Source organism: Eupeodes corollae, chromosome 1 (assembly GCF_945859685.1).
Source record: "Eupeodes corollae chromosome 1, idEupCoro1.1, whole genome shotgun sequence".
NCBI lineage: Eukaryota > Metazoa > Arthropoda > Insecta > Diptera > Syrphidae > Eupeodes > Eupeodes corollae.
In genome coordinates, this window is record NC_079147.1 from 98577080 (window position 1) to 98648645 (window position 71566).

At 35.8% G+C, this 71566-nt stretch overlaps 2 protein-coding genes across 2 annotated transcripts; both read left to right on the plus strand.

Annotated features, from left to right (window-relative positions):
* Nucleotides 1-9705: 9705 nt before the first annotated feature.
* LOC129943155 (uncharacterized) lies at nucleotides 9706-42164 on the plus strand. Its single transcript, XM_056052418.1, has 6 exons — nucleotides 9706-10148; nucleotides 30323-30479; nucleotides 40596-40804; nucleotides 40956-41089; nucleotides 41173-41419; nucleotides 41488-42164. Exons 1-6 carry the CDS (start codon nucleotides 10109-10111, stop codon nucleotides 41586-41588), a joined length of 888 nt encoding a protein of 295 aa, XP_055908393.1. The 5' UTR covers nucleotides 9706-10108; the 3' UTR covers nucleotides 41589-42164.
* Nucleotides 42165-45648: 3484 nt separating this feature from the next.
* Nucleotides 45649-46374, plus strand: LOC129941950 (uncharacterized protein K02A2.6-like). Its single transcript, XM_056050733.1, has one exon. The coding sequence runs from the start codon at nucleotides 45649-45651 to the stop codon at nucleotides 46372-46374; it is 726 nt and encodes a 241-aa protein (XP_055906708.1).
* Nucleotides 46375-71566: the final 25192 nt, after the last annotated feature.

A 71566-nucleotide genomic window follows, 5' to 3' on the forward strand; every position in this document is an offset into this window, starting at 1 on the left:
GTAAAAGTCTAACGACTTAGATGGCTTGGTCACGTAGAGCGCAACGAAACCAATGCTCCAGCCCGAAAAGTCTTCAAATCCACACCCACAGGACAGCGCAGTAGAGGAAGGCCGCGGATCAGGTGGCACACACAAGTGAAGGGTGAACTCACCCAACTTGGAGCGGGAAACTGGAGACATCTAGCTAAGAACCGCGCTAATTGGAGAAGTTTGTTGGGTGAGGCCCTAGTTCACTCAGGACTGTAGCGCCACCTTAACTAAGTAAGTAAGTTTACCAGATGTTAAAAACGTTTTTTTTTTTGTTTTGGAGATGAAATCATTTTTTATTCGTAAGATTTTCGAGGTGACACATTTTTTTTAGTGTTTTTTATTTATAAAAAACCGTTTATTAAACTTTTTTTAAAAATATTTATTTGGTTTCACGTTACAAAATATTTTATAAAATTTAATTCAAGGCTCTAGCGTCATTGGTTCGTGAGATATTTAGGGTTAATCAAAGTGTTCACCTTTTTTTTAAACTGCTATGGCAAGAAAACCACTAACGCAATTTTGTTGAGAGTCCATTCTGCATTATTATCTGTATAACAATATTTTCTTGAAGTTGATATCTCTTCTGGTTCTTGATCTATGGACAACGAAAAAACCGTATTTGACAAATTGAAAATTGAACGTAAGTACACACGCACGCACAGACATCTTTCTAAAAATCTTTTATTTCGACTCTAGGGACCTTGAAACGTCAAGAAATATCAAAATTTTCAATTTGTCAAATCGGTCCCATTACAATAACTTTTTATATTAAGTTAATAAACTCGTCGCTCGATAAATATATTTTGAATATTTAGAATATTCTGACAACAAAATATCATGCCTTGACTCCAATATTAATGATCGGCTTCTTGAAGAGAATATATTTTGTATGCCATCCCCTAACGAAAAACAACTATTCTTAATAATATCCAAATCCTTAACGATACTCATATTCCTTTGAAATTAAAATTCTGAAACAAAAAGATAAACCATGATTTACGAAAAATTTTGGAAAAATATTTAGCTTAGAGAACTTTAGATCACCTTCTTTGAAGTTAAGTCTGGAGAATATTAACAATACATTTTTCAAAATGATGTTAAAATAAATAAATTGAGTGGCGCAACAGTGCATTGAGAACTAGTGACTTACAACTCTAATGTTGTCAGGAATGGAGGGGACCTACAGTTTATATTCTGAATCCGAACGGCTAGTGACTTACAACTCTAATGTTGTCAGGAATGGAGGGGACCTACAGTTTATCTGCTGAATCCGAACGGCTAATTTGAGAAAGCACTTTTTCTTGACAAGAGTTACTCTTGGAGAATTTGTCAATTCCTCGCAAGAGGCAGTACCTGTGAAAAGACTTTAGATGGCATAGACAGGGATCGAACCCAAGACCAATGGCATGACAGTCCAACGCACTAACAAGCATGCCACAGGTACTACTAATGAAATGATGTTGCCAATTTTAATGTCATACATTACATATGCATTTAATAATATTTTGATGTCCAAAGTTTTTCCAGACCTTTGTAATACAGCAAATACCACTTCCTAAAAGTGCTCAACTCTACCATATTTGTATAGTCTTTGAGAGAATTTTTAAGATACAAATCAACGATTATCTCACAGCAAACTCTTTGCTAACTCCAAAATAATCTGGCTTAAGGAAAAAGCACAGCTGTATAACAGCACTCCTTTGCGCGACTGAAAAAAATATCACACGCACTGGATAAGGACTATGTAAGTTTCTTGGTCTTGCTTGATTTTTCTAGTTCTAGTTTTGCAAGTTCCACTAAGCTTTTACTATTATTATTTGACTAATAGAAAATAAGCAGATCGAAATGGTGACATTTCGTCCAGTTTTTTACCTACTTTGTCTGGTGTTCCTCAAGGGTCTAGATTGGATCCTCTACTATTCTGTTCCAAGTTTGATCAAAAACTGTTTTTGTCATCTGTATGTCGACGACTTTCAACATTACTTCAGTTGTCCTCTTGGACTTTTTGAGCATGGTGTCTCTAATATCAATGAATGTACAGAGTAGAGACAAAGCACCTTGAGCGACTAAGACTATTTAAGGTAATAATAACACGAGACATTAATACAGGACAGAAAGACATAGGAGAAAGAACAATAGACAGAAAGAATGACAATGCAATATCACGCGGTAGGTTTCGAGACGGTTTCCCATCAAAGCTTTGGATTACTATTTGTTCAAATGCGGCAATGACGAATCCACTGAGGTGAAAGTGTGCCTCATTACTGAAGGCGATTTTCTTCGAAAATTTTTTTTTCACCGTTGCCATTTCTTGCCACTATTCTGACTTTTAAGGACGACGCTTGAAATGGTGAAGAAGTCTTGAGTTATTGAGTCAAGTTCACCTTGTAAGCCGATGAGCGTAAAAGGTAAAATTGTTGATCACGACGCCAAGTTGAGATGAACGGCTCTTCAACCACACCATTAAGGACAACAGCAATATTTTCTGCAGAACGAGCTTTCAGAGCATTCCTTTACATGTCGTACAGAACCGGTTTGCTCAAATTTTTGCACGATTTTTCCGATTGTACGCACATTTGGATGATTAAGTTGACCGAAAAAATCATGAAGTGCACGATATGTATTTTGATTTGAATGACCGTTTTCATAACAAGTCAGAAAGAAACAAACTTGACGACCCATAAAATAAAACACCATATTTGTCGTCGGTTATTAGCTGATTCATTTTGAAAACAGAAAAATGCCTCGCCATTTTCAAAAAAAGGTCAAATAATTCCTTCTGCGTGTAAACATCGTAATGACTCGAGGTTTGTTTCTCTCCATGTGCTATAATAGAAGTGCTTCGCGAACTAACTTTTTTCAATGTAAATTACAAACAAATTAAAAAATCCTGCAAACAACAACTATTGAAACTTCTGATTCAGCTTTATACCTTTCATTGTTATACAGTGAAATAAAGTTTAATCTTATCAAAGAATATTTTGTTTGTATTTTTGGAGCATATTTAGTTAGTAGACCTCCAAAAACTGTTGAACGAATTATAAATATTGAAAATTATTTGCTATTTATAGATTTTTTCCTATGATATCCAACCCTCGACAATAAAACTGAAAACGTGCGACACCTTAAGTAAGTAAAGGGTGATTTTTTAAAAGCTATAAGAAAGTTTCTCAAAAAAACACATGCATTTCAGAAAAATGCATGAAATCTTTATTTTAATCGATAGTACGGTCCATATAATTTAATGTGTCAAGAATATTTTATGCAAATGTTGACCTTGGCTGCGCCTTAAATAGTCCATCGGCTTAGTCCAATTTTGGCGCATACTCTTTTCAACATTTCGGCCTGTATCTCACGAATAAATGCATCAATGTTGTCTTCCAATGCGTCAATTGAAGCGGGCTTATCTGTACAGACTTTAGCTTTGACATAGCCCCACCAAAAATATTCTAAAGGCGTTAAAGCGCTTGCTGTGTGGCATGTGGCACCACCGCCTTATTGAAACCACATGTTATGGAAGCCAAGCTGTTTCAATTTGGGGAAAAAAAAGTTGAAGAAGTACGGTCCAATGATGCCACCAGTCCATAAACCGCACCAAACTGTGACTTTTTCTGGATGCATTGGTAGCTCTTGCAATGCTTGTGACTAATTTTCACTCCAAAATCGACAATTCTGCTTATTTACGTACCTACCTATTGAGCTAAAAATGAGCTTCGTCGCTGATCATTTTTTTTCAATAAAAAGCGCGCGATAAACTTTCTTGCAGCACTCATTTTTATAATAAAATTCAATAATTTGCAAGCATTTTTCGTTTGTAAGACGATTCATGATTAGATTATAGACCAAATCCGTGTCGTGATGGTTATCGTTGGACTTTCATGTCTGGCGTTTAATTCCTGCTCTGCGAATAATTGACAAATTAAAATTCAATGACAAGAAATACAAGAGTATTTCTTTCTACAATCAGTTCAATTTGTCAAATTGAAAATGTTGACATTTCTTAACGTTTCAAGGTTGATATAATCTAAATAAAAGATTTTTAGAAAGATGTCGGTGAGTGCTTTGCTTGTACGTTAGTTCATCCGTATTTCCGTAGGTTTGTACGTCCTTATGTCCGTACCTTCGGGAAAGTTTCTTCATAATCAAGATCCAGTAGAAATATCGAGAGATAAATAAGTCTATACAGATAATAATGCAGAAAGATGCAGAAAGGGCTTTCAAAATATTAAAATGTTGGAAAAAAAAACATTTAATGTTTTTTTACAAATCAAAAAACTAAAACAAAATAATTGTCACATCGAATATTGTACGAACAAAAAATGATTTTACCTCCAAAATAATTGTATGCAACAGAGAATAACGATTTTGACATCTGTTAAAATTTTGAGAAAAATCGAAAAAATAATTGGTAAAACTCGGTAATAATCGATTTTCGACTCTAAATTCTTTTCAAAAATTAAAAATATTGGCTTCAAACTAATTTCATCTAAAAGGAAATATTGGTTTCGACTTTCAGTAAAATGTTTATAAAAATTCAACTGATGGCCTTAGAAAATCTACTCTGTATTTTTTATGCAAGAAATAAAATCTTAAAAAAACTGCTACTAAAATTTGTAAACATTAGATTTTGACCAAAAGTTGTCGTTAACAACAACAGATTTTGAAATAAAACTTATTTTACCATATGCAAAAAATTGTTGATATTTTAAGTTAACTTTGTAGAAAAATTAAATTGACAACTGGTTTTTTACAAAACACCTACAAAACTAATAAAAACTTAAAGGAAATGGTTTTCGATTTAAGTATACAACTAAGAAAATATTGACATCCAATTTTTTATTTTACACATAATATTGTTATGAATATTTTTTTTAAAGTTTTAAACAAATCAACAGACAGGATGGGAAGTTATCACTGTGGATTGCATCCAAACCTCATTTTTTAACTTCCCATAGGAAGTTATTGTAATGGGTCCGATTTGTCGAATTGAAAATTTTGAAATTTATTGATTTTTCAAGGTCCCGAGAGTCGAAAAAAATATTTTTAGAGAGATGTCTGTGCGTGCGTGTGTACGTACAATCGTACATTCGTAAGCTCGCGACGTTTTTTCGTCGTCCATAGCTCAAAAACCAGAAGGGATATCGACTTCAAATAAATTTTGTTATACAGATAATAATGCAGAAAGATGCAGAATTTGAAAAAAAGGTGAACATTTTGGTAAACCCTAAATATCTTACGAACCAATGATGCTAGAGACTTGAATTAAATTTAATATTATATTTTCCCATCAAATATAGATTGGAAAAAATTACAATTACTGGTTTTTTATAAATCACCTAATTTTAAATTATAATAAATGTAGGCAAAATGTGCCTAGCAATGGTCCCTTAAGTCCGTCCTTTCAAAGAATGACAGCAACAACGGCAACACTATCCAAATAATTCGAACTTGAACGACCAACAGCAATAACCAACAAGAACAAAAATCAATCTAACGGTGAAGACGAGAAGCTACGAAAGACGAAACGAAAACGCCACGAATTTAAATTGTTATCGTTATCTACTTTTATTAAACTAAATCTATTTTTAACTTCCCATAGGAAGTTATTGTAATGGGTCCGATTTGTCAAATTGAAAATTTTGACATTTCTCGACGTTTCAAGGTCCCTAGAGTCGAAATAAAAGATTTTTAGAAAGATGTCTGTGCGTGCGTGTGTACGTACGTTTGTACGTCCGTACGTCCGTACGTCCGTACGTTCGCGACGTTTTTTTCGTTGTCCATAGCTCAAGAACCAGAAGAGATATCGACTTCAAATAAATTTTGTTATACAGATAATAAGGCAGAAAGATGCAGAAAGGGCTCTCAAGAATATTGCGTGGGTGGTTTTTTTACCATAGCAGTTTGAAAAAAAGGTGAAAATTTTGGTTAACCTTAAATATCTTACGAACCAAAAACGCTAGAGACATGAATTAAATTTTATATAATATATTGTAACGTGATACCAAACAGGTATATTTTTTAAAAAATATCAATATAACGGTTTTTTTTATAAATCAATAAAACTGAAAAAAAAAATTGTCACCTCCAAAATTTTACGACTGAAATATGATTTTATCTCTAAAACAATTTTGTGCAACGAAGAATAATGTTTTTGACATCTGATAAGATTTTGAGAAAAATCTAATTGACAGTTTTTTTATAAAAAATAAAAATCTAAAAAAAAACAAAATTTATAAAAGTTGGTAAAAATTGATTTTCGACTCAAATATCTTTTCAAAACTTTGAGATATTGGCTTTAATTTACTTTTATCTTTCAAAAAATTTTGTTGTCAACATACAATTAAAGTTTGAAAAAAAATCGAATTGACAGTTTTTTTTACAAAAAATAAAAACCTAAACAAAAAATTTATAAAAGTTGGTAAAAATTGATTTTCGACTCAAATATATTTTCAAAACTTTGAGATATTGGCTTTTATTTACTTTTATCTTTCAAAAAATCTTGTAGTCAACATTCAGTTAAAGTTTGAAAAAAATCGAATTGACAGTTTTTTTACATAAAATTAAAACCTAAAAAAAAAAAATTATAAAAGTTGGTAAAAATTAATTTTCGACTCGAATATCTTTTCAAAACTTTAAGATATTGGCTTTTATTTACTTTTATCTTTTAAAAAATCTTGTTGTCAACATTCAGTTAAAGTTTGAAAAAAATCGAATTGACAGTTTTTTTACAAAAAATAAAAACCTAAAAAAAAATTATAAAAGTTGGTAAAAATTGATTTTCGACTCAAATATCTTTTCAAAACTTTGAGATATTGGCTTTAATTATCTTTTATCTTTCAAAAAATCTTGTTGTCAACATACAATTAAAGTTTGAAAAAAATCGGATTGATAGTTTTCTTTACAAAAACTAAAAACCTAAAAAAAATAATTTATAAAAGTTGGTAAAAATTGATTTTTGACTCAAATATCTTTTCAAAACTTTGAGATATTGGCTTTAATTATCTTTTAACTTTCAAAAAATCTTGTTGTCAACATACATTTAAAGTTTGAAAAAAATCGAATTGATAGTTTTTTTACAAAAAATAAAAACCTAAAAAAATAATTTATAAAAGTTGGTAAAAATTGATTTTCGATTCAAATATCTTTTCAAAACTTTGAGATATTGGCTTTAATTTACTTTTATCTTTCAAAAAATCTTGCTGTCAACATTCAATTAGAGTTTGAAAAAAAATCGAATTGACAGTTTTTTTACAAAAAATAAAAACCTAAAAAAAATGTATAAAAGTTGGTAAAAATTGATTTTCGACCCAAATATCTCTTTAAAAAAAAAAAAGTATTGGCTTTAAAGTAATTTTATCTCATAAGAAATATTGTTGGTAAAATTTTTAAAAAATCGAATTGACAGTTTTTTTTTACAAAAAATAAAACTCTAAAATAAAACAATACCAAGTTTTAGTTGGTAAAAATTTACTTTCGGCTCAAACAGCTTTTTAAAACTTAAAAATATTGGCTTGAAACTTATTTTATTTCACAAAAAATATTGTTTTCGATATTCAGTAATTTTAATATAAAAATCCAACAGTCCGTTTTTTCATATAAAAAATAAAATCTACAAAAAGAGTACGCAAATTTGGTAAAAATTGATACGAGTACATAAAGACAAACTTTTAAGCAAGACAAATCGACAGACGGGATGGGAAGTTATCAGTGTGGGTCGCATCCCAGCCTCTTTTTTTTTAAACTAAATATCGCTATTACTAAACTTAAAACTATTATTATTTAAAAACTAAAGTGAATTAAAACTATATACTATTATTGAACTATTAAAACAAGTGTTTCATTTGATTTAAGAAAACCTTTAATCCTCTACTTAGCCCCCACATAAATATTGTTTTCAACATTCGGTAAAATTTTGATAAAAGTCGAATTGACAGTTTTTTTTACAAAGAAAAAAAACCATTTACTTGCGTCTCAAATATCATTTCAATAACTAAAAATATTGGCTTTAAACTGATTTTATAGCACAAAAAATATTGTTATCAACATTTATTGATTTTCTTATAAGAATCCAACATTTCGTTTTTTCATAAAAAAGTAAAATCTACAAAAATTTACAAAATTTGTTTTCGACTAAAAATCTATTTAACAAAAATAGATTTTAAAATTAAACTATTTCTTTTTATGCAAAAATTTAAAAATTTTTAAGAATAATTTAACTGACAACTTTTTTAACAAAACAAAAAAACCTACAAACTTTTAAGCAAGAAAAATTGACAGACGGGATGGGAAGGTATCAATAAACAAATATTTCAAAGATAAAAACTATAAACTATAACGATAAAAAATTAGTGATGTTTCGTCTACTAGGGGAATTATTTTATTTGAATTACATACATACACATATCATTTTGAAGTGATCTATCAGTCTTATGTAATCTTAGCAAGCTTAAAGAAACAGAAGTTTTAATACATTTCCTATAATACTTAAAAGAAAGATAAGACGAAATGTGTCCGGAATTGATACTTTATTTAGAATTCATATATTTCAAAATTAAATGAGATGGATGTCAAAAAACCTTATACATTCTTTAAAACTACACCTAAAAATATGAGCTGAAAAACAACCAAATTTTAATAATTATATATTTTAAGATAAATTAACTGTTCAATTTTGTAGAAGGCAAAGCCATTCTAAAATAATTGTTTGTATATTTCAAATTATAACCAATCTTTGACCCAATTAATTTAAAAAAAATAGTATCTGTTCTAAAATCTAAATCACTAAATAGTTTATAAATAAATAAATACAAATACTTTTATAAAATATCAATCTTGAACATCTTTTTTGACAACTCCAAGATACATGAAATATTTGATTTAGCATATCACTTACCCCACATTCGACCCATACAAGCATTTTTTTTATCAACAGCACCTACCCTACATACTTACCTCTTACTGAACTGATTTTTGTTAGAAGAAATAGAAAATATTAAAAACATAAAAAACTTACATTATTAATAAATTCTTACATATCTACTTTTAGTAAGAACTTAGCTAGACGACCTTCACCTCTTGAAAAGGTCACGACATACCTACCTATGCTTCTAACCCTTCTGAGAATGTTCAAAATTAAGTACCAAATGCAAAATTAATTTCAAGACAGATTATTACAGCAATTCAATTGCAATAACATATTTATTTTGATTTCTCATAACTTTTCCAAAATGGTTTACTCCCTAACCTACATAGATTTAACAGAACTGTTAACTAATTTAAGAGTGTTTTTCTCGTAACATTTTTAAAAACTCTCTTTATGTAACCCATAATAATAACAAGACCTAAATATTTCATCCTTATACAACTCTCTTAAACTCACAGCATCCCAATAATTGAACTCCGAAAAAAGCTTCTACATATTTCCATGTAAGGACTTAGGAGTTGATAATACAAGTTTGAAAGGACACTCAATCAGTTCGAAGATGCTTTCTAAAGGATTTTTTGACAACATTGAATGTTCGAAATGGACCATCAAGTTTAAAATATTGTTTGATACAACATGTTGTGGTATGGAGAGAATAAAATGCGATAAACAACATCAAAAGAAAAACATCATACGAAGCAGCTTCTCGGGTACTTATCTTCTTCAGATGGTTCTTCAGTGCAATTGTGAAGTTCAATCGGGTTAGCAGTAAAGTGATAATAGTCTTATTACTGAATATTTTTTACATGTGCAGTTATTATAATTTCGTTTTTCATTTTTGACTTTTAATGAAATTGAAAAGAACAAGGGTGTCATTTTATAAATGCACGGAAATATGTTAAAATTTGAAAAGTTAATGATATTTGAAGTTCGAAATCCCCAAAGACAACATATCAAAATAAATATTTAAATATTAATCAATCGGTTGATTGCAGAAGTAAATTTGAATAGAAAAATAGTGTAATCTTTGTTGTGATAGTAATTGATGACAATCTCTGCTGAAACATAAAATAACTTAACTTAATATCAATCAGTTATGAATGAACGTAAACTTGCATCTTCCACAGCATCTTTTGGATACAAATTTCTGTCGCAATGAATTATTGGATGATACTCGTTATTATTGGATTGACATGTAAGTAAAAATATTAAAAAACACGTTGCTGTTGTTGTTTTTGTTTCTAATCAGTCACAGTGAGGTCTGTTTTTGATAAGGATTGATCTTTGATTAGCGGTTTTGATGAGGAAGTGCATATAAATAAGTTGCCTTTAATAGGTCAGGGATTCGTGGGATTTTCTAGTTTAAGAAGAAATTGAAGAATTGAATTGTCAAAAGTGTGACTTTAATGGGTTGTTTATTAATGTGTTTATGTCTTTTCAAAATTGGTTAAGTAGAGACTAGATATAGGCTATTGGGATATTTTTGAAATTTCACACATTTTCAGTTGAAATCAGTTTCTGCTATAAGCTATTTTTGTAGTGTTTCTAAAAATGGATTTTTGATGGATACCATATATTATTTTTGAAATAATAATAAAACAATTCAGTAGCGCTGAAACTCGTTACAAACAAAAACCTACTGACTTAAACCTATTAACCAATTCTATGCAGGTATGAGTAATGTCAGAAATAGGGGGAACTCCAGTTTTTATGCTTATTTAAGAAATCAAATACAAATAGTAGTTAGCACAGGCAGTCATCTTTGTAGCATGACAGTCCAAAGCTGTAAGTATCACTTTACGGGTACTAAATGACTATAATAAGTGACTTGTTAATCATTGCCAATATTATGAAAAACTATTACTTAAAAACTATTTAAGTTACAAATCATCCAAATATTTTGTTCAAAATAGTAAAATTACAAAAATTGAATAGTTGATACTTTGATTATACGATTCGTATTATGGAACTTTTATTCAAAAAATATGTTTTAAAAAAATACATATATTTATAGTAATTTTATTTCTTTTAAAATCAACAAAACTGATTGTAAAGGTTTTTTTTAGACGTGTGGTTTTCAATAAGGCAATACTTTTTTCGGAATTGGCCTTTTCAACAGCTATCATATTGATTTATTCTCAGTTCGAATAAGTTCAAGATAATTTTAAATTCCTAGCAATTTTTTTAACCCTCAACTATGACTGTAAACACTGTGAACAGAATCGCCCAGAGCATGGTTCTGATGAATCTGGTGTTTTCAACCTTATGGTAGAAATATACGTTTAAAAATCATTTTTAACTTCCCATAGGAAGTTATTGTAATGGGTCCGATTTGTCAAATTGAAAATTTTGACATTTCTCGACGTTTCAAGGTCCCTAGAAACAAAATAAAAGATTTTTAGAAAGATGTCTGTGCGTGCGTGTGTACGTACGTTTGTACGTCCGTACGTCCGTACGTCCGTACGTTCGCGACGTTTTTTTCGTCGTCCATAGCTCAAGAACCAGAAGAGATATCGACTTCAAATAAATGTTGTTATACAGATAATAAGGCAGAAAGATGCAGAAAGGGCTCTCAAGAAAATTGCGTGGGTGGTTTTTTTACGATAGCAGTTTGAAAAAAGGTGCATTTTGGTTAACCCTAAATATCTTACGAACCAAAAACGCTAGAGACTTGAATTAAATTTTATAAATTATATTGTAACAGATACCAAACAGGTATATTTTTTGAAGAAAATCAATATAACGGTTTTTTTAAAAGTCAATAAAACTGAAAAAAAAAATGTGTCACCTCCAAAATTTTACAACTGAAATATGATTTCATCTCTAAAACGATTTTGTGCAACGAAGAATAATGTTTTTGACATCTGACAAAATTTTGAGAAAAATCTGATTGACAGTTTTTTTATAAAAAATAAAAACCTAAAAACAAAATGTATAAAAGTTGGTAAAAATTGATTTTCGACTCAAATATCTTTTCAAAACTTTGAGATATTGGCTTTAATTTACTTTTATCTTTCAAAAAATCTTGTTGTCAACATTTGGTTAAAGATTGAAAAAATCGAATTGACAGTTTTTTTACAAAAAATAAAAACCTAAAAAAAAATGTATAAAAGTTGATAAAAATTGATTTTCGACTCAAATATATAAGTAATTTTTATATAAAAATCCAACAGTCCGTTTTTTCATAAAAAATAAAATCTACAAAAAATAGTACGCAAATTTGGTAAAAATTGATACGAGTACATATAGACAAACTTTTAAGCAAGACAAATCGACAGACGGGATGGGAAGTTATCAGTGTGGGTCGCATCCCAGCCTCTTTTTTTTACGCAAATTTAGCAGGAGTAGTTGGATTGGGGTACCAGGAGGTTTATTAACCCTCGTTTTAATGTCTGCCCTTACAAAAAGAAAAAATTTGTTCATTTTTCAAAAATCTTTTGAAGCAAATACAAATAAGGTTTCTTAGCTAGTAAGTTGCAATTTCTAAAACTTTAAATTCTCCTTAAAAGTGTTCTAAGCTGGACACAGAAACTATAAAAGATATTAAATATTTAGTTGTAAATATGGATATATCTCTAGAGTTTAATCGACTTGGATTAGCAATGAAATAATGTTTCGTTTGATGAACTATAAATTATTATGCATACATATTTTAAGAAGACAATATTTATTAAAAATTTACTTTTAATAACGCATGTGCATTCTTTGTTTATTATATTTTTTAAACAAAAAAAGTTTATTTTTCTAACTCATAATTAGTTGCCATTTTTTAAAAGTATTCATTTTAAATCATTTTTTAAAAGTAATTTCAGTAACTAGTAGGGAAGTGATAAAAAATAACCCAATAAATTGAGTATCAAATTAAGTATATGTTGGCTATACATTAACTTGGTAATGTAGTTGAAGTGTAGTTTAAGCGATGAGAGATGTAAGGGTGATAGACCGGTTTCAATGAGAAGCATGTAGTTAGGTGCTGTGTCGGGTAGTCGGAACTGCCTCTTTAGAAAGAACCTCAGGAGTTTTTCAGTGGTTTCAGACTGATTCCAGCCTCATGATTCAGCAGCATACAGCATTATTGATTGGGACGTTGCGAGAAAAACTTTGTATTTTGCACTAAATGCTAGGTCCTTGTTACCATACACATTTTTCCACACCGTCCCAATCGCATTTTTTGATGAAGAAAGTTTTTTTACTAGGTGTTTTTCTAGGTTTAAGTTGCTCTTCACAGTAGTCCCTCACAGTTTCAACTTGGTCCGCTCCATAATACCATTTCTCGTTTGCAGCCAATCGCCTTGATCCTCTCCGGAACACCATTGTTTTTGATTTGTCAAGGTTTACTGTTAGATTCCACTTCGAACAGTTATTCCGTAATTTGTTGATCATTAACTGAAGAGATTCAGAACTTTAATTCGGAACCCATCAATTGTTATGCCACACGGCATGTCTTTTATTTGATCTTCTATATAAAAGCAGAAAGCTGAAGGGCTGAGTTTGCAACCTTGTTTCAATCCTACTAAGGCAAGAAACTAATCAGATAGATTTTGCCCATCCCATACTGCATACGTTATTTCTTTATAGATGTCCTCAACAATTTTTCCAAATTTTAGAGAATCCCATCTCTAAACAATTTGAACATCAGAGTCTTTCTATCGATGTAATCGAATGCGGCACGGAAGTCGATGAAACATGCGTATAGTTTTTTTTGTCTACGGATATATACCTCTGCAATGTTGGCCAGGCTAAATATGTGATCCACTGTGGAGTATCCCTTCCTAAATCCAATTTGGAATTCACTCAGGCTTGTTAAAATTTCCATGAAAATTTTGAGCGATGAGTTGAGAAAAGCAATACCTCGATAGTTGGATGGGTCGTGCAAGATAGTTTTCTTTAAAAGACTGTTCATTTGAATGTTTGTATAGATGAAGAAGCGCAAACGATTTTTTCCGGGCAGACTCACATTCCCTATCATACCAGGCTGATTTTATTTTAAGGGACTTAGTGTTTGGGAGATGTGAGACCGCTTACGATGTTATCACGCTCTGCAAAGCTTCCATAGTTGGCGAGTGCTCATGTAGACCGTGTGCTGTAATACTGCGATTTAGTTTTGCCTTTTATATTTCAACACGATTTGTCTGCCATTTGAGTTAAGGGAGAAGCAAATTTTTTGTTTCTGGTTGACTATTTCAATATGCCGTGGTTAGAGTTGTAATTAATGGCATATGATTTATAATTTTGACCAAGTTGATGTTATTGTTTGATTTGAGAACAATTAAAGTGGTGGTTCTCATCGGCTTTGTTGATCTTTTTGATGATTAAATAACAAAGATTTTTTTTTCGCAACAATAACGCGCAGTGCAGCACTGTAATAATTGAGCTTCACTCCTCAGAAATTACTGTTAAGACCATTGCCGCAGTGAACCAACTAAAAGGTTTAACGCGTTTGTTTACAAATATTCACGAGGTTTGGTTGTCAAAACATAATCAGACTTGACTTTTATCAACCAAACGTTGATCTGTCACCAAATCGTCTAAATTCTTCAATGACATTTGCAAAAAATGTAACACTCTGAAAATATAATTAAACTCAATAATTTTATTAATAATTTGAATTGCACAATTATCCCAACATTTTTAAATTGCAATAACTAGCAGTTTGACTTTTGACTAGTCTAGTTGACTTCGTAAACAACTCCAATTTGGAAAATATTATGTTAATTGGAGACTTAAATGCTATCGATCGGGAACTATCAACATTCTTCTGCCCTCAACACAATCTCGCAAAAAATCCTCAATCCTTCCAGAAACTTCAAAGATGACACCTTTAACCGAAATGGAAGACTACTGACTGAATTCCTTGAAAACTTCGGACTATCCGTGATAAATGGAGCCTCTTGACAAGACGGTTCGGGAGAATTCACATTCGTTAGTGACCAAGGACAATCTGTTATTGATATCCCAGCTATATCTCTTGAGTGGCTTAGTCTATCGTTAGGCTTTGAAGTAGGAGTGGCGAATTTCTTATCTCACTTTCCGATTGCAGTAAAGGTTCAGGTTGCTGATGAAATTAAGCTGAGACAATCAACTAACTTTTTAAAATTGAGATGGAAATAAAATTGTGCCGATCTCTACAAGTCATTGCTAAGCCGTAACATCAGTTCTATTCCCTTGTATCGATAATACAGTTTAGAAAGTTATGATGAACATATAACATACAAGAGTTATCAAGGCCTCAGCACCATTTGCCCGCAGTGACAACAGCCGAGATCATGCTTGTACACCAAAAAAAAAAAATAGGTTAATAATGATTTTGTGAAACTCCGTAAACTTTCATTTTTTTAACCTTAAGTTGTTCAGATCTACAGACGCTCTTATTTTTAAAAACATTCATCTTAATATTTACATGGATTTCAAAAGACTTTGTGAAAAGAAAAAAGATAACTACGTCAACAATGTTGCAAATGAACTTTCAAATTGTAGGAATACGAAGGTTTTCTGGAACAGTGTTCGTGAGCTGGGTGGCTGTGATAGAAGCATGGTGACTACGCTCGAAATCAGCTCATTTTAAAACTCTTTTGTCGGCCGATAAGAATTATAATGCTTTACAAATTAATGCCACTTTCTGCGAACTGGATAATCCTATCACTCAACCTGAGCTTGAAACTACTCTGAGTAAAATGAAAAATAATAGGGCGCCTGTTATAGATGGCATTCCGATTGAATTCTACAAGAATAGTACGGAACCGTTGAAAAATCATCTTCTGGCATATTTCAAAAAACTTTATGAAAATTCTTTTGTTGCAAACAATTTAAACAAAGAAGATACCAATCAGCCAGAGAACTGTAGAGGAATATAGATTCAGAAAGATTCTAATTTTGATTCTTTATAAAAGGTTGACGGAATGGATTGAGAACAACAACCGACTCACCATATTCCAAGCAGTATATCTATCGGGTTTCTCAATCAAAGACCATATTTTTGCTCTGACGAGTATTGGCAGGAGATCGATTGAGCAGAAAAAGAAATTATATGCCTGATTTGTGGTCTTTAAAGCAGCCTTTGACAAGGTAAATAGAAATGCCTTATGTACAAATTGTCATTGTTAACAATTTCGCGTAAATTCTTAATGTTTTATTTCAACTTTCTTGCCTTATCTACTGCAACAGTGTGAGACGGAACTTAATTCTCTGAATGGTTTGAAACAACATCACGTGTCCCCCAAGGGTGTATATTAAGACCCATATTATTCGCCTTGTTTATTGATGATGTTTGTGATGTACTTTCGAGTGGAATACTCATTGCCGGTATATGTATAAATCAAAGTTTCGCTCTACACCAACGATGTAGTTTTACTGGCTGACAATGCATCTACTCTTCAGCTGCAAACCATCAAACTTAATATATTTTGTGAATTCTGAAGTCTCTGCGTCAATACTAGCAAAACAAAAATAATGATTTTTAAACAGCGTCAGAATAGATGATTCGTAGAAGAAAACTAATCCCTAAACAAGGTACCTATTGAGGGCGTTCAATATAACATATAACGTAGAGTTTTGCTGTCTTACAGTCTTGATGTTTCGAAACACGAGTAAGAAAACAGCAACAAAGCCAAAGTAGCTCTAAACTTGATGTGGCCTAAGTTTTACTCTAACCAAAAAATTGATCTTAAATCCAAATATCGTGTTTTTCAAGTAACTGTGAACTGCTGCATGTGCTTCATTTTTGTCGACATAAAACAAACTTTTGTATACGAGAAGCTAAACGCAACTAACGCATATAATTTGATGAAGAATTCTTAAGAGATGTAACAAAAGATGTATGCCACATATGAGCCCTTTTTTTGTACGCCTATAAAAGAGAAATAATTCCACTATTTAATATACATTCCTCCTTAACTGAATACCAACGAACATTTTTGAAGATACTTGGTACAATTTTTCCACATTTTGATGATTATTTTGCCATCTGTTGATACTTATTATTCCATCACCTTGCAAAGATTTCTACTCACAAAAATTCATTTTTATTTAATTAGCTTTAAGTTGTTCTAGAATTGGAATAAACCAAGTATTTGTTATTTTTTGTTAAAGGTCATTCCATGTTCACTTTTAATCATTTCGTAAATTACAACCTTTTAATATAGTTCAACGAACTAGCTCTATTAGCAAAGTTAATTGCAGACATTAAGGATTCTGTTGTTACTTCATAACTATCCCCAAGTATATTTAACAATGTTAAATCAGATGAGTACAACATTACAGAAAGTGCACATTTTACTACTCCTATTTTTAAGCATTTATTAAGGGCAAGAGTAAATACACGCGTTATGATGAATGTAAGTAGGTAAAGTGTATGGGACAAAAAATGTTAGAATATTTAGAAAAATTTCTTTCCAGGATTCAACTCAAGCTCAACTCTACCATAATAACTAATAGTTCTCCATATCACAACACCTCACGGCTATGATGAGGCTTTACAAACCCTTTTAATTTAGAAGTTAATGTAATCTTTCTGATTTGTCTAATTGAAACATTTGCATTTATCGACGTTTTAAGGTGCCTAGAGTCGAAATAAAAGATTTTTAGAAAGATGTCTGTGCGTGCTTTTGTACTTACGTTCGTCCGTCCATACGTTCGCAACGTTTTTTTCGTAGTATATAGCTAGATCCTTACAATTACTCGTACACAGGAATGGTTGAAAGTTATAAGTCACTAGTCCCTGATTCTCAAAGGACTGTTGCGCCACCTAATTTAATTTTAATAGCTCAAAACTAGTTGAAATATAGACTTAAAATAAAGATTATTGTTTTTTTGACAGTTTTTTTTACAAAAAATAAAAACCTTAAGAAAACGTTACTCAAAGTTGGTAAAAATTGAATTTTGACTCAAACATCTTTTCAAGAATTTTGGATTATGGCTTTCAATTAATTTTGGCTCATAAGAAATATTGTTTTTAACATTCGGACAAATTTTGAGAAAAATCAAATTGACAATTTTTTACAAAAAATAAAAACCTAAACAAAAATTAATAAAAGTTGGTAGCTCAAATATCTTTTCAAAACTTTAAGACATTTGCTTTAAATTCCTTTTATCTTTTAAAGAATACAGCTGTCCACATTCATTAAAATTTTTAGAAAAATCTAATAAACTGTTTTTTTCCAAAAAAAATAAAAACCTAAAAAGAATACAATACTAAAACTGGGTACAAATTTACTTTCGACTTAAAAAGCTTTTCGAAAAATTAAAAATATTGTCTTCAAACTCTTTTATTTCACAGAAAATATTGTTTTCGATATTCATTGGTTTTTTTTTTATACAAATCTATAAATCATAAAAAATAAAAGCTGCAAGAAATACTACGCAAATTTGGTAAAAATTGATGTTCGGTTCTTGATATCTCTAAAATAAATTTCTTTCATCCAATTTGTAAAAATTTAAGAAATGCTACTCAAATTGGTAAACATTTGTTTTGGACTCAAAATCTATTTAACAAAACTAGATTTTCGAACAAAACTTTTTCTTTATATGAAAAATATTGTTGGTTATTTAAAAATTTTGAAGAATAATTCAACTGAACAAAACACAAACTTTTAATCAACAGACACCATGGAAAGTTATCAGTGTGGGTCACATCCTTGCCTATTTTTTGTTTAATTAAATGACTTTTAAATATTTGAAAAAAAAACTTATTTCGCAGGTATATTTTTCAATCTTAAAATACAGAAAATATTTTTCAAGCAAGTTCGTGCGACCCAGTCTAACAAATACAATATTTCAAAAACTGCTTATGAATTGGTACAAATTGGTTTTTGACCATATATCTCGGGAACAAAAACGGATATTTTATCATTTCCAAACCTTTAAAGTCTATTTCACTCCAAAGCCAACTTTGAAAGTTTATGAAAAAAAAATCGAACAGTTCTATCTGAATAAGTTTTTTTTAAATTATTTTCTTAATATTTTTAAAATCAATATTTTTTGAAAAATGGGTCAAAAGCATCTTAAAAAATCTTCGTGCATATTCATTTGAAGAGAACTGTATCTTCGAAGGATAAGGTACTGTATCAGATAAAAGATCTTATGGCATTTTTACACCAAACCCAAAATCGGGTTTTCGGCAAAAAGTTTTCGAAAACCCGAAAATCGTTCACACCGAACATTTACAAGTTTTCATTTGACATTTAAATTTGTTTAACTCTGGGTGTCAAATTTTGTATTGATGAAAAAATTTGTGAATAAAAAAAACAAACAAAACTGTTACAATTAATTTTTTTTAAAACATTTTCTTCTACTTTCACAACAAATTCAATCCAAAATACTGATCTATGACTATTGCTTCTGATGTCCAAATGTCCCTCCAGAATCGCCATATATTGTGGCCTACCGAGCAAGTTATAGGCGGGGTTGATAAGGTCAATTCCTAGTTCCAGATTCGTATATCACAAAATCACACTCATCCAGAGGGACCAATGAAGCTGTTATGACTATCTCTTTGGTTTCTTCCTTTGAGGAATCGCATGGACTGTCCAAAGGGCTGATGATCTTCTTAATGTTGACATCGCTGTCCATCAAGGGGTGATAACCCACTCTGTTGTGGTTTTATTTACTGGAACAACGATTCCCACATTGTGAAATGTTTTGGCGTAAATGTTTCTAGCCCGCTGCGACACACATTTTAACTTATCGTCTTTCTCATATCTCCCAAACCCTTGTAATTGAAAGCGTCGAACATATTTGTGGCGACGAGTTGGAAGACGCATCCCTTGGATGCCTTGCCTATAGCAAGTCTTCCTCGTCCTTGGGGTTGTCACGCCAGTAGCCATTGTGAATTCCGGTTCCTCGCTTATCAAAGTACGTTTAAAACAAAGGAGGATCATAAAAGAAAAGTCAGCGCCACAAATAGTCACCCAGGATTTTATTCTCGTGTTTTTTTTGCCATCACGCAGTTCCCCCAAAGTTTCGTTTTTTTTTTTCATATTCTGTAGTTAATTACTTAATTTGAGCGCTGAATGTTTCGAAAGGTTTGTTTGTTTAGTTCAACTTTGAATTGCTACTAGTTTTCGAGAGGTTTTAGAACTTCTGGTTTACGAAAACTTGTGGTTTACCAAAATGGCATGGGAAAACTTGAGTTTTTTTAGTTGGTTTTCGGCAAAAACCGATAATTTCGCGAAAACCGGGTTTTGGACTTGGTGTGAGAAGCCTTATTAGACTGATTTTTCCAAAACCTGTAGTAAGCTTCATATTTCAGCCATTTTACTCAAAACCCTCTGAAGATATTAACCTTAAAGTTACACGGGAAGTATATGGAAACTGCATGCAAATATGTCCATTAATGTTTGAGGTTATGCCTAGGTGTGCTAGAGAAGTGGTTTTCTAAGAAACAATTTTATCCATGTTACGATTGTAGTTATTTTAAAGAAGAGATACCGATGCACATTGGTCCAAAATGATACGGAAAAACAGAGGTGGGTTAAAAAAAGAATCTCTAAGCTTGACAGTACGTCCGAAATTGAGCTCAAGGTTAAACTGATGTGCATTCCTAGAAATACGAGCATTACGGCTGAATTGTTTTAGGGGGGGAATGCAACTGGCTAATTCGATAGAACACTGTTTATAAAAATATCGGTAGAAAAACAAAAGGCATGAAAAATTGCGGCGGTGTTCAAGTGACGTAATTGTTTCGGTTATAGTTCTATCACCTATGATTTTCAAAGCTCTTTTTTGGATCCTGTCCAAGATACTTAAACTTGTTTTAGGGGCACCTGCCCAAATATGAGAGTTAAATTCAAGTTTTGTACGAATGAAAGCTTTATAAATTACAGCCAGATCAGAAGAGGTGAAAAATTTCTTGCACCGTCGGAGAAATCCTAAGCACCTAGCAGCATTTTTTGCAATATCGAATATGTGATCATTCAATAAGAGGTGGTCTGTAATACACATACCGAGTACTGTTAGTTGATTGGTTTCCTGGATGAAAGTGCCGCTCATGGATAGCGGCATTGGGGGTGGGTTAAGCTTTAACGACAGTAGACAGTATTGAGTTTTCGAAGAATTAAATTCTACACGGTTTTTGATTCCCCATTGTACAATGCTGTCGAGATCAGAATTTAATGAGCTTATCAAACGCTGCAGTTGAAGTTCCACATCCTAAGGACAAGGATGAGAATCTAAAAACGAATATGAAAAGCTTAGGGTACTGTCATCAGCGAATCAATTTAGTTGGTTAGAAGTTTCAAACAGGGAAGAGCGTCGGAGACAAAACGGAGCCCTGGGGCACACCAGCGTTTATTTTGTGAATATCAGATTTGAATCCGTCTAACACTACTTTAATTGACAGGTCCGAAAGGTAATTTCTAACCCAACGACGAAGGGAGTCTTCTATACCGAAAGCATAGAGAGCTTGGTGCCAAACTCTATCAAATGCTTTTGAAATATCAAGTGCAATAATTTTACTTTCTCCAAAACGATGTAAAGATTCGTTCCACTGTTCGGTGAGATGAACCATGAGATCACCAGTGGACCTATTGCTACGAAAGCCATACTGTCGGTCATTAAGAAGCTTCCGTTCTTCAAGAAATTTCTTAAGCTGAAAATTAATCAGCGTTTCCATGACCTTAGACAGAAGGGACGTAAGTGCAATTGGACGATAGTTTGAGGGAGAGGAGGATTCGCTTTTTTTTGGGAATTTGCTGGACAAATGCAGTTTTCCATCCTTGGAACGAGACCTGAGGAGTAGGACAGATGGAAAAGCTTACGCACTGGTTTTGCCAGTGTTGAAAAACACCTCTTCAGAACAATAGGGGGAATACTATCCGGGCCAGTGGATTTGTGTATGTCAAGGTCTTTCAGTACTCTCGCGACTGCATGAGTGCGAAAGAAGATTTGTCCCATAGAATCATTTACGCTCTCATGACACTATCCGGTAGCGTCGAATTAACAGCAAAATATGCTGCAAGCAAATTGGCTTTATCAATCGAGCCTACATAGGGAGTGTCATTGTGGACGAGCGTTGGAACCGAGGATGACGTGGTGTTTCGTACGTTTTTTACAAATGACCAGAAATTTTTACTACCTTTGGGACATTGTAGTATTTTTGGCCTTAATTTCTGGTCATGCAAAAATTTGGTTCGTCGAATGTGGCCGTTGCAAGTCTATCTAGCTTGTTTGAACTTATTCTGGTTTTCCTTAGAGGGGTTGGCTTTATAAATCCGGAAACTTACATCTCTGATCCTAAGTATACCTCTTTACAGTTCGAATCAAACCGTATTCGGGATAAAATCTCTCATTCCAAAAAGTATTAAATTTGTAACCATATCTGCGCTGGAATCTATGACACTATCGAGGAAGCATAGTGACCAGTTAAAGTTCCTGAAGAATTCATTGAGACCGTCCCAGTTGGCTTTCTCAAATTGCTAAACGGTTCTCATAGGAGTTTTTTCTTTAACTGGGTTTTTTACACATGAGAAATTTGCAGATACGATACAATGGTCTGATGTGCCTAGAGGTGGTAATATACTGATTGTGTATTTATTAGGATCAGAAGTGAGAAACAAGTCTAGGGTGTTGGCGGATTAACCTGCAACGTCAGGGATTTGATTTGGCTCATCGACAAGCTGGGTTAATTGATTTAACTCAGCAAAGATCTCAACATACCTTCCTTCCGGTGTTGACTGGCCAGAATAACGAAACCATGAAGAATTGTGTACATTGAAATCGCCCGCAATGACGATTTCAGTGTGAGGATAATGGGCAACAATTCTTTGAATGGAGTCAGACAGAGCATCAAATTCATTAAAAGTTGAATTTTTGTCTAGATTTGGACTTCGACCTTTATGAAGCAGCGTGAATTCTAAATGGTCTTTCTGCACAAACAGACAAGGATACCAAAACTAGACAGGGCTCTTTACAGATTGTTCCTTTAGATGCTGTCACATGAAACCTTGAAATCGATGAAAAAATGGTAGGTGTCAATTTGGTGTTCTTTAATTTTTTCCAGGATCTGCCATAATGTGAATATATAATTTGCTGTGGACTTTCCTGGTCTAAAACCACACTTATAACGACCTATCAGGTTGTTGGCTATGGGCTTTTGACTTTCACATATTACGTCAGAGAAGATTTTGTAAGCGATGATTGTTCTATAGTTGGTGCTAATTATAGAGTCTCTTTTTTTGAGGATCGGGAACAATACTGATTCCATTAATCGGTCATGTTTTCTTCCGCCGTCGGTTTTAAGTGATCTTTATAAGACGATAACCCTAATAAAGGTGAAAATTTCTTCTTATCTTAGATATTTTACGAGCTTATACAGATCTTTCTTAATTTTGAAAATAATAGTTCCTGAAATATATTCACCATAAAGTTGGTGAATGTTCTAGAATTACACAAGTTTTTAACATGCTGAATAATCGTTGCTTTCAGTTTCCTAATGTTCCTCTTATTATTCTGAAAGTAAAGTACATATCTACCTTGCTTCATGTACAGGATGTAAAATTAATAAAGTTTTCAAGTTTTTGCAAGTTTTTTTTCCTTATTCGCTCTGGACTTCTCCATAATCAACCCTAATAATAATTATAAACTATTCAACCCCTTAACACAACCGCACTTAATCGATGTTTCAAAACCGCACCGAATCCTTTTCATCATACAAAAAAAAAATTATTTCTCAACTCTTGAAAACTGTTTTTTTAAAACAACCTTATAACGATCTTTTGCCATTTTAACGAGCTTGCAAAAAGACTCTTAAGTGCACTTAATTTTTCTTACAAGGATGAAGGAAAAAATCATCCAGTGCCATATTAAAACTTTTTTTCTAAGTCAATTCATTTCCATAAAATATCAACCAAAAATATAAAACAACATTATCCAAGTTTTTCTCTCTGAAGACTCAAGACTCAAAACAAAACTCGTACTTATTCTCAAGCATAAGGTAGGTAGGTGGTTTATTTAAGAAAAAAAAGAAGAAAAGAGCGCCAGAGCATTATTTTAAAAATGGTTGTATATAGAAAACTTTTTATTATGATTACCTATTCGCACAAAACTTTTACCATTCACACCTACCCTTAAAAAACGAAGTAAAATAAAATAAAACAAAACAAAAGAAAACAAAACAAAATACAAAAGATCATCTCAGTCTCTATCTCTCTGAAACATGTCGTTTGTGATTTCAATCTCAGAAGTCAGAAAAACACCCAACACCCGAGTCCCGACACAACATACACTTGAGAGTATAAAACAGAAAATAATGCTTTCAAGTCTCAACGCAAAACACTGTCAAACAAAAGCCACCAACCAACTGATGGAAGTGGAGGCATCAGAGCACAAGGACGAAAAGGTGGAGACGGAGGCGTCAAAAAGAAAGTAATAAGGCATTTTTCTCACATTCCGTCCGATTCCAACCCGAAAAAGCTCGTCCTTGTTTTATCTGCATCTGAGCAGATGAAAACTTTTATTAAAATAAAAATAAAAATAAAAACAAAAAACAAAAACAGAAACAGAAACATCAACACACCCACCGAACGTCCTGCTTACTAATCTGACTTTTTGTGTATTCTCCAAGGATGATAGATAATAAATTGTTAGGGGTGCTGCATCTCGGTTTGGTAATGCTTATGCCTTTAACAACCAACCCATCATCACTCTCGCTCTCAGCTTTAACACCACAACCCACCATCATCAGGACACCCAGTTTTGAGCTCGAGTTCCAGATCCAAAGGAAGTTTTGTATGTGTACAAAGGACATCCACTCTCCCAACCATCCTTCTTGTTCTTCTTCACTTGAAGTCAACTCGCTTCGCAGGAAGTTCTAAAGCAAGTAGGTACACAGCACTAACCGTTATCAGCAGATTTGTGTTGTGATGCTAATGCTCCTGATGCGAGCTGTAGCTTCGTTTATCAACAAAATACTTACAACAACAACAAAAAATGAATAAACTTTTTAAAACACCAAGAACTGTGAATAAACTTCATGTTAAGGACACGCAGTTGGATCTAAAGAAGGAGTCAACACCGAGAACACCACCGAACTGAGTGAATCCTGAATCTCGCTCTGTAATTTAGCTTTTTATAAAAAGAATAAAAAATATATAACAAAATAAAACTTTCTGGAAAATTCCGCTTATTGCAGCAGCAGCAGCAGGGCAGGATGATGGTGATGATGATGGAGGAAGATGATGACGACGAGGACGTTTCCAACGAGCGAGCGATACGAATACGAATACGACCGACGAACGAACTAACAGCAACGGCAACAGCATCCAACATCAGCATCAGCAACGGACGGACGTAACGATGTTTACTTTAAATTGAATAAAAGGATCCGGATGTTTGCGGTAGCTAGAGGATAAATGTGAAAAGAAAGGATGAACGGAAAGGCAGTCGTATATAGAAGGCTCTCTAACTATGTGTTCCTTCTGCTTGTGCCTGTGCTATGGCAAATGCGCCCTCCCTGAGCTTCAGCTGAACTGAGCTGAGCTGAGCTGTGCCTGTTTTGTATGGGATATAGGACGTTCTGTATATATGGTTAAGGCTTGGTTTGGTTTGGTTGGGTTCGGTTCTTGTGGAGTTCTTGTGGATTATGACACTCGCAGTCGTAAATTAATGCAAACAGGGTGTTTTCTTTTGTAAAAGAGTCATTTATGTAGGGTTTATGCTTTATGCATCAAAAGGAATATAGGTACGAGTGTATAAAGGGAAAAAGCCTTAACATCAGTCGAGGCAAGCTGCATAGCTGCAACGTCGTCCCTCGTCCCTGAATGAAATTTAAAAAAAAAGTGCACACAGTTTTCTACAATCCACACAAAACATACAAATTAAATTGGCCATGCTTATAATGTTCAAGAAGGTAAATTGAATTAGCTCAGTGCAGTACCTTGAGTTTTTATTTTTGTAGATAGCTAGCTGATGGTTTTTGATAGGGTATGATGAACCATCAGGGAGTGAGTGAGATCTGACTCTGGATCTTTTGTGTGCTTCCATTGGGATATAAGGTTATACCTACATATAACAAAAGCTGAATAATCATTCATTTTGAATAACCTTTAGCCTTAAGTTGAAGCTATCCTTCGAAATTCAAAGAACAGAAAAAAAAGTAGGTAATATGCAAACAACAAGACAAATGCCCAAAAGGCTCATTTGCTTTTATATGCGAATAAAGATGTAAGAATTTCTTGTTTTTTTTTAAAGCCTTATTTTGATTTGTGTAAGACCTACCTTCAGTTTTTTATTTTTTCTTTTTTCAATATTGATTTTTTATTTGTGTAAAGGATTTGAGGAAAAGATTTTGAAGATTTGATTTTCGTGTTTTTGTTTTTTTTTTTTTTTTGCCCAAAGAGGTTATGATCTGATGACCTGGACTAAGAAATCAAAGTTGAGAAGTTATATGCTTACCTGAGTGTACTTTACCCTTTAGCTTGTTTCTTAGATCTTGTAATACTATGTAGTATTTTATTATATAGAAATGAAAGGAATTGGATGTTTACAAGTGGTTAAAAGTGGGTACTTAAATCAAAGAACTGATAAAAAGGTATAATTTTTAAGGAAGAATTCAAAAATTCAACAACAATATGTATCGAACTTATTGCCAATCCATTGAATATGGCTAAAAATTGAATTTCAATAAATAAACGAATAAATTGTGACTAATAAAGTGACATTAAGCTTTCCAACGAAAAGGAAATAAGGCCAGGAAAAGCATTCCACATTCATGTAGTGTGTTCAAGGGTAAACTTAAACTGATGATAATACCTCGAAGAACCGGAAGCTTTGTGACTTATAGCCCGTTCAGAATGGCTAAGAACTTCTTTCATGGATGAGGAATACCTAAGCACTTAACAGCGTTTTTGTTAACTTCAAATTTACATGTTAACTTCACAAAAGATGGTTTGTGATGCACCTAGAACTGATAGCTGACCCGTTTCCTTGATGAGAATAACACCTATGAATATTGTCATATTGGGGAAAGGCTGCACTTTTGAGACAGTAGACAGACGGTTTTTGATTTCCTATTTGAAAATGCTGTCAAGATCAAAATTGAATAGACTTATCATACAGTACCATTGATGTGAAGGTAAATCCGAATCGTCAACGATACAATTTTCTGAGTTATTAGTTTTAGAAAATTTTTGAAAATAAGGAAGAGTGTAGGCGACGAAACAGACCCCTGCGGCACTCCAGTGTTTCTTTTGTTAATGTCAGATTTGAACCCATCCAATAAACCTTGTGTTGTACAGTCCAAAAGGTTATTCTAATCCATGGAAACCGAATGCAAACTTCTTCGATCAGAGTGAGCTTGATGTGGAATTCTTTCAGTTGCCTTTGAAATATGAAATACATTTCTACAAAACGATGCAAAGATTTGTTCCATTTTTCCGTGAGATAGGTGTGGCTACAGTCCTGTGTGGACTAGGACTTCAACCAATAAACCCAGTTACGTACTCCAAATTGGGTGAGGTCACTTTCCACCTGATCCGTGGTCCTTCTTTAATGCGCTGTAATGTGGGTGGGGATTCGAAGACTTTTTGGGCCGGAGCATTGGTTTCCATCCGTTCTAGGTGACCCAGCCGTCTTAGTCGTTGGACTTTTTACTCTTCTGGCTAAGTCTGCGTTGCTGTATAGCCCGTATAGCTCCCCTGAGATACATACCGGACCATAGATCACACGGAGAACTTTGCTCTCGAATCGACCAAAGTTGATTTCATCCGCTTTTGTCATTGTGCATGCTTTTGCACCGTATATAAGGACGGGGATAATGAGGGTCTTTTATAGCGACACTTAGGTCACTCGAGAGAGGGCTTTGCTAATCAATTGCTTTCTTAGCCCAAAGAAAAAGCGGTTGGCAAGTGTTATTCTTAATTTGATTTCAGTGCAGATGTTGTTTTCTGCGTTTACATTGGAGCCTAGGTTGATGAAGTGATTGACTTCCTCAAAGTTACGTCTGTCGATGGTGACGTTTTGACCGAGATGTCGGTGTCGATAGTTCTTTCTTGACGACAGCATGAGGCCGCCTCTGCCTCAATACTCACAAAAAGACCCATTGAAATCACGCTGAGTTCTTCCGATTATGTCAATGTCATCAGCATATGATAGTAATGGGACAGATTTTTGAAGGATAGTAACTCTAGTGTTAACGTGGGAGCTGTGTACTATTCTTTCAAGTAAGATGTTAAAAAAATCGCATGACAATGCATCACCTTGTCTAAAACTTTTTTTGACATCGAAAGGTTCTGTTAAGTTATTTCCAACCTTTATGGAGCAACGTGAATTCTCCATGGTCATCCTGCACATACGGACGAGTTTGCCATGGATACTTAAGCTAGACATGGCTCTATACAGCTCGTCCCTGTAGATGCTGTTATATGCGGCCTTGCAATCGATGAAAAAAGGGAGGGTGTCGATTTGATGTTCTTGGGTTTTTTCCAGGATCTGCCGTAATGTGAATATTCGATCAACTGTGAACTTTCCTGGTTTCAGGTTGTTGACAATGGGCTTTAGACGTTCACATATTACGGCAGAGAATATTTTATAGGCGATGTTAAGTAGACTGATTCCTCTATAGTTGGTGCAGTTTAGAGGGTCTCCTTTTTTCAGTATCGGGCAAACAATACTAAGGTTCCATTCATCAGGCATGCTTTCTTCCCACCATTTTTTTCTTATCTCCAGCTGCTTTAAAGAGCTCGGCATTCAAGCCCAGCGGCTTTATTAGACTTCAGCTTACGATATATGGCAATCTTTACTTCGTCTAAGTTGGGAGGACCAATATTCCTCATCAAACTAGGGGTTTCTTGTTGATAGCTGCTTGAAACATCCATGATCTGGAGAACTCCAAGTTCCTTTGTGAATGTTGAGGTGTGGAAAACGAGTACCATAACCTTTCGCAGCGCAGCAAAATCTATGAGCCTGAATCCGTTGTCAGAAGTTTTGTCGTTCAGGCTGTTTTTCCCTATTATTCCACCAAAGATGTCTTCTCCACCTAGCTCGGCATTAAGATCGCACAGGACAATTTTAGTACCGTAGCTAGGACACTAATCATATGTTTTGTCTAAGAGCTCGAAGAACACTTTTTTGGTGTTGTAATCTTTCTCTTCTGTGGCGTCATGTGCGCATATCAGGCTAATGTTGCCGAATTTAGCCTTGAGCGTATGGTCATGAGGCGCTTATTGATGCACCTATAGCTCAAAACTTCTTGCCTAAGTATGGCTCCAATGACAAAGCCGCATCCAAATAAGCGCTGTTGGTTTTCGCGGTAGCAGTCACCATAGTAAATATCGCAATTTTTCATCCTCTTTTTGCCCGGCCTATCCCATCGTATTTCCTGGAGGGCGGTGATGGCTGCTTGTAGTCTAGGGCCTCCGATAATTTTTCGGCCGCACGTGGTCTGTTAAGGAATCTAACATTCCACGTGCATATCCGAAGTTCGTTGTAAATCCGTAAATCCGTTCGTATCGGAGGCTTGTTGGTGCTTCGCAACTAATGTATTTTTTACGTGGTCAGGAAGTCACCCCGACGGCACAACTACCAACCTGAAGGGCCAGATCTTTAGTAGAACTCCAAGGACGGGGAGCCGGATATACCGCTCCTTACAGGCCTGGGCTCCGAATATGTCGAAGAAGCCCTATAAGGTGTTCACTATAAGTAGTTCAACCTTACTGGAACTGGACGCCACCGTTGATTCCATCTCGAGAATTTGCCTAAACAACTTTCTACTGGGGATAGATCCCAATCTCCAGTTGAGGTACTGGGCACACGATTTTCACCGCAGGGAGGTGATAGTAGGGGTTGATAGACAGAATGAACATCTGCATGACCTATTTTATTTTAAAATGTTTAAAAACGTATTTTAATATTGTCTATAAATACGTTCAACTAAAGTTCTCATATTGGAGGTAAGCCTCCTATGTTTGCAAGTAAATTTTCATAAAATCATATCAATTATATGACAATTTGCAAATATACAATAAGAATGGAATGTTTTTGACAAACAAAAGCAGATCTGGGGAGAAAAATAAAAGAGTTTTTTTTCTTACGACTTTTTTTAAAAATCGAATACCGTTTTTGAGAAAAAAATAAGTTAAAAAAATATTCGAATTTATTGCCTTTAGTGCTCTTCTTTGGAAACATTTTTAAATTTCATAATTTAGATGAACAATTGAAAAAACAGTGTGTTTTAGTTTTAAAGAACCCACATACATATATGTATTCATACTTTTTATAAGTATATACAAACATAGGTAGATATAAAGGGTACAATAATAATCTACCCAAAATCAAATATGCATCAACCGGAAAATAGCCCTATATATAAATTATGTAATGTACCATAATGGATTTCGATAACATCCAAGATTTTGATTAATTAATTTTATTTGATTTCAGTTGATGGTCATCAAGTATGCAGCCTCATTGTGACAGATATTAATGTACCTGGAATTGTTGACTTTCGAGATAATGTAACATTGTCGTGTAGCTATAATATGGGTGGACACAAATTGAATTCAGTAAAATGGTACAAGGACGAAAATGAGTTTTTCCGGTAAGTGTTGTTGTTTTTTTTTGAAATATTAAATTTGAAAGAATTGAAAAATTAAACTACTGAATTTTGAAAAGTTAATTATTATGGATATGCATTTTCAATTAAAACTTAAATACCTAGTTGTTTTTGTATTTTCATTAGATACACATTAATTAAAAAAAGCACATTAATAATGTTTTTGGTTGATACTTAAATTTGATATAAATAAATTAAAATAAAACTGAGTTGAACTACACTGGTTGATAATATTTTGTTGATTGCAATCAAATTGTGTGTTTTTTCCAATTGTTGTTGATAGTCTTAAAACGACTTCAAGACTACTTTATGACGAAGGTTTTTGAGATATTAACGTATTAAATTTTCAAGAAAAAAACACATACAAAAAGACTTTTTTAGGCTATCTGAATTTAGGAATTCTTTTTATCCGATGAAATTTATGATGTTTTTAAAAATCCATAGTCATCCTTCTATATTAAGTTTAAATATTTATATTATTTTATACATACACGTTTGTCGATTTGTCTTGCTTAAAACCTATAGTTTTTTTTGTGTTTATTCATAGGTTTCAAAGTTGTCAGTTGAATTTTTCTAAAAAAAAATTACTTAAAATAAACAACAATATTTTTCTAATGATAAAATAGTTTGATTTAAAAATATATTTTTGTTAATGAGATTTATAGTAAAAAACTAAAAATAAAAATCACCCAGCAATGTCTTCATTATTATTTCTATAATAAAATTAATTTGAAGTCGATATCACTTCTGGTTCTTGAAAAATCGACGACGAAAAAAGCAAATACAGACGTACAGAGGATTTAACTAAATTCAATTGGATTGAACAATTTCAGATTAGAATTATTGTCATTCAATTAATTTTTTCTATGTTGAAAAAGGTTACTAAGAATATTTTCCATTCGTTTGTGTAAACGTCTGGTAGATCTGCTATTTACGAGTACAATCACCTTAGCCGATTCCACACCAGTATTGTTTGGTTTGTGCAACAGAAAATAAAACGTTATTTTAGTAAGCAATGTTATCATCGGGCGTTTGAAGAAAATGACTTCTTTGTGATAGTATTTGCAGTTTTTCTTCTTTCTTTCGGAAAACGTTAGCAGTTAACTTCAGTAGCAGTACCTACAAGGTCCGCCCTACAGCCAAAATCATTGGGTCGATTGAGTTCAAACTTGGAAGTAAAGTTTTTGAGCAGATACGCGTTAGGCACTTTTTTTTATTTTGTTTCTAAGATCAAAACTAACAGTGGCCCCCATACAATTTTTATGCCAAAAAACGTAAATTTGAATTTTCCAAAAATAAACCGATAGATTTTTTTTTAATTTTCTCTAAGATTTTATTTTTTAACTTGGCTTCTTTTAATAAGAAAAACAAATTTTTGTATTGCTCAGCAAAGGTACCGCTCATAGAACCGTTATTTTGTTTTTTTTTAATTTTCTCCGCAACTTATGAACTTATTTCAATAATTTTTTTGAATTAGCTCTTTTATTGCCTTAACAATATTTGATTATCAAAAGTGCAATTTTGTATTGTTTGGATTTTTAAAAAAATACTGATTTTTTTTCAAAATTCTACATCTCAAAAACGGTCAACATTTTTCTACGCAATTCAAGTCTAGAGCGTATATTTACAATGACTTAACAACTGCATAACAAAAATATTTTTCAAACAAAATCGAAAAATTTTATATATACTAAATTAATTTATAAAAAAAAACGCTCTAACGATTTTCAAAAAAAATATTAAAATCAAGGGTTTTTTTGATTTATAAAATGGCATTTAAATTTTTGAAGACAAACTTTTTTTCAGGTACAATTATGAATCTTAAAAAAAAATTTTTTTATTATTAACTTCCCATAGGAAGTTATTGTAATGGGTCCGATTTTTCAAATTGAAAATTTTGAAATTTATGAACGTTTCAAGGTCCCTAGAGCCGAAATAAAAGATTTTTAGAAAGATGTCTGTGCGTGCGTGTGTACGTACGTTCGCGACCTTTATTTCGTCCTCCATAGCTCAAGAACCAAAAGAGATATCAACTTTAAATAAATTATGTTATACAGATAATAAGGCAGAAAGATGCAGAAAGGGCTCTCAAGAAAATTGCGTGGGTGGTTTTTTTTACCATAGCAGTTTGAAAAAAAGGTGTACATTTTGGTTAACCCTAAATATCTTACTAACCAAAAACGCTTGAGATTTGAATTAAATTTTACATAATATATTGTAACGTGATATCAAAGAAGTATATTTTTTGAAAAAAATCCATTTAACGGTTTAAAAAAACTGAAAAAAATACTTGTCACCTCCAAAATTTTACGTCTAAAATATGATTTTATCTCCAAAACAATTTCGTGTAACTAAGAATAATGTTTTTGACATCTGATAAAATTTTGAGAAAAATCAATTTGACAGTTTTTTTTTATAAAAATAAAAATCTAAAAAAAACATTACTCAAAGTTGGTAAGAATTGAATATCGATTCAAATATCTTTTCAAAAACTTGAAATTTAGGCTTCAAACTTCTTTTATCTTATAAGAAATATTGTTTTAAACATTCTGAAAAATGTCGAAAAAAATCAAATTGACAGTTTTTTTTACAAAAAATAAAAACCTAAAAAAAATTAATAAAAGTTGGTAAAAATTGATTTTCGACTCAAATATCTTTTGTTGCAATTTTATTTTTTTATTTATCCGAGATTTATATATTTAATTGAAACTAAAAGAACTAACAAAAAATAAACAAACGAAAGAAAACACTTTAACAAATTTAACCGCGATATTAGAAATGCAATGTGCCGATCTGTCAAACAACAGCGGCGAATAAGCGAAGAGGCAAAATTGCAACAAGCAGCAAATTAAGTGCTGCCACCACGACGAGCTCAGTGAGGGGTGGGTTCAGCAATTAAGAATCAATCGATGAATCGATTGATAAAGTGGCATGAAAATGTGATATCACTTTGATATCAAAATTATTACTTTAATTATAAATTGCCACAGGGGCGGTCTTACGTTTCGTAAGAAAAAGGGGCGCCAGCAATTTTTTTTGTTCCTGAAATAAAAGAAATGGAAATTGCAAACCTTTTTTTTTTAAAAAAAAAAACAAGAAAAGAAAAGCACCAACGAAACAGTACAACCAAAAAAAAAACAAAATTGATAGCTTTTAGGACAACTTCATTTATATGATGTGCCTGAGAAACCTTGCAAAAGCAGGATAAAAACTCAGGATCTTTTCAAAACCAATGACAAGTTTAATGGACTATGGACCGTTATGGTCTTAATTCCCATAAATAAAATTGGGATAAAAGAATTAAAACAAGTTAAACAGAAATACACAAAATTTTACTTATCTTTTTTTTCCTGCAGAGCCCCAAATAGATTTTTTTTCCTTTCCTTCCTTTTTTTTTCTTTTCACTTTATTTTTGTTTTTTTTTTAACCAAACGACACTAAAACTTCTCTAAATTATTCTCGATTTTTTTTTTTGATCCAAGTACGAAAATTATCTTAAATTTTTTTTCTTTATCCACACGCTTTCAATGTTCGAAAAGAATTGACGGCCAGATTCCAAGATCTGTCCTATCTCTTCCTTTCCATCTCCCACCATTTTAGCTTTCAGCCAATATGGAGTGGCGGATTTCAATCACTTCATCAACAGCCAATCGGAGATCGGCTTGTTGATCTCAACTTGTGATGAAATTCTCGCGATCCCGCTTACTCGCTCTTCTCTCACATCTAAATGCAAGTCATCCTGGAATTCGCCGTCCGCTGAATTCACTTCCAGGTAACGTCGATTCCAGGAGCTGCATTCAGCCACCCCCACTTTCTATTTCGATATCGAACAAAGACCGAGAAATTAAAAATCGAGAAAAACCTTTAAAGCAATCTACTAAACTTTAACTTTGACTTTAAGACCGCTCGAAAGGAAGGGAAAAATAACTATACTTTAGGATCTGTTACTCTACCACCGAGTTAAGTTGCCCGAAACTTAACCGTCCATAAGTCCATAAAACTTGTCTCCCGTATTACATTATTTTCAAAATGACTACAATTAATCGTGAAACAAAAGAAATTTACTATATAAAGACAAGAATTTAACCAAAAAGATTACAAAATTTACAATTTTTAGAGTTTATGTTGGGCCGTGGGCCATTCTCCAGTTGGAGTAACTTCTCATGAAACTTTACGTATCGACCAGACCGTCCATCTGGTTTGGTTTCACTTCCATGGAAACCATTCTTCTTTTGAAACCTGAAACGAGACTTGGTATTTTTTCCTCACGAAAATGACAGAGAGAACCATGGTCAGAAGGACTATGGCCGTCCCGCTCTCTCTCAATCTCGTGTAGAAGTGGATGCAAAATGCATCATTTTCTTTTTTTTATTAAAATTAAATTTAGAAAGAACTTGTTGCGTTCATTTATAACGCAACACTTTTCAAAAATTTGAGATAATAGCTTCTAACTAATTTTTACTTCTAAGAAATATTGTTTGTAACATTCCATCAAATTTTGAAAAAAAAAATTGAATCGACAGTTTTCTTACAAAAAATAAAACTCTTAAAAAAAAACAATACTAAAAGTTGGTAAAAATTGATTTTCAACTCAAATAGCTTTTCAAATATTAAAAATATTATCTTTAAACTTATTTTATTTCACAGAAAATATTGTTTTCGATATTCAGTAATTTTTATATAAAAATCCAACAGTGTGTTTTTTCATAAAAAATAAAATCTACAAAAAATAGTACGCAAATTTGGTAAAAATTGATACGAGTACATATAAGTTAGACAAACTTTTAAGCAAGACAAATCGACAGACGGGATGGGAAGTTATCAGTGTGGGTCGCATCCCAGTTTTTTTCTTTCTTTAATTTTACCTACAAACGTTAGTTTTTTATTGTTCTTTTCATTGGAGCATTCTGCTAAAATGAAATCGCCTTGATTTAAATTCTCGTAACTCAAATCAAATGATTCCTTGTTTTCTAATTGTTCTGTTACTTAGAGTTCTTCAAACGAAGAATCGTTTGCAAAATTGAATTCAAGATCTGTGTCATCATTAACTGAGAAGGTTTAATCTGAACCCGAGCTAGATTCCATTGATTTCTTAGCTCTGGTTTGCTGTTAGGAGGTTTTAAGGCGTTTAATTAAAGGCAGAATTGGTGTTTTTTTCAGACTCTTTTGGCGTTTTAAATAGGCATCTTCAATTTAATTGTTTTCAGGGGTTTCGGTAAGTATTCGCAACTTTCCTTTCTTTCGACCTTCAGTTGTGTCTTTCCTTGGTGCAGCTTCCGGATAAGACCTTGCTGGAAGATCTCCTTCATTCGACCATGGTTCAACATTTTCATTAGTGACTTCAGCAGACTCAGTCAATTTCGGATTTGTGAAAATGGAAAAATGCCTGGCTTAGAAAAGCCAGAGGTTATATTCTTTTGAGTAAAGGAAGCCATGTACGCAGTGTTTGCAATGAAAGATCGTGCATTCTTATTGTGTTGCCGGGATTGTTAAGTAGCCAGTCGTTTTTTGATATCGATAGTTTTAGCTTAAAGGGTCCCAAAACAGCAGTATTAAGAGGCTGAAGTCGATGAGTGTAATGGGAACGGAAAGTAACTATTACTATACCATGATCACGGGAAAAGTTAATGGTATCAATTGTGCAATGGCTTTCATTATTATCTTATAAAAGTAATATCACGTCTGATTTAGTACATCTTGAAGATTTCTGAATATGCTCAAGAACTTTAACAAAAAGTCCTTCAGTCATCCAACCACTCGTTGGGCTGTATGCGTAACCAACGCTACTAGTTGGTGCTCCATTAAACATTGTGTCATGAAATCTAGCCCGCACTACTTTTGCACTTACAATAGTACACGTAGTAATTAATCGGCCCCCGGTTCCATCCAAATTGAAAACCCGATCAGCTGTAAAGTTAAACTTACAGAGTGCTCTCTCATAATTTGAATGAAATTCTTCAGGATTCTTCTGGACAAACTTGTATTCTCTGGTTTCGTATTGAATGCGTTGAGTGACGCTTCATAAATCCATGCAATTCGAGCCATTTGATTTTCTCTCCATGCCTTGTGACATTTTTGCAACAATGTGGCATATTCAAAAGCTAATACTGGAGCATGTATTTTGATCAGTCCGTAATTCATCTTCGAGCTTCGTATCAAATATGTTTCAAGTATCTTTTGTTCAATATTAGTAAAAACTCGATGTGTTGAATATATTTGTTAATTTTGGGACACCCTTTACAAACTCTTGCAAACTAAAAAACCAATAAAAAGTTCAAACGATACGCACAATGCTCCCATTTTATGGTAGATGTGGTGGCCCTTCACAGTTGACTCTTTAACGTTTGATGGCCAAATTTGGGACGACCGGTTCAATAAATAATCAGCAAAGACCCGTACGTTCAAGGAACGAAAGATCGGCTGAAAACATCGCCGCAGTATATGAAAGTCTACAGCAGAACCCAAGGCAGTTTATTACTCACCGTGCCAGCAAAAGCCACGATTGACATTTTGCATGAACGATTTGAGGGTAAGGTGTTCAAATGGTAGACATGTGCATTCAAGATCACACAAGCGTCCACAGGTTTTTCTCAAAACCAACCTCCGTCTATCAACTCCTACTCTCAACTGCCAGTGGTGAACATCGGGTGCCTAGTACCGCAACTGGAGATTGGGTTCCAACCCCAGTGGAAAGTTGTTGGGGGCAGCAAACGAGAGAGGTGTTTCCACTAAGGCACCTCGCCTTATTCAGACGGCAGCGAAGGAATTCCCGAGATAGAATCAACGGTTACCTCTACAGTTGCAATAAGGTTGAACTACTTAGTAAACACCTTAAAGGGCTTCTTCGACTTATTCGGAGCACTTGCCTATAAGGAGCGGTTTTATCCGGCTCCCCATCCTTGGAGTTATACTTAGGATCTGGCCCTCCAGGTTGGGGGCTGTGCCGTCAGGGTGACTTCCTGGCCACCTAAAAGCTTTCATTGTTGCGAAGCACCAACAAGCCTCGGATACGGACGGATTTACTGTTGACAACCAACACAAACGATTAAAGGACAACGAACTTCGGATATACACGTGGAATGTTAGGTCCCTTAACAGACCATGAGCAGCCGAAAAATTAGCGGAGTCCGCTGAGATGGCCCGGGCAAAAAGAGGATGAAAAACTGCGATATTTACTATGGTGACTGCAATCACGAAAACCAACAGCGCTTATTTGGATGCGGCTTCGACATTGGAGCCAGACTTAAGCAAGAAGTCTTGAGCTATAGGTGCATCAATGAATGAATGATATGCGGGACTTCCACACCAAAGATATGTTCTTCGAGTTCTTGGACAAAACATATGAGCAGTGCTCTAGCTACGATATTAAAATAATCCTGGGCGATTTTAATGCCAAGCTAGGAAGGGAAGATATCTTTTGGGTACATAAACCTAGAACCGAAGGGTGCAAAGACGAAAGTGAAAACATCATAGTGGAACCGCAGTCAATGCTGAGGATATGGAAGGACCACTTCTGCAGACTGTATAATGGCGACGACGTTCTGAATTCCGCTGTCAGGCAGGATGATCCATTCAACATAGACGACGAAAGAAAACATTCCCGTTCTCCCGACTTAGACGAAGTAAAGATTGCCATATCTAAGCTGAAGTCTAATAAAGCCACTGGAGCGGATGGCTTAAATGCCGAGCTCTTTAAAGCAGCTGCAGATAAGTTGGTTAGGAGCATGCACCAACTTATCTGTAAGATATTGTCGGCATAAAGCATGCCCGATGAATGGAACCTCAGTATTGTTTGCCCGATCATGAAAAAAGAAGACCCTCTAAACTGCACTAACTATAGAGGAATCAGTCTACTTACCATCGCCTATAAAATCTTCTCTGCCGTAATATGTGAACGTCTAAAGCCCATCGTCAACAACTTGATAGGTCCTTGTCAGTGTGGTTTTAGACCAGGAAAGTCCACAGTTGATCAAATATTCACATTACGGCAGATCCTGGAAAAACCCAAATCGACACCCACCATCTTTTCATCGATTTCAAGGCCGCATATGACAGCATCTTCAGGGACGAGCTGTATAGAGCCATGTCTAGTCCCTGCCAAACTCATCCGTTTTTGTAGAATGACCATGGAAAATTATTGCTGCTCCATAAAGGTTATAAACAATTTAACAGAAACTTTCGATGTCAAAAAAGGTTTTAGACATGGTAATGCGCTGTTATTGAAAGAAAGATTAGTGCAGAGCTCACACGTCAACACTAAAGGCACTATCTTTCAAAAGTCTGTCCAATTACTGGCATATGCTGATGACATTGACATAATCGGAAGAACTCAGCGTGATGTCAATTTGGCTTTTGTGAGTATTGAGGCAGAGGCGGCAAAAATGGGTTTAACGGTTAATGAGGGCAAAACAAAGTACATGCTGTCGTCAAGAAAGGACATACAACACCGACGTCTTGGTGAAAACGTCACCATCGACAGACGTAACTTTGAGGTAGTCAATTATTTCGTCTACCTAGGCTCCACTGTAAACGCAGAAAACAACACCAGCGCTGAGATGAAACGAAGTTTTACTCTTGCTAACCGCTGTTTCTTTGGACTAAGAAAGCAATTGAGTGGTAAAGTCCTCTATCGAGGGACCAAAGTGTCGCTATATCCCCCCGCTTATCATCCCCATCCTGCTATACGGTGCAGAAGCATGGATTACGAAAAAACGGATGAAAGCACCTTGGGTCGCTTCGAGAGAAAAGTTCTTCGAGTGATCTACGGTCCCGTATGCATTGAAGGGAAGTGGAAGAGAAGATGGAACGACGAGCTGTACGGGCTGTACAGCAACGTAGACTTAGCCAGAAGGGTAAAAGTCCAGCGACTTAGATGGCTGGGTCACTTAAAGCGCATGCAAACCAATGCTCCGGCCCGTAAATTCTTCGAATCCGCACCCACAGGACAGCGCAGTAGAGGAAGACCGCGGATCAGGTGGCGCGCACAAGCGGAATCGAAACTGGAGACATCTAGCTAGGGACCGAGCTAGATGGAGAAGTTTGTTGGGTGAGGCCCTAGTTCACACAGGACTGTAGCGCCACCTTAAGTAAGTATGTAAGATTTGAGGGTAAGGTTGTCCCTCGCAAGAGTGATGTGAATTGGCCGCCCAGATCATGCGATTTGAACCCCCTAGAGTTTTTCCTGTATGGTTTCTTGAACATAACACAGGCCATGGCCCATATTCAGGCGGATTTATGCGGAAGAGTCAAAATCATACAATCGGCACTCATACCCTTTTAAGATGCAGAGACAATATTTAGAATACCAAAAGGAACAATGAAAAATTAACTTAAATAGTTAAAAAAAATTTAACAACAATTAGGTTGCGTGAATAGGACAAAATAAGACTTTGTCCTTATAGCAGATCAATGGCATTTAAAATCACACAAGTTCTAAATATTCGTGGTTAGCCTTTCCATGAATGGAAAGAAAATATTTAAAAAAGCATGCAAAATGAGAGACTTTCAATTTCGGAGGGAATTTATTTGACTCTGAAAATTCGATTGGATTGTATAAAAATTAAAATCATGCAAATTACAGTAAATAATTTCATTGTACATTCCAATATAATAAGGAAACATTAATATTAAACAATTTTAATAAAAAGAATGTAAGTTTTAAACAAAAATAAAATATAATGTTTAAATTTAAGGAGACCCTTAAACCTACCCTTCATGGCGCCTAAAGTTCATTATCCTCAAGTTTTGACAGGCATAAGTACTTATTAATGATACTGATTGTTTACACTTCTGTTTTATTTTCTTCAAAGGTTTCGATACGTAGACAATTGTGTTTAATATTTTAGAAAGGGCAGTAAGCCCAAACCAGCCAACCATATACGCCAAGTTTAATCCTGTACTATTCATAAGTTCAACTTGTAAAGGTGCTTTAAAAATAAATAAATATCAAGAAAAAGTTAAATAAGGAAGTTTTTAGCAAAAGTTAAAAGTTGTATTAAAAACCTGAGGTTAAATTCCAATTTGCAAATTTATAATTAACGTAACGAGGGCAATGTTAGAAAAACCCTTTAAATTCTTATTTTTTCTTGTAAATATTTTTAGATATTCACCCATGATGCATCCATACTACATGAAGTTCCCAGTCGAAGGTGTCGAACTGCAGGATAATAAGCATTTATGCAATTCATCAATATGTCAAATAGAACTTGGAACGTTGGGAAAGAACTCATCAGGAGTTTATAGATGCGAGGTTTCTGGTGATGCTCCTCATTTTAAGCTCACAACTAAAGAAGCCAATATGACAGTGGCTGGTAAGTAAGTTTTTCAAAAGTTGTTAAACAGGTCAAAGGAGAGTTAAAATTTTCTGAAATTTTGGCAATCCAAAGGAAATAACTTCAATAATTTTTCAATGATAGACAAAATATTTAATTTATAAATTTTGTATTTAAAAAAAAAAAACAGCTTTGCCCACAAACAAACCTCTCATAGCTGGATTCCAAAACATGTACCACTTTGACGAATTTGTAACGGCTAATTGTTCTTCAGATTACTCAAGTTCTCCCGTAATTCTATCCTTCTATATAAATGGCGAATTGGTAAGGATTTTTATTTATAATATTGTTTTAATTTTGTTTTACTTAAAAAGTGTAATTTATTATTTTTGTGCATTGGTAATCAGGCTTTGCCAGCGGAACTTCTTCCACGCCAGGAAATCACATTTACTGCCCATGATTACCTTCTTAGACGTCAAGTACTTCAAATCAACTTCTATGTAAATGGACCGCGTTTCATACACTATCGGAAGATTTTGGAACTTAAATGCGTAGCAGATATCCCAAGCTATCCACACCTGAGACTAGAATCCAAGGAAACAGCAATTCTAACGCATGATCAAAACCTAAACAATCAGATGCTTCTTAGCACAGGTTTGTAATAAAAGATGTTTTGATTGCTAAGCAAATATAATAAAATATTTATTTTTTAACACCAACAGGTGAACGAAGTGCTTCTTCAACTTCTGTGCTAGCAATAAGCATTCTAGTCTTACGACTTGCTCTATCTATCATCTTTATTCAGACTCAAACTTTTAGCTAGTCACTCACTAACTCACTCAATCACTCCGAATGCCAAACAAAAAATTTAAAATAAATGAATTCAAAAATCCGTATAAAAGGTTTTTAATTAATTTCTTCATAAAAAATTATATAAATGTTCAAACCAGGATGTTGTAGTTAAACATCATAAACTATAGCCAAAAATTAACTGAACTGATGCGGCGCGGAGCGGAGCGGATCGGCGCAAAGGAAGAAAAGAAGTGTTCAAGGTTAAACAACAAATCAAGGGGTTCACAGGGGAATTTTAACTCATAAGCACTTTAAAAAATAATATAAATCAAATTTACATTGAAACACACACAAAATACTTATCAAAACAGACATTTAAAGGATTTTCAAAAAAATTTAAGTACATAAATAAAAATATTATTATTTGTTCAAAAATTATATTTTGTATAAATTAAAAAAAAAAAAAACAAAAATTAAGATCAAATCGGTCCTGATGTGAAATAAAATCTATGAGACAAAAATGTAAAAACAAAAATCTGAATAGGGAATGTGTTATTATATTTAAGATAAATCAACATTTTGTTAAGAATTTGTGTTTTTTATTACGTAAGCATTTTAATAAAAATACAATTATTTAAAAATGATGTTTTTTTATTTCTACCTTGGAAAGACATTTTATTAAACAGGTAACCAAAAAATTCATTCAAAGTGAATGTCTAAGGCGCTACTTCTGGTAAGGTAAGTCTTTAAGGCAATCATTTATAATAATGTAAAGGACCTGAAATCGATACCACAAAATTAAATTAAATTACCAGATAAGGGTAAAATCTATCAAACTTAAGGAAAACTCGTGGTTTATTTCGAGCTGTAAAGAGTTTATTAGGATCAAAGATTTAAGCTTCCGGTTTAATAAAGCTAATCCCAATGAGAAAAACCGGAATAAGTTCAGAAAAGCTAGAATTGTTGATTTGATGCTGCCAATGAGTGATATGACTAGTCCAGTATACCCGAAAGCGTAAAAGATTCTATGTGATGAATCAACTTTCGCACTTGTTTAGTTCCTAGAGTATTCCTTGAAATTCAAATATTCGCTGGCCCGGAGAGTATCCCTCATATTGTTCTGAAGAAGTGTTCTTCTTCGCTGGAAAAACCACTCCGTAAGCTTTTCCATCTGTCTTATTTTACAGCTTTACAATTGTGTGGAGACCTATACCACAACACGACCAGGAGAGTGGATAAGAAAGAGCAAACATCTTAGATCTTATAAATAATTAAAAAGGTATTTTGAAACTAAAACAAGTGTGTTATAGTTATTGATAACTCGGGTCTATACATTAGCGACGAGGTAAAAAAAAAGAGAAAACAAATTTATTTTATAATAATATAATATTTACAAAGTGATTGCAGACTCTGTGAAATAAAGAGTTCGCTATTTTGATTAGAAAGAGTCCATTTGGTGGGGAAATTTAGGTGTGCACATTCAATTGAGAAAAAAAAGTGATGCACAATTAATTGAGCAAGGAAAAGGGGGCACATTGAATTGGGCCAAATAAATTTAAAAAAAAGTCTTATTTTGTAGTGTAATCACGCACATTGGATTGTGCTTAATCACATTAAATTGTGTAGGTAGTCAAAAAAAAAAAAGGCGCGCATTCAATTGCGCTTGATAAAGTCTAGATCTATAATTCGAGAAGTCATAGAATATACAAAAAAATGAGTGAAATCAAACCATTTTTATGCGACGTCATTGATAAAGCCATTATAAGATCTGAATGGGAGCGATGGTACCGCTCATTATCTCTTTATTTGGCTGCAGAAGAAATAAACGACTAGGTCAAAAAGAGAAACAAGATTTTGCACCTATGGGGCCCACAACTCCAGGAGGTAGCATATAATAAACCAGGTGCTATTGTAGAACCAGGGGATGATGTTAATGTTTTTGGGGTTTTGGTGGCTTAACTAAACGAATACTTTTCTCCACAAAGGAACTCTACATTCGAATGTCACCTATTTCGGGCTTTGAAACCAGAACAAGGTGAAAATATTAGTAAATTTATGGTCAGATTAAGAAATCAGGCGGCAAAATGTTCGTTTGGGGTAACAAAAGAATAAATTTTGGCAATTAGTATTAAAGATAAGGTAATCGATTCTTGGGCACCAAATGATCTAAAAAAACGACTTATAGAAAAAGAATATTCGTTGTCAGAGATAACTGAAATGGTCCAGGTCCACGAACAAATTAATAATCAATCTGAGGTAATGCTTCCATCTATTTCTACTGCGTCTGTCAATAGTATCACTTTTCGAAAGGGGGGTAAAAATGAGGAAGACGATTGTAGTAGATGTGGTCGTCAGGGACATTCAGGAAAATTACCTAACTGTCCGGCAAAGAATGCCAAATGCAACAAATGTGGCTTGATCGGCCACTTTGTGCGGAAATGCAAGACAAAATCAATAAAACGCTAAAGAAATGATGACAACGAAAGATTTTCAAAACGGCCTAAATCTGGGTTTTCTAGGGTACGTTTCATTGAGAACGGAGGAGGCGAAAATGAGAGCGAAGATGAGAATCAATTGGCATAACAGGGACATGAACGAAATTATTGAGTGTCAAGTCGGTGGGCATCATATATCAATAGTCATTGACTCAGGGTCAAGGTTTAATCTCTTAGGGAATCTGACTGGCAGTTACTAAAAAGCTATAATGCTGTGATGTGGGATGTTAGAAAAGAGACGACAAAACAATTTAGGGCTTATGCGGGTGATGAATTGCTCAAAATTAGGGCTGTTTTCGGAGCTCCGTTATGCATTGCAGAGCGTCCTGAAGTGATTGCTTCATTCTACGTGGTTCAGAATGGGAGACAATCGTTATTAGGACGAGAGACGGCAGAGAAGTAAGGCGTTTTGAAACTAGGGCTTGATGTTAATTGTCTCGAAAGTCAAAGCCGTTTCCAAAGATTAAAGGGATCAAAATTAGTCTGTCTATCGATACATCTATTAAACCCGTTCAGCAACCTTTATGTCGAGTCCCAGCTGCCTTAGAAGATAAAGGACCAAGCTCTTGGATCTCACCGATTGTGGTAGTATTTAAGAGCGATGGCGAAATTCTGCTCTGCATCGACATGCGACGCGACGTGCGAGTGCGGCAATACAAAGAGAAAATTTTCCACTACCGACATTTGAAGCGTTAATGACAAAGTTAAAAGGTGCCAAATTCTTTTCAAGGCTTGACGTAGACATATCACCACCTTTATAACGCACAAGGGGATGTTTAGATACAAGAGGCTTTTGTTTGGTTTAAACTCCGCCCCCGAAATATTTCAAAAAGTTATGGAAAATCTTCTTGCTAATTGTGAAAATGCTTTTAACTATCTAGATGATATCATAGTTTATGGTCGTACGGAGAAAGAACATGATGAAAGCCTAAAGGTGGTACTTAATATTTTCAAAGACTTCAATGTTACGCTCAATAAGGAAAAATGCTTGTGGAAAGTACAAAAGTTAAAATTCTTAGTACACATCCCATCGACAGAGGGTATAAGCCCAGACCCGGACAAAATAAAGACAGTACAAGAATTTTGCCCTCCACAAAGCAAAGAAGAGACAAAAAGCTTCCTTGGATTGGTGACATATCTTGGAAAATTCGTCCCAGATATGGCTGATGTCACGGAACCACTTAGGTGTTTGATAAAGAAAGATGTCAAATTCGAATGGGCAGAATCTCAACAAAAGTCTTTTCAGAGATTAAAACAGCTTCTAGCAGATTGGACCACTCTCTCTTACTTTGACTTAAAAAACCGCATTCGACTTATAGCTCATACCAGCCCAGTAGTGTTGGGGGCAGTTTATTCAGTTTGAGAACGAAGTACCAAGGGTTACATCATTTGCGAGTAAAAAACTATCCCAGGTGGAGAGGAGATACTCTCAAACGGAAAAGGAGGGCCTAGCGTTAGTATGGGCAGTTGAAAGGTTTTCATACTACCTAGCAGGAACAGAATTCGAATTGGTCACAGACCATAAGCCACTAGAGGCAATATTTAAGCCTACATCAAGGCAATATTCTATTAAGAGGAACTAGAATCGTAATACGCATGGCACTATGTTCTAGAATTCTGGAACTTACTCACGAAGGCCACCCTGGTGAAACAGTAATGAAACGGAGAGTTCGATCCAAAGTGTGGCGGCCATTGGTAGACAGAGATGTCGAGCAGTTTGTAAAAAAGTGCCGAGATTGTCTCATTGTTTCGAAGTCTAGCCAACCAGTCCCCATGGACAGACATGTTTTTCCCGACAGGCCTTGGTCTAACTTAGCAATGGATTTGCTGGGGCCTTTGCCCAATCACGATTATATTCTAGTTGTAATTGACTACTACTCCAGATACCAAGAGTTTAAATTCTTAAAAAAGATAACTTCCAAAGATGTGATTAACTTTTTGAAAGAGATATTTTGTAGACTAGGTTATCTAAAGTTTATCACGGCGGACAACGGACGCCAATTTGTCAGCGAAGAGTTTAAAACCTACTGGAAAGATAACAACATTGAGCTAATAACTTCACCACCTTATTGGCCACAAGCGAACGGGGAAGTGGAGAACATGAACCGTCAGATCGTAAATCGCTTGACGATAGCCCACTCTAACGGAAGTGATTATAAAGAAAAGATGCAAAAGTTCAATCTTATGTACAACGTAACTCCCCATGGCACAACAGGAAAAGCACCATCGGAGTTACTTTACAATCGAACAATCCGCGACAAAATTCCTTCAATGCTGGATATAGAGGAACTAATGCTTGACTCGGAAGCTAGCGTTCTCTAACAAACTTACTCCCAACTTCGATCAAACGGAATTTGAAGTGATTGACAGGAAGAAAAGCGAGGTCACGGTAAATGCTGGAAACAAGGTGTTTCGACGTAACATTAGCCATGTTAAGAAGATACCCACTGGTTCCAACGTGTCAACAGATGTGAATGATAATCCGATTATCACGACCACCACCCCATCAGCAGCAAAAGAACAAGAAGCGCCAACTGATGTCAAAGGTAGTGATCAGAGGTTGACGTTAAAGCTGAAAAATATTGAAGGGAAGTGGAGACCTGTACCACAACACGCCCAGGAGAGTGGATAAGCAAACATAAGAAGATTATATGTTGTGAGCATATGAGAAGAACCGGTTCGGCTTTAGAACAAGATCAATATTTGTTATCAGTTCAGTTGTCAATTAGCAGCCGGGGAGTAAAGATCTTAGATCTTATAGTTAAAATAGTATTTTGAAACTAAAACAAATCTGTTATAGTTATTGATAACTCGGGTCTATACAAATTGTATATAAAAAAGTCTAATCCTCCTTCCCCTCTAAGAATCGTCCAATTGCACTAAAGTCCCTTCTTTCCAGGTCATGGAAACGCTGATTAATGTTCAGCTTAAGAAATATCTGGAACAACAAAAGCTTCTTAATAACCAGCAGTATGGCTTTTCGAGAAACGAAAATGCGTGCTTTTCGTATCGATTAATCTCTTCTTTGTTGGAAACTACCTTTTATGCCATTCAATTCAAGTAGTATGTGATACCCATAAAATAAACTCTGGTGTGCCTCAAAGCTTCGTTTTTCTCTCCGACGCTATTACTTATTTCTATTAATGATCTTTTGTCTAAAAGTTTTAACCCTCTAAATTTGTTCGATTTTTCTTTTTTATATTCGTTTTTAGATTCTTATCCTTGTTCTTCGGATGTGGACTACCAACGGCTACTACGGAAGCATATGGCAAGCTTATTTGATTTGGACCTTATCAGCATTGTCCAATGGGGAAAACAAAATCGTGTAGAATTTAAAACTTCAAAAACTCAATCCTTTCTACTGTCGCAAAAGCATAACCATCCCCCGATGTCACTATCCATGTGTGGTACTGGCATCGAGGAGAATGAACAGCTTTTAGTTTTAGGTATTTGCATCACAAACCACTTATCAAAAATTCGATATTGCTAAAAATGCTGCTCAGACGATGAAAAAAGTTATGTACCGCTTCTGATCTGGCTTTAATTTACAAAGCTTTTATTCGTTCAAAACTCAAGTATTATTCTCATATTTGAGCTGATTCCCAAATAACGTACTTCAGTCTTCCGGAAAGAATTGAAAATAAAGCTCTAAAAATGATAGGAATCGTTCTCTTCCCGAGATATTTGTTTCAATTGAACACCGGTCGCCTGCCTATGATTGTTATATCGCTATTTTTATAAACAATGTTCGCCCATCAGTTTAACCTCGAGCCCAATTTCGGACGTACTGTTAAGTATGCTGATTCTTTCTTTAGCCGCACTACACGCATGTGGCATGCTTTACCAGTCTCAATATTTCCCACTCATTACAATAAGCACACATTCAAAACCAATGTGCATCAGTTTCTCCTTTCTAATCCTATCCTCCTTGACACTGTGTCTAATCATTATAAGGGTATTTATAACCCCTTTTGTAAGCGCCCAATATAAAACAAAATATATGTAATATCATCTTTTCCAAACAAAACCACAGGAGATGAAAAGTTCATTGAAATACCAAACAAAAAAGTAAACAAACTATTATTTATTAGTCAATTGCCTTTATTTTGCGGGTGTGGATTTGAAGACTTTCCGGGCCGGAGCATTGGTTTCCATGCGCTCTACGTGACCCAGCCACCTCAGTCGTTACACTTTTATCCTTCTTACTAAGTCGATGCCCGAACTGCTCATTGTTCCATCTTCACAAAAAGAACTTTTCTCTCGAAACCTAAGCTAAGTAAACGTCGCTGTACAGCCCGTACAGCTCGTCGTTCCATCTTCTCCTCCACTCCCCTACGATGCATACGGGACCGTAGATCACACGGAGAACTTTTCTCTCGATAATCCATGCTTCTGCACCGTAAAGCAGGACGGGGATGATGAGGGTCTTATATAGCAACACTTTGGTCCCTCGAGAGAGAGGACTTTGATACTCAATTCCTTTCTTATTTAAAGACACAGCGGTTAGCAAGAGTTATTCTGCGTTTGATCTCAGCGCTGGAGTTGTTTTGTGCGTTTACAGCAAAGCCTAAGTAGACGAAGTCCTTAACTACCTCAAAGTTACGTCTGTAGATGGTCACGTTTTGACCAAGACGTCGGTGTTGTATGTCGTTTCTTGGCGAAAGCAATTACTTTGTTTTGTCCTCATTAAACGTTAAACCCATTTTTGCCGCCTCTGCCTCAATACTTACAAAACCCCCATTGACATTATGCTGAGTTCTTCCGATTATATCAATGTCATCAGCATATGAAAGTAATTGGACAGACTTTTAAAAGATAGTGCCTCTAGTATTGACGTGTGCGCTCTGCACTATTCTTTCAAGCACGATGTTAAAAAAATCACATGACAGCGCATCACATTGCCTAAAACCGTTTCGTTAAGTTGATCCAAACCTTTATGGAGCAGCGTGAATTATCCATGGTCATCCTGCACAAACGGACGAGTTTGCTCGTCCATCTCGTTCCTGTAGATGGTGTCATATCTGGTCTTGAAATCGATAAAAAGATGGTGGGTGTCGATTTGGTGTTCTTGGATTTTTTTCCAGGATCTGCCGAAATGTGAATATTTGATCAACTGTGGACTTTCCTGGTCTAAAACCACACTGATAAGGACCTATAAGCTTGTTGACGATGGGCTTTAGACGTTCACATATAACGGTAGAGAAGATTTTATAGGCGATGATAAGTAGATTGATTCCTCTATAGTTGGTGCAGTTTAGAGGGTCTCCTTTTTTCAGGATCGGGCAAACAATACTGAGGTTCCATTCATCGGGCTTGCTTTCTTCCGACCATATCTTACAGATAAGTTGGTGCATGCTCCTAAAAAACTTATCTCCAGCTGCTTTAAAGAGCTCGGCATTCAAGCCATCCACTCCAGCGGCTTTATTAGACTTCTGCTTAGATATAGCAATCTTTACTTCGTCTAAGTCGGGAAGACAGGATTGTTCTACTATGATGTTTCCACTTTCGTCTTTGCAGCCTTCTGTTCTAGATTTATGTACCTTTAAATTTCGTTTCACCTGTTCATAAAACTTTCGAACTTCATTCCTGCTTTTAAACCTCTCAGCACGCTTCTCATGCCCTCTCTTTTTCCTTCTGAGAAGTCGGTGTTCCTCTCGCTTCTTCTGTTCATAGAGCTCATGAGCAGCTCTCGTCTTTTTATGCACCGCCGCTTTGCGTGCCTGTTGTTTTACTGCCTTTGCCTGCCGACATTCCTCATCAAACCAGGAGTTCCTTTTTGATGGCTGCTTGAAACCAAGCACATCAGAGGCAGCTTCTATGATTGCATTTTGGCGATGTTGCCACTGGTTTTCGATACATTGTGTTGGCTGTGTTAGAAGTTACTTGTAACTCGTTCGGAAAAGGATTTGGCGATCTCTGGAGATTGTAGCCGTTCGACGTTGGATCTGGAAATCCTAAGTGCTACCTTGGCTACAACGAGGTAGTGTTCTGAGTCGATGTTAGCTTATCAGAAAGTTCGAACATCCATGATGCTGGAAGCGTGTCTGGCGTAGATAGCAATATGGTCAACCTGGTGGACGGTAGATTGATCTGGAGAAGTCCAAGTTCCTTTGTGGATGTTGAGGTGTGGAAAACGCGTATTGGCTACCATGAAGTTTCGTCCTGCAGCAAAATCTATGAGCCTGAATCCGTTTTCGGAAGTGTTGTGTTGCAGGCTGTTCTTCCAGATTATTCCACTAAAGATGTCTTCCCTTCCTAGCTTTTCAATAAAACCGCCCAGGACCATTTTAATATCGAAGCTAGGACACTGCTCATATGTTTTGTCTAAGAGCTTGAAGAACATATCTTTTGTGTGGTTGTCTTTCTCTTCTGTGGGGTGTATGTGCATATCAGGCTAATGTTGCCGAATTTAGCCTTGATGCGTATAGTCATGAGGCACTCGTTGATGCACCTAGAGCTCAAGACATCCAAATAAGCGTTGTTGGTTGTTGGTTTTCGTGGTAGCAGTCACCAAAGTAAATATCGCAGTTTTTCATCCTCTTACTATTCCACCCATCATATCGTATTTCCTGGATAGCGGTGATGTCTGCTTTAAAGCAGTCTAGGGCCTCCGCTAATTCTTCGGTCGCAAGTGGTCTGTTAAGGGACCTAACATTCCACGCGCATATCCGAAGTTCGTTGTCCTTAATTCGTTTGCGTAGGTTGTCAACAGTAAATCCGTCCGTATCCGAGGTTTTTTGGTGCTTCGCAACTATGAAAGATTTTATGTGGCCAGGAAGTCACGCACTACGCACTTCACAAGCTGTAAAAATTCTCAAAATCGAACCTTACTTGTTTTAATAAAATTATTGTAAAAACAAATGCTTTACATTTCTATTTAGATTTTTTAAAACGACTGCTACTAGTTATTTAAATAAGACTAAATTTAATATTTTTTGAATTGGATTTTGAAATTTTTAATATAATCTTTAATTGATTTTTGTTCTAACTTGGTTCAGCGTGATCCCAAAGATGAAATAATGGAGCAGACGATGCCTTAAAAAAAAATCAATCTTAACGATAAAATTGACATTATTCGAATTTTTGGGAGAAGTTATTTTTTTTTAAATTGTTTAAACGAGTACTATTTCGGAAATTTGTATACTTTGGTTGATAATTTGATGACTCTTCTGCACCGCTCAGCTGCCGCTGAAATACATTATTTGGAATAAAGTTTGATTCAACGAGAAATGTCAGTCGGTGTGCCCCAGGAAACTTTAAAACCAATTTTTTTCCACAGCAGAACAGAATCTTCAACTCAATAACAAAAATCGTACCACGAAAAATTACGTTACGTAGGTCGTTTTGCTTTGGGCGCAATCCAAAGAGTGCCATCATTATGGCGAGCTTGACCCTTCTGGCTACTTGCCCTCAGGCAATTCTTTCTGATCTTATGCGTGGTGAATCCTCCAATCATAAGACTGGGATGTGCGACCGAGAAGCCAGGTATCTTTCATCTCACACGATGTCTGTAAAGAGGTGACGCGATAACCCAGTAGCTCAGTGAATGAGTTCAGCTCTTCACCTTCGAACCCATTCCAGTCAACACCTTTTGGAAAATCGTGTGGAATTCCTCGCATTACCGAGTACCTATACAAGCGCTCGATTTCGGTTGAGGAAAAACTACTTATGTCGTGTTGAAGAAAGTCGGTAGCCAAGCCTATAATTAAAATTAAAGTTATTAAAATATTCTTGGAGTTATTTTCTATCGTTAATACTTTATGATGGGCCCTCGGCCATACTAAGTTAAAGTTGGCCTGACTTTCCTACACGCATTTTTGGGCATGGGTGTCGTCTTCATGCCTTTTACGATATTTTTAAGCCAATATGTGGGCCAACCGTCGCACAGTTCCTTGATGTGGAATTCTTTCGCACACTTTCGTAAGACCTGTTAAATTAGCATACAGGCAGTAGCGGTAGCCTATCGCAAAATAGTCAGTAGAAATAATTTAAGACATTTAATTGTAATGATTGAAATTAATACCTTATTTTTATATTAAATCCTACTGTATAATAATAACTTTCACGTATTCAACTTCTCTGTGGTTGACATATCAATTCAAAATATATTTCTTGTGTTTACGTAGGTGAAGAGCATCCATGTATTATTTTTAAATATTGCAAGCAAAAACCGAAATTTTTTAAATTGGTTCACTGCGCCCTCTCTTCAAATATTATGAAGCATGTGGTTAGCTATTTGTTTTTTTTTTGGATCTATAAGTTTCTGGTGTCAATTCCGACCCGAACACCTTTTGCGGCTCACGCGGAATATTATTATTTTTCGAATAAACACAAAATAAAGAAATGGCTTCAACGCCAAACCGCAAGCCGCAAAAGTTATTTTTTGTTTGTTGCCAATCAACCTAATAAAAAGACTCTAGCTGATGGCAAAACCAATAGTTGAACCACAAGAGAGCACCATTCATGCACCAGACACGAAAAGTAACGAGTAGGTTATGTTGAATAATTTAAAATTGACAAGTATTTCAGGATATTTTGGGGAAAAATTAAAAATGTATGTATTCCCGGGCCCTCATTGAAATATTTTGATTTCCTAAAAGGATGATGTTATTTTTTCTTTTTTTTTAATGAAAGCCATTGACTGTACGAGTATTCTTAAAAGCATGTACGGAATAGCTCTGTTTTGTATACGATATAGCGGTATATCCACAATATAGAAAGCTATTAGGGCTTTAGTAAAATTTTAGAAATTCCCTTAAAACCCCACCGAAATGAAACTTTTTAAGTGTGAATTGTGGAAATTTATTTTATTTCCAAAATCGTATAGCTTCTTCTCCACTTGTTTGAAAAACTCATTTATCGTATCAACTTTCCACTTTTCTTCACAATAAATGTTGAATGCTTTTCAGCCGCGATTTAAGTCCTAACACTTTCCGCCACAAATAAAAAAAGGATCTTAAATTTAATGTCCATCATCAAATGTGTTATTTTCTTCAAACCGCACAAGAGCGAAAGGCATCAAAAAGGGAAATGAAAGCAAATACCTATACAAAAACAAAATAACAGAACACTGAAAACTAAAAACAGAGCAACCCTCATTTTAAATAGAAACAAAATCTTACACAAACAAACGCAACGATAAGAAGAAAATCAGGGCTGTCGATTCGTCAATGAAATTTGAAGACATTTAATGTTCCTATTGCTAATGGTGTGGAATTTTATTGAGCCACTATAAAACAAGGTGATTAAAAAAATACTCGTTTTCGAATATTAACCAGGACTTTGAGTAGGCTCTTAGCAGGACTATAAACGACCAAGACTTAAAAATACATAAATAAACTAAGATGTCACATATTGCCCACAGATTTTTATTATTCAATTATTATATAGCTTCATTTGGAACTCCTTATTGAAACCTTTGATTTTTAATGTCAAAACATTTAAAAAGACAACATTTACAAAGTAAACCGCTTTAGAGCAAGTTTATTAGAATGATTCTTGCGTGAAATCCGTTATAAATTTGTCCAGGTTATGTCAATATCTTCAATTGATTTTTAACCAAAAGGGACTATTTACGGTCTGCTACACAATGAGCAAAAGTAGATGCTCTCAAGGATCTAAGACTCTCAAGACGTGAAATAGCAAGAAAAATTAAGAGAAGCAAGACAGTTGGAAGCAATTATCTTGCTGAGCAGTGAATGGAAACGCGTTGTATTTTCGGATGAAATAAAGTTTAAACTTGTCGGTCTCGATGATTATAACTTCTATTTCCATGGTCTGAGAAAAGATAAGCTTTTTTGACAATCTTGATACAATAGACTTAGAGTCTATGTCCCCAACAATAAACAGCAACAACTAAAAATGTTTGCTGGAACGGTCATTTCCAAAAATGAAAAATATTTTAGAACCTCTGACTTGGATTTTCTAACAAGACAATTCTCCCATCCGCACTTTGAGGGTTACGAGAAGGTTCTTTCAATTAGAAGAAGTAGAAGAAGAGTAACTTTTGCCATGGGCACCAAATTAACCGGTCTTAAACATAATTGAAAACGTTTGGCCAAGGCTTTTGATAAAGTTTATGAAGGTGGCAGACAGTTTGAAAACAAGGAAACCTTAATCGACCCCTGTGATGATTGAAAAAAACTCTATGATCCTACTCCAAACCATCTTAAAGAAGTTTTATCCGAAAATGGCGGACAAAGTCACTATAACGGTAAAAAAACGTTAAGAATCAATGTTTAAATTATGAATGTGGAATTTGTTGAGTATCGTTTTTAGGTTTTTTTTACATAGGGGGCACTTCTGAGACTCGTTTTCAATTTACCCTTTAATATCTAAAATTTTAAAAATGCATTGTAAAAAAAACCTTTGGATACGAGGCTAGTTTGCCTTGGAAAGACGAGTACAGTATTTTAAATAGTAAGCGCGCCGGTGCTTTTTTGCGTTCCAATCTTTAGTTAAACGTCTCTCCAGATCACCCGCAGATCTACTACGGTATGACAGTACGATAACACATTTTAAGTGGTGTGGCTGAGATTGTGGAGGGCAGGTCTGCAGCAAGACAACGTCGTACTTACTACCTACCTCATCGAGGTGTATATCGTGAACACAAAGAAACTACGAAGCTTCGAGCTGTCTACGACGCCTTTGCGCATGCAGAAGATTGTGTATCGCTAATTTCTGCCTTAAATCTGGTTCTAATTTACCGTCTGATTTACTTATGATTGTTCTTAATTTCAGAACAGGTTTAATTGCTTTGGTTGCAAATATTGAAAAGCCTTTCATCAAGTTACTTTGGGCTAAAAGGATCGCGATTCTCTTCGGTTCTTTTGGCTTACAAGCAAAATTGATGACATCAGCGATCTTAATGAGCCAGCAGTTTTCAGAATGAAACGTTTAACGTAGCAGCTACTTTCAGATAACATTTAGAGTGGGAATCACAAAATCATAGCGAGATTTGTAAAGTCTTGGAGTCAAGCTACTACGACGACGATTTTGTGATGAGTGTTAATGATGAAGATTTCGCCTACAAGGTTTACAATCAATCGATAAGCATTTTGAAACGAGCTTCGATGAAATTGGCCAAATGAAATAGCAGCTATAAGTCTCTAAGAGAATCGTTCAATGAAATACCACCTGATCGGCAGAAGATTCTGGGAATCATGTGGTACATTCACACAGATGAGCTATTTGTGGACATGGAGACAGTGTTAAATTCAAACGTTTTTTTGACAACAAAATCAACGAAGCGGATAATATTGAAGGTAATATCTCGCTTTGATGATCCCTTGGGTCCTTTGAGCCCATTTCTTATAAAATTTAAAATATTATTTCAAATGATGTATAATCTAAAAATCTGTAGCTTGGGATGAAGAGGTCCTGGATGACAAGCACAGGATGGTCGCATGATATCCAGGATGCAAGTGGCCCAAGATGCGGTGGAAAAGTAAAGTCGACAGATGGCAGTGGTGGAAAATCGTGTCATGGCTGACACAAGGAGGAAATCTTTTTTCTTCGCTGCACGACATCTGTCAGACACAACAGTTTCCTCCAAACTTATTTGGACTTTGACTTGGTTCTCCTTTTTGGTTGCAAACGTTCGGACCGTCTATTATTTTCTGAAGCTGGATGTAAACTGAAACGAATTCGCTTTTTCCTGCCATGACTTGGTTGAGTCGAGGGAATGTTGGAGGTTGATGAGGTACTTGCAAGCTAGGCTTTGTCAGCTTCAGTACATGTTGAGCAAGTTGGTGCTGAGCGAGCTGGCGATGTAAAATCAGTGGTAGGTGGTGATGGTGGATTCGTCTAGATAACTGAATCCTCTACCGTCTTTGGTGATCACGAATATGATGCCTCATATGGTGGATTGTCTTCAGCTTGATGACTTTTCTTTTTTGATTGTGATGGTTGTGAAACACCTAGATAAGAATAATTAGTTAAAGTGAATTCTTTCCTCAACTGAACTTCCGAAGTAGGGTGATCATTTTCGGAGGCATCTCTTTGGCGAACTTGGTTTTGGTGGCGTCGACGAATGGAACCATGCTTAGTTTCCACTCTGACAGCTTTGATCCATTTAGTTTTATGGCGATATTGTCGGACGAGAACGGTTTGGCCACTGACGAATTTGGATGACTTTTTTTGACGTGAATTTTTGAATCGGGGCACAAGGCAGATAACGCAGTTTGATGGCACCGCCCGTGAAGCTTCTCCGCAGGTGATTTCCTATCGTTACCCGGGAATGACCAGTATGTTGCTAAAAATACCTGTAGAACGTCTTCACATCGGGTGTTGTCACAAAGAATTTTTGCAATCGATGTTTTGAATGTCCGTACCATACGAGCGGAAGTGATGTGTTGTATATAGAAGCGGTTACAAAAATGTTGTAATTCGGATGACGTATTGAGTGCCGTTGTCAGAAACTATCGTTTTTAACACATTTTTAGTAGTTGTTGCTGTACAAGGAGCCATTTCTATGATGAATGGAAAATTCGAGAAAGAGTCGACCACTATCATCCACATGTGTTTCTCGAACGGGCCCGCAAAATCAACATTAACGCGTTTCCAGGCTTCATCTGTGCGTGTCCAACTTGTGTAGTGTTTCGGAGGCTGGCTTGCATTCAAAGCAAAACACTGGGAAACGGTTCGATGAATGGCGTCGTCGATCCCACGCCACCAACAATAACGACGAGACATTTGCTCCGTTCTATTCTCCAAGATCACTCTGTTTTGGATTACAAATGTGTCGAATAAGAAGTGGAAACCCTATAAACATAGGGCAGCTGAAATTTAGAAACTAACAGCTGAATTTCAGTGGAGCCATTGTCCTGGAAGGGATAATCCCGCGCATTTGCTAAATTGAGGTGTGGCTTCTTCAATCTTCTCTGTGACTTCTCTGAATTTTGGCTGCAAGGACCTACTTAGTTGCGTAGCGAATCCAAATCTTGGCATATGGAAAACCTACTTAATTCTAATATTTCTAACTCATTGCTTTCTCTTCATGTAACAACTGATAATCTGAAAGTAAACGAAATCTTACCTGTTGAACCTTTGGAAGCGCTTTTACCAGCTGAGAACTTTAGCACTCGTAGCTCGTCCCATATCTCATTTGAAAAACGGTTCTTTGCATCGCAATTTCAAATAACATCTAAAGATGAATTTTCTGAAGAAATTGAGGCGATAAAAAAGGTAGGAAAGTTAATAATTCTTCTTATATATATACTCTTAATCCTATGTTTGAAAATAGTGTACTTCGAGTTCATAGTTGACTTGGAGACTGTAACGAAGAAGATATTACAGCTTTTCCAATTATCTTACCAAAAAGGTCTCATATCAATAAGCTTATTGTTTTGCATGCTCATAAGCAAATGTTGCACAGTGGTACAGGTACTACGTTTGTAGAGTAAAAGAGGAAGTTTTGGATCGTTAGAGGCAGACAGCTGGTTAACCTTCCGAAGGCAAGGCTTTTTTGCCTTAGTGAATTACATCTGCTGTTGTTCATCGTCCCATCACCTTTTATAAAAAAAAACAATAATGAAACTGAAAATCAATTATTATAATTTATTAAAGATCGAGTATTTACATTAAAAGAAACTGAGAAAAGTATTCTTTTGAGGTTTTATAAAAAAGTAGTGGGGTGATGGGTAACCCCACTTGGCATCGGAAGGTTAAATTAGTTATTCAGAAATGAGAGGTTTGCAAAAGACTTCTATCGTAACCAATAGCTCCTCTTCCAAGAGAATGTATGCTGACCTCCATTCGAGATGACGGGTATTGTACATAAGAAATCCTACTGACAATGGTTTACCTTCGAAAACGTACATTCTGCTGTTGACTTGTGGTGCCATCAGAGCTGTGCACTTGGAGCTGGTGACGGACTTAACGACAGAATGCTTTGTGCTGGCACTAAGATGTTTTTTTGCTAAGAGAGGCAAACCTAGAATAATTCACTCCGACAACGCCAAGACCTTTAAGTGCGGGTCAAAGGAACTAAAGGTTTTGAACGATAGAGTGGGATCCGAGTTGGTACATGGTTTTGCTAATAACAAAGGCATCCGATGGAAGTTCATAGCTCAAAGAGCAGGCTGGTGGGGAGGTTTCTGGGAATGCCTTGTTCGTATCGTAATGGTAGTGCTGAAGCTAACTATTGGACGAGCAGTGTTTAACTTTGAAAAGCTTCTTGTCTAAGTTGAAAGCGTTATTAATGCCAGGCTTTCAACTTAACTATTTCTGAAGATCCTAAAGACATTAGTCCTCTTAGACCTTCTCCAAATGCCACGTTTCGATGAGGGCGAAACCAGTTATAATCTTCGAGTTAAATGGGACGCTAGACTAAAAACGTTGAGAGCTTTTTGGAAACGTTGGACGTTTGAATATCTTCAATAACTTCGATCACTTCACCAATTTAAGATGTGAGGTTCTACGAAGATTCAAACAAATGATGTCGTCATTTTACATGATTCCTCCTTATCGAAGCTGAATTTTTATAAAAATTAAACAATCAGCTTTTTAATAAATAAACTAAAATCTACAGAAAATACTACACAAAATTGGTAACAATTTTCATTCGATTCTCGATATCTCTTGAATGAATGAAGACATTGACAATTAAATGATTTCATTCTGAGCTAAATTTTATTGATAACTTAAGATATTGTTCTTGATAAATAGCAATCTGTAATAGTTTATATAAGATGTACAAAATGTGCAATTTTTTTATATTTTAGTTAATTCAACTGAGAAATTTTACAAAAAACACAAAAACGTTCAAAAACAACAAAAGACTGATAATAAATGGGTTCCGACTTAAGTATTTGGAGAACGAAAAAGATATTGCTATGAATATTTTGTTGAAGTTTTAAGAAAGACAAATCGACAAACGGAATGGAAAGTATAGTATCAATTTCCACAGCACTGGTTAAAACTTAAAGTCTCTCTCTCTATACAACTCTTCCACTTGCAACTGATGCAAACACTCACACACAAGCACACAAAATAAAAACACCGCTATTTGCCATTTTAAAGCCATCAATGCCAATGCCGGAAGGATCTTAATTTACATCCGCATTTTGGGCAATAAAGCTCCTTCTACATCTTTTCTCCTCTCCTATAAATAAAGAAATCGAAACATATCGAAAAGGAAACGATAAAACTGAAGAGTTTCCTTTATGTGTTAAATGGATACAGGAAACAATTTTCCTCATTTTCACATTCACAAGCTTTTTACTATAAAGACGATATACCTATCATCTAAGCAAAGCAACAAAAACAACGATTCCAGTAGCCATTTTTCAGAGCCAGCAAAGGGTGTTATTTTTTAAAATGACAATAAATTTGTACCTTACAGTGTTTTTTGTTCTTCTTCAGATGGGTTAAAAAAAGGGCAACACCAAATTGAAGAACCAGCTAAAAAAAACGGCCAAAACCCTTGCATGATGAAGGTGATGGAAGTAATAATTGACCTAAATTTCAAATGAACTTCGAAGGACAATAAAGCTTCTCTCTGATGCGATGGGAATATAACCAAGGTACTATAAGTATGAAACTGTAGTTGCAATAAAAAAATCGTTTTCATTTCCTCAGGGGATTAAATAGGTAAGACGGAGGACCTCAACCAAAAAAAAAATAAGAAAAAACCCAACAAAATAAAAGAGGTAGGAAGATATCCTTCTTAATTAACCACCGTTGAGTTGGCAATTACATTTAACAATATTTTAATTGTGCTGAATGTGCATTTGAAGGGCTCGGGCTTGGGTTTGGGCTCATGCTAAGGCACAGGCTCAGTTCAGGATTTCATTTTATTTTACTTGATTTTTATATTTTATACTACCTTTCTATACAATGGAAAAGGATACATTTCCATTTCCATTTTAACTCTTACCAAGACCAGCTGTATACCCTTTGGGAGTAGAATGAATTTGGCTGTGTGGATAACCATTCTGATTCTGATTGTAGAAATTTTTATTGTTAATTGATTTCCATTGTTAAACTGACCTGGTTGAGAGCTGGAAGCAATGAATAAAAACCCAAAAGGGATCACTGCGGTCAAATTCCCAGCGATATGGGGCAATGGGCGATGGGCTCTGGGGGGAATTTTAATTGAAACTCGCTGCTCTATTTTATATCTATGTTACGTGGGGTAGGAAAGGTAGGTTAGGCATTCTCATAGCTATACAACATGGGTTTAGAAATATATATATTTCTTTTCCTTCTAAAGTCTTAAATACGTACAGATACCTTCTTTTTTACAAAACCTTTATATATACCTATATTATAAAGTTGTTAAGGTTTAGGTAGCTTTAAACAATTCTGTTTTATGGCCAAAGGATTTGAGAACATTTAGTTAAAGGTATTTTAAAAGCCATCAAATTAAGTCCTTTTTTAATGTTCCTTTAAAAAGAACCATTATTTGCGGTTAAAGAAAAAAAAATAGAAATGGTTAAGAAACAGGAAAATGTTCTTAGAAAATTATAAAATTCCATGTGCCTTGTAGAGGGTGTTTTTCTTTTAGCTGCTTGATAAGCTTTGGTGTTTGATTGATTGTTTATGGTTGGATAAATTGACATTATCAAATTTTTTTGATGTTGTTTATTCTTGACACCGGAAACATCAAATAGTTTCTGGTTAGAAACGTAATACCGAAAGTCAGGACGTGAGCTTGTGTATATTTGCAAACCTGATTAATATTCCACAATAAGTACACTCGCATAAGTCAGAATTGGGACGTATAAATGCTTGATAGCAAACAAGTTTTACATCGGATTTTAGAAAGCTGGGGATTAAAAGGCGTTCATAGCTTTTTCTGATAGTAAAAAAAATGCGTCCAAATGAACACCCCAATGTTCCACAGGTTTTTCTTAAAACCAACCTCTGTCTATCAACTCCTACTCTCACCTCCCCGTTGTGAACGGGTGCCTAGTACTTCAACTGGAAATTGGGTTCCAACCCCAGTGGAAAGTTGTTGGGGGCAGCAAACGAAAGAGCTGGGGAGATGTGTTTCCACTAAGGCACCTCTCCTTATCCAGACGGCAGCGGAGGAATTCCCGAAATGGAATCAACGGTGGCGTCTACAGTTCCAGTAAGGTTGAACTACTTAGTGAACACCTTATAGGGCTTCTTCGACTTATTCGGAGCCCAGGCCTGTAAGGAGCGGTTTTATCCGGCTCCCCATCCTTGGAGTTATACTTAGGATATGGCCATCCAGGTTGGGGGTTGTGCGTCGGGGTGACATTCTGGCCACGTAAAAGCTTTTATAGTTGCGAAGGACCAATTTACTGTTGACAACCAACGCAAAAGAATAAAGGACAACGAACTTCGGATATGCACGTGGAATGTTAGGTCCCTTAACAGACTACGTGCGGCCGAAGAATTAGCGGAGGCCCTAGAACGATATAAAACAGATATCACCGCCTTCCAGGAAGTAGGATGGGATGGGCCGGGCAAAAAGAGGATGAAAAACTGCGATATTTACTATGGTGACTGCTACCACGAAAACCAACAACACTTATTTGGATGCGGCTTCGTCATTGGAGCCAGACTTAGGCAAGAAGTCTTGAGCTATAGGTGCATCAATGAGCGCCTCATGACCATACGAATCAAGGCTAAAATCGGCAACATTAGCCTGATATGCGCGTACGCCCCCACAGAAGAGAAAGACGACAACACCAAAGATATGTTCTTCGAGCTCCTAGGCAAAACATATGAGCAGTGCCTTAGCTACGATATTAAAATAGTCCTGGGCGATTTTAATGCCAAGCTAGGAAGGGAACATCTTTAGTGGAATAATCTTTAAGAACGACAACGGATTCAGGCTCATAGATTTTGTTGCGAAACGTCATGGTAGCCAGTACGCGTTTTCCACACCTCAACATCCACAAAGGAACTTGGACTTCTCCGGATCAATCTACCGTCAACCAGATTGACCATATTGCGATCGACGCCTGACACGCTTCCAGCATTATGGATGTACGAACTTTCCGAGGAGCTAACATCGACTCGGACCACTACCTCGTTGTAGCCAAGGTAGCACTTCCTATTTCAAGACCCAAGGCAAAACAGGGAGGTGCTGGGAGAAGATACAACGTCGAACGGCTACAATCGCCAGAGATCGCCAAATCCTTTTCCGACCGAGTTACAAGTAACCTCTCTCGAAGTTCACTGCCGCCAACACAATGTATCGAAAACCAGTGGCAACATTGCCAAGATGCAATCAGAGAAGCCGCCTCTGATGTGCTGGGTTTCAAACAGCCACCAACAAGGAACCCCTGGTTTGATGAGGAATGTCGGCAGGCAAATGCGGCCAAGCAACAGGCACGCAAAGCGACGCTGCATAAAAGGACGAGAGCTGCTCATGAGCTCTATGAGCAGAAGAGGCGAGAGGAACGCCGACTTCTCAGAAGGAAAAAGAGAGGGCATGAGAAGCGTGCGGTCGAAGATGTTGAGAGGTATAAAAGCAGGAAAGAGGTTCGAAAGTTTTATGAACAGGTGAAACGAAATTCACAGGTACATAAACCAAGAACCGAAGGCTGCAAAGACGAAAGTGGAAACATCATAGTGGAACCGCAGTCAATGCTGAGGATATGGAAGGACCACATCTGCAGACTGTATAACGGCGACGAAGAACTGAATTCCGCTGTCAGGCAGGATGATCCATTCAACATAGACGACGAAACAATCCCGTCCTCCCGACTTATACGAAGTAATGATTGCCATATCTAAGCTGAAGTCTAATAAAACCGCTGGAGCAGATGGCTTGAATGCCGAGATCTTTAAAGTAGCTGAAAATAAGTTGGCTAGGAGCATGCACCAACTTATCTGTAAGATATGGTCGGAAGAAAGCCCGATGAATGGAACCTCAGTATTGTTTGCCCGATCCTGAAAGAAGGATACCCTCTTAATTGCATTAACTATAGAGGAATCAGTCTACTTAACATCGCCTATAAAATCTTCTCTGCCGTAATATGTGAACGTTTACAGGCCATATCGTCAACAACCTGATAGGTCCTTATCAGTGTGGTTTTAGGCGAAGAAAGTCCACAGTTGATCAAATATTCACATTACGGCAGATCCTGGAAAAAACTCAAGAACACCAAATCGTCACCCACCATCTTTTCATCGATTTCCAGGCCGCATATGACAGCATCTACAGGGACGAGCTGTATAGAGCCATGTCTAGTTTTGGAATCCCTGCCAAACTCGTCCGTTTTTGCAGGATGACCAATGACCATATAGAATTAAAGCTGCTCCACAAAGGTTGGAAACAACTTTACAGAACCTTTCGATGTCAAAAAAGGTTTTAGACAAGGTGATTCGCTGTCATGTGACTTGTTTGACATCGTGCTTGAAATAATAGTGCAGAGCTCACACGTCAACACTAGAGGCAATATCTTTCAAAAGTCTGCTCAATTACTAGCATATGCTGATGACATTGACATAATCGGAAGAACTCAGCGTGAGTATTGAGGCAGAGGCGGCAAAAATGGGTTTAACGGTTAATGAGGCAAAACAAAGTACATGCTGTCGTCTAGAAAGGACATACAACACCGACGTTTTGGTCAAAACTTCACTATCGACAGACGTAACTTTGAGGTAGTCAAGGACTTCGTCTACCTACGCTCCGCTGTAAATGCAGAAAACAACACCAGCGCTGAGATCAAACGCAGAGTAACTCTTGCTAACCGCTGTTTCTTTGGACTAAGAAAGCAATTAATTGGTAAAGTCCTCTCTCTAGCATGTAAAATCACCATCTATAAGACACAAATCATCCCGGTTCTCATTTATGGCGCTGAAGCCTGGACCCTGTCAAAGAAAGATGAGAGCGTCTTAGGATGCTTCGAGAGAAAAATTCTTCGGGTGATTTGTGGTCCAGTCCATGCATAGATGGAGAATGGAGGAGAAGATATAACGACGAACTGTACGGGCTGTACGGACCTGGTTAGCAAAATTAAAGTTAAGCGGCTTAGATGGCTAGGTTATGTAGAGCGGATGGACATCAACGCTCCAGCCCGGAAGGTCTTCGAATCCAATCCCGAGGGACGGCGGGCGCAGTAGAGAAAGACCGCGACTCAGGTATTGCACTCAGGTGGGAGAGGACCTTAACCAACTTGGCGTGCGAAACTGGAGACATATAGCTAGGGACCGAGCTGGCTGGAGACGCTTGTTGGTTGAGGCCCAGGTCCGTCCCGGACTGTAACGCCACCTTAAGTAAGTAAGTATCTTGCGATGAAAAACATTGTTTAACAGTTTATCCTTGGTACTGTTTGCCTGCAAGCCTTCACAAAATGCTTGTGCATGGAGAACAAATCATAAATAAGAAGCTCAAGAGGCAAATAATAAGTGACTTAAGATTTTGTTTATATATATAATGATAAAAATGTACTGAATTTGTATTAATATTAAAATATTTTCGTTTGTACTAAATACAAAAATTAAATATTTAGCAAACTAAGTTTTGTTCTCTTATTGTTTTAATTTCATATTAAATTATATTATTAATTATTAAAAAAAGGAAAAATGTTCCCTAAAAAACAAGATTAACAAGATAAAATAACTAAAATTCAAACTTTAGTTCCACTAGAAACGAAAAATTTAACACTGTGCGACGGGAATAGACACATTCGATTCTTCTGCAATACTTAAACTTACAGCAGCCGTATTTTCATTGATACGAGCAAACCGATACAATACAAGCCTAACAATATCTGTTACCAATCTAGTCTATTCAAATTATACAAAAATTGGTTCAACAACATAGTTTGATAGATGTCGAGTTCCAGCATTACACATTTTAAACCACAAAATGGGTAACTTGTTGTAAGTTTTACCTTTTCATTGTCAACTAGAGTTAAGCAAATAAATGTCTACGTTTTGCTATCAAATAAAAAACACTTTATTATTTTATAAAGAAAATCCTATTAATAAGTTTAGAAAATCATTCATTCCACTTTCCACGAACCTACTCTCGAAAAAAATCGCTTATCCGTGGAATTGAATAATTTAAAAAAAGACCTAAATGAATTTCAAAACCCCCCATCATATCGCATCGCCATCAGTGTTGGCTCAGAGCAGAGAACAGAAGCAGAAAATGCAAATCGAAAAATTTATATAAAATAACAATCCAGTGTCGTAGGCTATTTACACATTTGGTGGATTTTCACAAGGATTTTATTTAATTGAAAGGAGATTACAATGAATCAGGAATTACATTTAACAATTTACATTTTTCCAGTTATTTTTTGTTTTTTAAATTGAGTATACAGTGGTGGCATGGCGTGGCAGGCGCATAGCGCGTGGCGGCTTTTGATGCGTCCTTTGGATAGGAAAAATACCTACAAATTTATATATTTTAGAAAATTGAATCTGCTAAGTGGAAATGAGAAAATTTTCAATTGTAAATATGAGCTGCAATTTTATATTAAGACTTTCTAAACATAAGGCTTAGACAATTGTTGATCTGAAATAATCTGTTTAATAAATGCTTAAAAGACGATAAATGTGTTACTGCATAAAATTGTAGGCTCAAGTTTCCATTTACAAATATTTCTATCTGTAGAATAGCTACTTACATGAAGCTGTTAGGGAATAAAAAGCCTTACTTTTAATTGAATAAAATAAGTGTTTGATATAAGATATCAATTAAAATGTAGAAAGTGCAAACCAACAAAGAAAACATAGAACAGCAAGAGATCCCAAAGAAGGCAAGTAACACACCTATTATGGATGATACCGTGGAGTCTTAAAACGAGCCTGAACTTCAGGTAGTCATCGAGATTTGTTCCAAAGAAAAAGTGTCTTAAATGTGATACCCTGTTTTATCTCGGAATACAGTAAATAAAGTGTTTAAGAGAATAAATATTTCAAATGGTATCTGATATAGCTTTACAGAAACTAATATTACTTTTCATTTTAAAGGCTGGTGAAATTTTAGGGCCGATGATGATTTTAAATGAAACAAAAATTACTTACATAGAAAATTATTATCATTTCTTTTAATTATAATAATATTGGATGAAATATCGGCTAAATGAATGACGCGACGTGGGTGGCACATCTCTATTCGATAGTCCTTGTTTTGGATTACGCTGAGGCATAGTTGCCAAATTATCTCATCGTTTAGCTCTTGAATTGTTAATGGATTATCGACGTACATTATTTCTTTCAAATAATAACAAGGAAAAAAGTGAAACGACTTTCAATTCAGGCCTTCAAAAGTTAGTTATAATCTCACTATTGGGAAGAGCATCAACAATAACTTCCTCACCAGGAACTTGGATTTCTCCACATCAATCTACCGTCAACCAGATTGACCATACTACAATCGGCGCCAGACACGCTTCCAGCATCATGGATGTCCGAACTTTCCGATTAACTAACATTGAGTCGGTAGCACTTCGGGTTTCCAGACCCAAGGCAAAACACCGATATGTTGGGAGAAGATACAGAGTCGAACAGCTACAATCGCAAAAGATAGCCAAATCCTTCTCCGACCGAGTTACAACTAACCTCTTTCGAAGTTCTCTGCCGCCAACACAATGTATCGAGAACTAGTGGCAACATTACCAAGAGGCAATCACAGAAGCCGCCCCTGACGTGCCGGGTTTCAAGCAGCCACCAACAAGTAACCCTTGGTTTGATGAGGAACGTCGGCAGGCAAATGCAGCCAAACAACAGGAAAGCAAAGCGGCGCTGCATAAAAGGATGAGAGCTGCTCATGAGCTCTATTAGCAGAAGAGGCGAGAGGAACACCGACTTCCCAGAATTAAGAAGAGAGGTCATGAGAAGCGTGAGGACGAAGATGTTGAGAGGTTCGAAATCAGGAATGAAGTTCGATAGATTTATGATCAGGGGAAATTCTCAGGTACATAAACCTAGAACCGAAGGCTGTAAAGATGAAAATGGATACATCATAGTGGAACTGCAGTCAATGCCGAATTCCGCTGTCAGGGAGAATGATATATTTAACATAGACGATTAAAACCAACAATCCCATTCTCCCGACTTAGACGCAGAAAAGATTGCTATATCTAAGCTGAAGTCTAACAAAGACCCTGGAGCAGATGACTCTTCAAAGCTGGTGGAGATTATGCATCAACTCATATGTAAGATATTTTCGAAGGAAAGCATGCCGATGAATGGAACCTCAGTATTGTTTGCCCGATTCTGAAAAAATTGACGCATTAAACTGCACAAGTTTACTTAAAGTCATGTGAAGGTCATGAGCCCATCTTCCTAAAACCTGATAGGTCCTTATCAGTGTGGGTATTAAGAGCAGGAAAGTCCACAGTCGATCAAATATTCACATTACGGTAGATCCTGGAAAAACCCAAGAACATCAAATCGACATCAACCATTTTTTCATCGATTTTAAGGCCGCATACGACAGCACAGGGACGAGCTGTTTAGATGCATGTATAGTTTAGGCATCTCTGACAAACCCGTCCGTTTGTGTAGGATGACCAAGGGTATTTTCGCTGCTCCATAAAGGTGGGAAACAACTTAACAGAACCTTTCGATGCCAAAAATATGTTATAAACATCATACTTCAAAGAATAGCGCAGAGATCCCACTTCATTACTAAAGGCACCTTCTTTCAAAAGTCTGTCCAATTACTACCATCGTGATGTCAATGGGGCTTTTGTGAGTATTGAGGCAGAGGCGGCAGAAATTTGTTTAACGGTTAATGCGGACAAAACAAAGTACTTGCTGTCGTCAAGAAAGGACATACATACAACGGCGTCTTAGTCAAAACTTCAATATCTACAGACGTAACTTTGAGGTAGTCAAGGACTTCATCTACTTAGGCTCCGCTGTAAACTCCCAAAACAATCCAACGCTGAGATCAAACGCAGAATAACTCTTGCTAACCGCTGTTGCTTTGGGCTAGGAAAGCAATTGAGTGGTAAAGTAATCTCTAGAGGGACCAAACTGTTGCTATATCCCCCCGCTTATCATCCCCGTCCTGCTATACGGTGCAGAAGCATGGACTATGACAAAAGCGGATGCAAGCACCTTGGCTCGGTTCGAGAGAAAAGTTCTTCGTGTGTTCTACGGTCCTGAATGCATCGAAGGGGAGTGGAGGAGAAGATGGTACTACGAGCTGTACCGGCTATTCAGTGACACAGACGTGGGTCACGTAGAGCGCATGGAAACCAATGCTCCGGCCCGGTATTGCTACCATTTTGACCATTGAAGACGCTTGAAATGGTCTAAAGGCTATAGTTCTTGAGTCAATTGCACCTTGTTAGCGTGTTAATGCAAGTCTTAATGATGATCTTGAAAGGTGGAATTGATAGGCACCACAACGAGTTGAGCTGGATACTATTGCGAACAGCAGTAATATTTTCTGCAGAAGGAGCCTTACGAGTATGCACTGGTGATCTCACATCTCCTACAGACCCGGTTTACTGAAATATACGCACGATATTAGACCAAGTAAGGGTATGGCTTGAATCCTCTTTTAACCTAGCTGTGCAGTCCCTTAACAAACAAATTCTACTTAAAGTTTAGTATAATATCATTGACATAAAAACGATCTCGGCAGTTAAAAATGACATCGGGAAATAATGAAAACAAAGGCGGTCCTATGACCGAACCTTGAGGTATTCCCATATTGGAAATAAGAGGATCAGAAATGACAATCTCAGTTTTTATTTACTGAACTGTATCTATGAAGTTGTTGTGCAAAAGTCTTAGTGATGAGCAAGAAAAATTAAATTTCTCTTCTGTTTAAAAAGTAGGGTGAAGACTGATCAATGCAATTGAAGGCTTTAGAAAAGTCTAGAAGAACTACAAATATAAAGTCACCAGAGTCAAAGGCAAACTGGATATCCGACGTGAATTTTGCGGCTGCATATTTAACAACTGTGAGTTAGTTGGATTTAATCATGCATTTTTTTTTTCAAAAAATGTACACGAAAACGATAAAATACTGAATATGACAAAAGTCTGTATTGAGAAGATTGTGAAAGGTCAAGGATTTGTTTTTTTTAAGACTGGTTATAGTACAAGCTTCTTTCCACACATTAGGAAACTCACTGTGATGTATGCAAAAATTAAATATGTGAAGGAAGTAAGTAACTGATAATGATTTGGAGTATAAGCTTAATAAATTTTGGCGAAATATAATCAAGCCCCGTCGCATTCGATTTCACTTATCTAACGTAGTTTAACAATTCGTAGGTACTATTGCACACAAACTTTCAGAGAATGTAAAGATTTCTTCAGAAATACTTGAACTCGACAATGTTGGAATTAAAACATAACACATCACTTCTGGTCTAAGCAGACACTTACTTTTGTTTGTATCCTTTTTGACAACAAGCTGTTGTTAGGATTAGTCCAAAGTTGCTTTTAAACAGTTCTAAGCTTTAAAAGCTTATGCATGAAATATGTTTTGTTTAGAGCTACGAATAATAGAAATTACTTTGTTTCGGGCAGAAAGAAGGTTTTCTAAGTGGTTCGGGTAGATTTTGGCGCTCCGTGGCAGCCATTTTGTTTTGGTGTTATCTGTCAAATCTTTTGTTTATGCATCATTGCAAATTACACAATTGAACAGCACGTTCAAATGATACAACTTTATTATCAAAATGAATATTCGTTAACGGGAACGTTGAGTCCATTGCTCCCATTTTACGGTGGTCGACTTTTCAACGTTTGGTGGCCATATTTGAGACGACTAGTTCAGTATTAGCCAATACCCGTTTGTTTAAGGAGTGCAAGATCGGCCGAGAAAATCGCCACGGTCGGTGAAAGTGTACAGGAGAACCCGAGGCAGTTTATTCCTCGCCGTGCACAAGAACTCGGGCTTTCGCACACTCCAACTTGGCGAATTTTGCGTGGCAACTTGAGCCTACACCCGTACAAGATCTAACTGAGCCACTTGGCGAATTTTGCGTCGGGTCTTGGGCCTACATCCGTACAAGATCCATATGACCCAGGAGCTCAAAGTTCATGACCATAGACAACACCATTTGTTCGCTGACTACTTTCGAACTGTTTGGAAGAGGACCCCAATTTTGGCCAAAAATTATCTTTAGTGACAAGGCGCATTTTTGGAGGAACAGCTGTGTTAACAAACAAAATTGCCGTATATGGGACGACACCAACCCACGAGGTTCACCAGGTGAACTTTTTTGACATTTTCCGACGTTTCAAGGTCAATAGAGTCGAATTAAAAGAATTGTAGATAGATTTGTGTACGTACGTTCGTAAGTCCATACGTCCGTATGTTCGCGAAGTGAAGCTGGTTCCATTGAGCTAAAGAAGCCGCAAGATTCATGTGGTATCACAATGGACCATTAAACTGGCCTAAGTGTGTCCGTTTCCATCTTGCACAGCCACTATAACCCAACCCGAGGTGTCCGATCCTGCTGAATTTTGTATTCATGTATACAGCTTGGTGCCTTTATTCTTTTTCCACCATGGCCTCGCCATTTACATAAGGAATGATGTTGCTTATCAGCTCTTACCTCAATATGGGCTTTGCACCAATTCCTTCTTTAATTTCATGTGGTTTAAATTTTAACTAAATTAGCAAATCATTCACTATTGCTTCCTTTATCGAAGCCCAAATATAGACAGAGTATCAACTTCTCGTGAATTTGATGCTTTTTCTGATTCCATCTAAAGAATTGTTTCGTCCTATCCTCGCACTGAAGTCGTTGTTGCGGGCGATTTCAACGTACACAATTCTTCATGGCTTCAACAATAGAGCCATACAACACCCGAAGGAGTGTGTGCTGGGATCTTTGCTAAGTTGAACCACTGGTCAACGAGCCCACTCCTCGATAGTGACATTGACGTCAGCGCTGACGTGATCACAAGTTTGATTCTCTTGGGAGTGAGAGGTTTTATCCCGAATAGGGTTAAAAGCATCAGACCTAAGGAAAGCGAATGGTTTGATGCGAGCTGTAAAGAGGTTGTTAGGGTCAAGAAGGTAAAGTTCCGTTGTTTTAAAGCCAATCCAACTAAGGAAAACCGGAATAAGTTCAAACAAGCCAGGAAGGACCAAATTTTTACATGACCAAAAATTACGGCAAAAAATACTGAAATGTCCCAAAGGCAGTAAAAATGTTGGATCATTTGTAAAAAATATGAGGAATTCTTCCTCTTCCTCGGTTCCTACGCTCGTTGTCAATGACACTCCATTTGTTTGCTCTTTAGAGAAAGCTAATCTTCTCGCTAGGTAGTTTGAGGCCAATTTAACGCTGCCAGTGAGTGTTATGACTCCGCCTGAACTTGAGCGAGTTAGTGATTCTATATGACCAATCGTTTTTTCGCACTCGTACTGTGGCAAGACTTCCTAATGAACTCAACATTCAAAAATCCGCTGGTCCAAATGGTATCCCCGCTATTGTTCTGAAGAGGTGTTCTTCATTGATGGCAAAACCACTGCGTAAGCTAGCTTATCTGTCCCACTCCTAAAGGTCTCGTTCCGAAAGGATGGAAACCCGCATTTGTCTAGTCTATTCCCAAAAAAGGCGAATCTTTCTCACCCTCTAAGTACCGAACGATTGCACTT

Excerpts from the sequence above, each read along its gene's own strand:
- LOC129943155 (XM_056052418.1), top strand. The coding sequence starts at position 10,109 with ATGAATTATTGGATGATACTCGTTATTATTGGATTGACAT. Across the intron at positions 10,149-30,322 it reads CGTTATTATTGGATTGACAT|TTGATGGTCATCAAGTATGC; the intron begins GTAAGTAAAAAT and ends ATTTGATTTCAG. Across the intron at positions 40,805-40,955 it reads AGCCAATATGACAGTGGCTG|CTTTGCCCACAAACAAACCT; the intron begins GTAAGTAAGTTT and ends AAAAAAAAACAG.
- LOC129941950 (XM_056050733.1), top strand. The coding sequence starts at position 45,649 with ATGGCACTATGTTCTAGAATTCTGGAACTTACTCACGAAGGCCACCCT.